The sequence below is a fragment of the Furipterus horrens genome, unplaced genomic scaffold, assembly GCF_987537825.1.
Source record: "Furipterus horrens unplaced genomic scaffold, mFurHor1.1.pri manual_scaffold_3, whole genome shotgun sequence".
NCBI classification, from domain to species: Eukaryota; Metazoa; Chordata; class Mammalia; order Chiroptera; family Furipteridae; genus Furipterus; species Furipterus horrens.
The window spans coordinates 63,747,915-63,811,059 of NW_028327173.1; the positions used below are offsets into that span (position 1 = coordinate 63,747,915).

Genomic DNA, 63,145 nt, shown 5'->3' on the forward strand with positions numbered 1-63,145 from the left:
TGCCCCTATCAAGCTTTTGCTTTCACAATTCTTGCATCAATAAACCCAGGCTTATAACTTTATCTCCATTCAACAATATGTTCCGTTTATCCTGTTCAAAGCTTGCTTACATCCATTATCTCCCTAGACATTAAATCAACCTTGTGAACTCTCCAGCTCTAAAACTGGGCTGCTTGAGTCTGAGTCCCAGCTCTAGTGGTTATTATTGTGTGACCTTGGATAAGTTACTTAACCCCTTTGTACTCTCAATTCTATTATCCCTGTATTACAGATATGGATTCTGGGGCTTGGGGCAGCTTAACTAACAACTTGTCTAAATCAATTAAACTAAAGCAATTTAGTGTTAGAGCTGGGACCTTCTGTGATGGAGCCTTCAACTCCCCCAGGAAGATACTGATTCTTTTTCATTAGCACCAGCATTGTGTGAGTTCAAGGAATGTTGCTTTACATGGTGTTGTTTGAAAATAGAAGTCACATTTCTCATTAAGTAGGTCAAACGTTTTTTTCCCCTGCCATTTAATTCTATTCAGTAAGTATTATTTAGAAGGCTGGCAGCATAAAGGGAAAGTGGGAGACGGCTTTGGGGTCACAAGCTTTGGATTTGAAGCCAGGCTCTGCCACCTACTCTATGCTCAGTTTTTTCTTCGGTAGATGGAATCTTGATACCTATACTGAAAGTTTGTTGGGACGGGCAAGTGTGTAGTAGGCACTCAACCACATATAGCTTTTAAAATATATACATCTTTGAGTGCTTGCTGCGCTCCAGGAACCTTGACTTGCTGTGCACATAAAATACAGAGTCACAGGAAATTTAGTCTTGGTATTGGGGCAACTCTCCAGGAATCTGTGATGGTTCTACATATATAGCGAAAAATATGAAACTGGTCATATATGTTGCAATTATATTTTCCCAGTGCAGTTTAAAATTTTTGTTTGCATTCTTAATTCTCCAAACTTTTTCATTTTATGTAGTAAACCTGATTTTTCTTTGACAGTTTATTTGTAGCTTTAAACTCAGAAACCCCTTCTCTACTTCTTGGATCAGATCAATATTCATCTACATATATGTTTATCTAGTTCTTTTATAGGCTTAGTTGTTTCACATTAAATTTTTTAATCCATCTGGAATTTATTTGGCTACATGCTTGAAAGGAATAAATAGCTATCTTTTTAAGACACATTTCTGATGATACCGGTTGATGATACTAGTCCATTTGGCTCGCATCATTTCTGTCTCAGTAACTTAGCCTCTGAACCAGCTGCTGTGAACAGAAATGGCCCTTTTTAAAAAGGCCAGTGGGGAAGAAATAGATATCTGTGGGTTTTATATTATTTAGTTGCTTCATTTTAATAAATGTCAATTCTTTTGTCTCAACCATATAAATGTGGAAATTTTGACAGAATATTTCGTATAAGGGCTGAAGGTCAGGGCCTCCCTAAGCCTAGAGAAAAGTGTGAGAGAGGTGAAGTCTTGTTGTCACCCTATTAGTCACAGCCACGCCCACACCCAACCCTCCCTCATCTGCCTTGTGCTCATCTTTTCCAGACGGGCTATGGAGCCTTTTTTGCAAGGGAGACAAAAGTCTAGTAGAAGAATCCTCATTGACCCATGTACCTCTTCCTCAGCCCATAAATGTGGCTCCTAAAAGCTGTCCCAGGAGCTTGCCCTTCTCCAGAAAAGATAAGGGGAGCAGTCTGTCTGCAGGCTAGCCTGGCTGGAACCTCACATGCGTTTTCCTCAGAGCTGGACACTGGGAGATGGCAGATCAGAAATAAAGCGGGGCTGCCTCATTGTCCAGAAGTGATTGTGGACCTCATAGTTTTCCCATAGAGTGTCTTGCTGGTTGACCAGAGTCACAGCACTGGTGTGAATCAATCACCCTAAGGCCATGAGGTGGCCCTCTGAGTGCACTGAGAGGGTGACCCCCAGCGGCCTGGGCCAGGCTGCCCACTGCACTCCTCAGGGTGCAGATGGGTTCCCTGCTCCAGGGTCAACCTGCAGAGCTTCAAGTGTTCTCTCTCCCCACCAACCCACCAACCCCTAGCCTGGCTCCCCTGCCCTCCTGCTTTGAGAGGTGAGGAAACCCCTGAGGAGATCTACCACCAGTCGCCCCCACTCCGGCACCCTCACAGGGTCCCCACAGTAAGGAAGTGTTTAGAGTTCATCGCCTCTGATCCTCACAGGTGAGCTCCGAGGAGGCAGGTAGAGCTTGAAAGTAGGCATCACTGGGTTGGTCTTGGCACAAGGCGCTGACCTTCCCTGCGGGGCTCTGCAACTAAATAGGCAGATCAGCTCAGATGCACTCAGGCACTTGCACTAATCCATGTTTTTCTTTTTTTTTATTTGTGAGGCAGGGGCCCTGCCGCCCTCTCTGTCCTGACCCCCATCTTGGTCTGCCCTGGCAGGAACATTCCTCTAACATAACTACATTCACCACCACCCTCCGTAGCAAGGCCAGGGGGGTGGGCACAACACAATCCTTTCTCAGAGTCCCTCAATCAGTTAACCTCCCTGTGCCCTAACCCTGAACCTCGCCACACACACCCACACACTGCCCCAGGCTTAGGGAGACAGAGACACAGCACCTCTGTGCACTTGCTTGTAACACTGTCCTTTCCTAGGGGTGCCACGCTCAGCTCTGAACCTTTGTGATCACATGCCCATGGGGAGGGAGCAGGGAGGCTGGAATCCGCAGGACGTAACAGTCCAGTCTGTGAGCTTCAAACTGCACATGTCAGGCTGGCTTTGTTAGCAGTGACACCCACAGGTCTCGCCTCCTTTATAGACACAAACTGCAGCTGGCCAAGATCAGAGTACTTCCGAATATGTGTAGGGTAGATGGGGAGGGATGATGCAGAAACAGAATGCTTCTTTTAACTATGTTGACTGGACAACTACTTATGTCATAGAAATAACTTTTAATCCATTCATTCTAATAAATATAATTCTCAATGATAAAAGTGATGAAGGAGACCCTCCCCTCTAAATGTGTAGCCCAAATGCATTAACTCCCAAGAGAATGACTGGGTATTTAGCAGAGAAGTCTTTCAATAAAGAAAAAATATATATGTGCAGATAGATAAAGCACATACATAAGATCTGGTATATTCCTTAGAGAAAGTTTTCAGGCAAGTTTTTAATTGTTTGTTGTTGTGTTTAATTACAGAATTATAATATCACTTTTTTTTTTTTTTAACCAGGGTGATTACAGAAGCTTTGTAACTGATGCCCCTGCTTGTCTCATTCCACCCCATCCATCCTTCACCGTTCTGCCTTTTCTGGTCCTGTAGCTCCCAGTTCTAAATCCCTCCCACAATATTCACAGCCTCACAGCCTTCCCTTGTCACTTCTCTAGTTTTCTGTCATTTTCCCAAATTATCATAACCTACATTCTAACCACCCCAAAGCATAGTATTCCTAACTGACTGGGTTCTCTCTCAGATGTCAGGCCTTTATCCCAGTATTCCCTTTATCCAGAAAGCCCTTACCTCCACTGGCCCATACCTTGGCCATCTGGTCAAATACAATATAGTATTCAAGTCGTGCTTCTAGCATTGCCTAGTCCTCTTCGAGATGCCTTAATTTATACTTCAGGCAGGCAAGAACTATTTAATTTTCTCCTCAAAGCAACCAAAAGCTAAGAACCAACTCACTGTCCTGTTACCATGGATAGCACATGCAAGACAGCATAAACCCATGGTATTAAGATTGAAAGGCACTATTAACTCCCTCTCCTTCTGTAGACCTAGCATGGCAGACTCACAAGTGAGGATGTAAATTTACTTTGTCAGAGCAAACATTCCTCTTGGGGGACATCCATTCAACCTCAAGGAGAGAGTAATGACCACAGACCACAGGCAGCAGGGGATGAGTAATTTACTGCTGCTAGGCAATTAGTGTTGCTAGAAAAAAAAATTGCTTTCATTTAAAAATCTCTTTAAACCATATGTATCATGGCTCATGGGATAATTTATGTATCATTAGAAACTAGGAAACATACATCACACTAATAAATTGTCTCTCCCACTCACCACAGTCAATAGGTCCCAGGGGTCTTTAAAAAGTCAGAGTTTTGCTGCCTTTGTTATGTGAGGTGGTGAGCAAATGTTTGTATGTTAACTCATTTAGCTTCTCATTCATCCCCTGGTTCTCTGGCACAGACAGATGGCAAGAGAAACATTTGCCATGGTTTTTACCCACTGGTGTGCAGGAGCATTTGCTGTAAATGAGCCCATGGTAGAACAATCATGAACCGTATTGCTTTTTCCCCAACAACTTGAGTGTCTGAGATTTGAAATCTTCCCAGTGTTAATAGGTTATTACCTCCAATATGCAATGTGTTTAACAATTCTACATGCTCCCATTCAAAGGCAGACCTTTCATGTTATAAGCAAAAGGCTGCAGAGAGCTTGGAGAGAGTGCTGGAATATTCAATGTGTGGAGCAGGTCCCAAAGGACTTTGCCATGCAAGGTTGGAGGCCACGTGACAACTGGGCAAACATGCTTGAGTTTAGGAGATGACCCACCCCTTACTGATTCTCCATCAAGGAGAAAAGAGTAAATGAAAAGCCAGAAAATGAGGCTCTTCTCCATGGGGGGGTGGGGCACTGGGGAAAGGGGAGCAGCCCAGCATCCAGCCTGCCTCTGTGTACAACATGGAAACAATATTGACCAATGTCTCCAATTTGTGATATAAGAAGAAGTTCCACAGCCAGGTATTTGTGAGGACAGAGACTGAGAAAAATGCTGTACCCAACTGTCAGTTCCAAAACAATTTCTACTCAGGTTCACACTTTCCTTTTATGACATTGAAATTGGTTTAAAGAAAAGGTACAATGCTGGTTTTGTAGCCTTTCCCTAAAAGGCCATGCTTTAATTACTGAGTTCATTGTTGAGTTATACAGTCTCGTCATCAGAATTTGCCACATAAATTGAGGGATGCCTTGTTCAAAAACTATAAAAAATTGCAAAACTGTGATAGCAGAGCATTAAACAAAGTACTGGTCCTTTGGAAATGCACAGGTCACGGAACCACAAAGTTGGCCCTACGTATGATCAAGACTGAGAGCCCAGAATACGTCAAGTGGGGGAAAAGGGAAAGCAAAGGCATTCAGTACTTCCTCCCATGTGTCAAACCACCACTCTCCTACTCCCGTGCCTACAGTTCACTGTCCTCCCTACAGTGCCTAGAATCTGAATGCTGGGCTTGGATTTTCATGTGTGAGGTCCTCAGTCACCTGTCACACAAAACTGCTTCATGCATTTTTTACAAGTAGTGAAAAATTCTAGATGTTTGGTGGAGAAAGACTCCGTGTCATTGGCATACTGTGGTTGAGATGCTCAAATTTCAAGTCAGGAGTAGCAAAGTAAAATTTGCTCAAGTGATATGAAAATAAAGGTGAAACCAATTAGCAGTCAAATGGGGTCCAACCTTCCAGTTTTACTGGAGTACGTGGTGACCACAAGTGAATCACTCAGATACCTGGCATCATATCTTGAAACATCATAGCTCTTTGCACAGACAGGAGCAATCTGTGGCCAAGACCATAGTAGCAGTTCATTGAACACAGTTCCCCAGTGACTGTAGGGTCCCCTGCATTTCAATGACAGTGCTGGGCTACTTTTACAAGGAGGTCCTCAAACACTAAAGGGTGACTGGCTATTTGCTCCTAGATCAAAAGACTGGGCTGCTGAGCTTTTCCTAAACCCAAAATTCTGGGGCTCGGCTCCCCTGGTCAGGCACTCCTACTGTTGTTGTGATACCGGCTCTCAGTAGGGCTGGGGAAGGACTGGAATCTCACGAAGAGCTTCTCCTGAACACCCTTCCTCACCCTGTTTCATTGGCTACCTCACATTTGGTTAAGGCAGTGGGCTTTCAGTAGAGAATGGAGTCTCATCCAGGGTGAAGGACTGGGGTTTTGACAGCTCATGCACCCTGGCGCCCTTAACCTTCTTTCCCATCAGGACTGACAGCTTTGCCCTACAGCAGGCCACTGTGGCTGTTCCTGTCCATGCCTCTACCCCGTAGCTATGAGCGAGCTCTGACAGCTGAGTTGATTATTGTCTCCAGGACTGCATCAGATGTCAGACATTTGCACACAGAAAAGTCCTAACTGGAACAAAGTCCACCAAGGTGTGTGAGAAACTCATTACAGAATAAAGATCTCCCCGGCTGGTCCAGGTGAATAGATCTGGGCATTTGTAGAGTTTGTGAGAAAAGCTTTTTGAAGATCCAGTGTGCATTGAGCATTTATGACTTATGGCCTGTACCACACATTTTATGTTTTGACATTTAATCCTCACAGTCCCTATTTTACAGACGAGGAAGTTGAGGCCCAGTACAGCCCATGCAGGGAGACACAGAGAGCAGAAGGAAGACAGGAGCCTGGGCAGATGGGTTGCAGACTAAACATCTTCATGTCTTCACTACCCTCTGGTCCAGTGGAACCTGCCTACTAACACAGCAGAAAATCAAAATGAAAGAACGGCTCAGGTTTCAATTCAATGCCAGGCTTTGCCTGAGTTATCCGACCTAAACGCCAGTCCCACAGGTCTAGCATCACTACTTCCAAGCAGAAAGTAACTTGCCCAGGACCACAGAGCTGAAGGGTGAGCTGGCTTCCTAAGTCTGTCTAGATGGCTTCCACACTCCAAGTCAACGAGCTTAAGGGTGTTGCAGCTGGCTTTCAGGGGGTCACTGCCAATCAGGAAGGTCCATTCTACAAGAGCTGCAGATCCCAAAATGAAATCAGTAGGTGGAAGGAACACGTCTCCTAACTTTCACAGGGAACTCTCCAAGTAGAGGCCCTAGAGTAGGAGAGAAAATGGTTTGTCCCAGATGTGTCTATTGGCAGAGTTATGAGAACAACATTGTTCAATGAAATCTGAACAGATAATACCGTTGGTAAAGCGACAATTGTTTAAAATTATTAAAGAGAAAAGAATGTTTTCACAGATACAAGGTAACCTTGAGAAAAGATTTTCCTTCTGAAAGTGTTCTGTCCAGCTGGAGGGAAACGAAATAAAAAGAAATATGAAAGCCAGTAAAAGAAAAACATGAGCAAGGAAGACCATCATTAATCTCTTCCTCAAATGGTTGTCGCAGCTGCAGATGTCGCCAAAGGCTTTTAACAGCAACTCTATTCAGAGACAGCTTAAGGATCGGGGGTATACGCGAAGTAAGCGATCCAACTGCATACCTGATTCTGGAGTCAGCCACTGACCACAGCAACACCAGTTAAATGGTCATTAGTTTAAAAGCAAAAAATTACTTGGTGTTTTTTGTAAGAAAAGAAATTAATTAAAATTGTAATTTAGGCAAAGTATTTCGTGTGTCCACATGAGTCACTCACTTTTATAAACTTTAATGGTATTACCGGGATGAGTTTCCTGGCCTAGCCTTGGTGCAGGGACATGAAGGAAGTGAGGGACGAGGAGGGAAAAAGGGGCATAAGACGGAAAAGCTGGCAGGGGTGAGGCAGGGAGGGGCAGGGGAAGAGAGAGAGAGCCCTGGGATGATGGTCCTGCTTAACTCCAATTCTATTCTTCACCAATAAGTCTAAAATAGTTGACCCCTGAGACAGCTTAAGTATGAAATAAACCTATGCATGAAGTGATCTTAATCTCTGAAGTCATTAATATAAATACTTATTGATTAACTTTTATTTACTAGTCCCCTTATCTCCTTTGCTGCTTTTAAGAAAGTGGGAAATCCCTTTTGGAAACCAGAGAGTTAACAGAAATGTGACATTCATTTTTCAGTAGGTAGATGTTAAGAGAGTCTACATTTAAAATAAAATACTAGTAATTCCATATCTTATGATGAAAATAAATTTATTTGGGTAAAAAATAACCATCTGTCCTTGCTTGACAAGGGTAAATCCCCACCATGGTGGAGTCTGTTTGTTAAAATGAGCCAGCACTGCTAGTTCACGTCCACGTGTGGTGTGTGTGCAATCAGCAATTAGCACAAGTGACAAGGTGTTTTCTATTCATCTCACCGACTATGCCAATGGTTGCTTCATCTCCTACCGAAGAAAACCCCAGGAAAATAGGCCAAGAAATGTCCACTGCGTAGGCCTTTCTGTTGATTTAATATCATCTTTAAATGACCTAATTGTTTTCCAGCTTGAGTCTCTAATTTGGTATTGCAACCAAGTTCACCTCTGTGCAGACCATGAATTAACAAATGTCTTCTAAGCCAAGAATCATTTTTAAGAAAAACCTCTATTTGAGGATAAACATACACCTTAAAATACATGGTTTTAAACACCATTCTTTTGCACATTCTGAAATATGATTTTTTTGCATTCCAAGACTGGCATGTCATAAATTAAAAGAACGCCATTATCACTGATCTATTGCATTAATGCCCAGTCACTGACATGGTCTATGCTTCATCATCCAAGTACATAAAAAGGGACTTTGGCACTTCAGTTGTGGTCAGCCAGCTGACAGTCCTCATTCCCACTCCACACAAAAGATCAGTATTTTTGGACATGCCAGTCCAAGCCAGGTGGGGTCCCTCTGCATTGTCACTGGGCAAGGAGGCCTGAAGCTTGATTATCTTTGGCAGAAGAATTTCAGTCAGTAAGTATCAAGTGGTCATCACTTCCTTTCCTGCAACAAAAAAGAGGAAGAAGAAAAAGAAAAGAGCAATGACTCAAAAATCTTTGAGAAGGAATGAATACTCAACATTCTAGGCATACATAGGTTATCAACATGCTAAGTTGAAACATTCAAAAGAAAAAATTAAGAAAGGCATTTTGCATTATTTTTGGTTTGAGTAGAAGCTTTTGGCAACTTGAGGAGCTGCCCGCCTCTCGGGGGCTTTCCTCCTCCCTTCTTCCACAAAGCCTTCTTAACGCCTGGAACAGCAGACTGCCCTCCGTCACTGCAGGACAGAGGGGGAAAGATGAACTCTGCACCTGTTCAGTCAAGCACATCTTTCCAAAGAACTGCGTTACAGGAGAGTGAAAGAGGTGCCAGAGGTCATCTGTTCACCCTCATGACATTGAGGAGCCGAGAGGTTTGGGGGAGGTGGTGGGGTACATTCAGTAACTGGCAGGGTCCAAAACAAAATCCTAGGTGTTCTCATGATCAGGCTACAGGCTCTGTCAACAATTTGAAGGAGAAGCGTCTGGGATGGTTGCTGGCCTGCTCGGTGAGAGCACCCGGCCAGGATGGTTGTCCTTAATTTTTGATGGCATCAAAGCATCGTGTGTTCTGAAGGCCAGTACAACCCATTTCCTTCCTCTTGCCCTGTGATCTTCATTTACTCTCTGCAGGGTCCATCAAACCCCCTAGATCTAGGCTTTGATCAGATTGGATTATTCAGCTAAAACCATTCTCATTGATCTCACCAACAACCACCTTTGGTAACAGCCACTTCTGCTTTTATTTTTGATATCCTCTTTTTTCAAAACTTCCCACATCCCCATTTTTTCAGTTGATTTCCTTTGATGGGCTCTCCTGTTCCACTTAATTCTTTTATTAAAGATGGGCCTGACCATCCTCTGACACCAGGCAGCTTCTCAATAATCTGCAGCACATCTTAGGGCCAACGGTCTGCTGATAGTCTCCCACCACTTGGACCCACCTGTATCAATTAATCTTCAAGTCCACCCTTGCATTTTTTACTTATTCCATGTGCATGCACTAGAAAACATGTAACAACATCCTGGGGCTTGTTATGATGCAAACCAAGGACTCAAAATCAAACATCAAAAACCTATCAGTTACTTTCCAGAATTCACACCTACATTCTAAGATAATTTTTTTTGTTCTTTACAGTTAACTACATATTAGAAAAGCAATTCAGAGACTTTCCTTATACAAGGTGCCTCTTAATAAGCAGCTGCCTATTAAAAAAAAGTATTTCCCTTTATCCTAGTTTCCATGGTAACAATTTAATGCTCTGAGAGGATAAAATGTGATTTTAAAAACTTAACTCTTCTCAGAAGACCTCATTTCATATTTACCAGACATTCTTTGGAAATGTTTCAGTCATATCATTTCAAATCCCAAGATGCGGTATGAATTGATTAGCAGGAAATACACCCTGTGGTTTTAAGCTGCAATTATGTTCCCCCATCTTCCTTCAGAAATTTGGTTTAGAGAATCTTTCTCAAAAAATATAGGGGATACTTTGAGTTAACAACCTGCTACCCTCACTAGAGATGAAAACAAACATGGGCCTAATTAAAAACACTAGCCTTGCCGTGGCTGATGCAGTTCAGTTGGCTGGAGTGTTGCCCATGGACCAAAAGGTCAAGGGTTTGATTCCTAGTCAGGGCACACACTCAGGCTGCAGGTTTGAGCCCTGGTTGGGGCGCATAAAGAAGGCAACTGATCAATGTTTCTCTCTGTCTCCCTTTCTGTCTCTGTCTGTCTGTGTCTCTCTCTCTTGCCCTTCCTCTCTCTCTGAAGCAATAAAAAACAATGTCCTTGGGTGAGGATAAAAAAATATATACTATCCCCATTTGACCCCCCTTCTAGTCCCCAAACCATCATTGGAGGCTTTGCCATTGAGTCTAGACCAGCAATTTTCAACCAGTGTGCCACAGGAATTTTTAAAACATGCAATACCTGACTAGTCAGGGGCACTGACCTATTTCCCCTTAGACTGTCAAATAAAAATATGACAATAGCCAACACAGCAATAGCCATCAGGTGTGAATGAATTAAAATTATATGTATTTTTTTTGTCAGATGGGCAAAATATATGAAATATTTATGGTGTACTGCAGAATTTTAGTAATGGGTTTATGTGTGCCATGAAATGAAACACATTGAAAATCACTGGTCTAGACCATTTTCTTAAGTGTCCTAATGAACAGTGAGCAGTTGGTGAATGAAGATCTACTGATGTGTGTTTCAAACCCAGGACTGCACAGCCTCCTCCCAGGCAGGTCCCCTGCTCTAGTCAAGGAGAGTCATCCGTATCACATACTCTGAAAAGGGAAAATGTCGTTGAAATCCTGAGAGCTCCACCTCTAAAATTAAGACCTCTGATCTCTTACTTTGGTCACTTATAATAAGAGTCACCCTCTTGACTTGAAGGACATAATTCATGCCTTCTCATAAGAGTCTCCTAATATCCCCATGAGAGTCCAACCATGTCATGTAGCTTTCCACCCCGTTCCATAAGAATTCTTTTCTAAAGCCTATTTCAGTGGGAGGAAAGCTGAATTCTTTCCCACAATCAGCTGATTTCTGAGTGCAGTGTTCACCTGGCGAGCCCTTTGTTAAGGGTGCAGAGCACCTCATCTCAGGAGCGTGGAGACCTGACTAAACACAATACTGACCTCCTCACACAGCAGATGTGGCACAGGAAGGCTGAGGACTCCTTCGGACACTCCTCCTGGCTACTACATTCCTTCAGGAATGCCTGAAGATCTGTCACAGGAAACCCATTCTGTTGGTATTTCTTTAAAAAATACACATTATTGTTACCTCATTTATAAAGCATGAGAAATTGCTCCCTTTGTCAACAAACCAAACCCACCTTTGCTAAAATGAAACTCTCCCACATTACTAGCTCAGTTCCAAGAAGTGATATTAACAATGGTGAATCAATCTGTCAGTTCCCGAAGGCCAAGCCAGAGCCACCATGGAACAGAAAACAATCCAAAGGAAAACACCAGAAAGAAAGCCAGGGTGAGACAGGGGAAGAGTGTGTTAGTAAGCAAATAAAGGAAATAATCAAAAGTTTAAAGTTTTCATGTTATATAAGACCAGATAAGACCGCCCCTCCCCCTCACCATCAATGCAGAATCTGCCTGAGAAGTAAGTAACCTCTATTTCCTCTACTTTTAAGGAAGACGATCACTTAGTGGGGCAGAAGGCAGTAGGTTCTTTCAAGTAGACACAAAGACACTGAAACCTCCACCCTCATGCTATGTGAGGTCATCCACCACATAACCAAGGCTTGGCCCATTCACAGGGACAGTGTCACATCAAAGACAGGGACCCACGGGGTGGAAGTGAGCATCAATTCTCTCTATACGCCCGGCCCAGCTATTCAAGCCAACCACCCATTCCCACGGGAAAACAAATCTTCCTATGCACACACAAATAAGTATGCTCAGGGGTACTTCCAACAAATTAGCTTCTTCTGAGTTAGTCTGAGAAGGTTCGAAAAGAGGACCCAGGGCACTGACATAGCACCTGGCTGTTCCGACTCTGGTCCTGAAACGGGATTTTCAGAGCACGACCATCCGCTGCAGAGGGGTCAATGCCAGAAGCAGCAGAACTTCCTTCAAGCTACAATTCAGTTCAACAGACCCAGACAGAGAGGATACAGAGCCCCATCAGGCAGCTTAGGAAGCTAGAACGCTAACAGCCACAAAAGCCTTAGCTTTCATAATTTAAAGGAAACGTGTGCCACACAAATGGTTGTATCATCCAGTGCACAGGTGTTCCAACAGCTGAACAGGTGTCAGGGAGATGGTCACCCCTTATCACTGCAAGTTGCCACTCAGAGCCTAAGTCCCAGGACAGGCAGGCACACCTGTCAGAGCCGGGACCAATAGCCCCGCTGTTTGATTTCAGATTCAGCCCACATTACCCACCGCCTCTCTCTTTCCCACCATACCGCCAAGCCAGTCCTACCTGATCTGGGTGACAGGCACAAGGTCCTAAATGCATATTAAAAATCAACCTTCAACCTCCAACAAGTTTCTTTTCTAGACAACCTCAAAGTTTAAGTAAAATGTAGTATTTTAAGTAAAAAAATAAAAGTGTAGTTTTTTTCCCCTCATGTTCCAATCCATACAAAATTTACAGTTTTCTTGGCAGGAAATCATCATAATTACTTACCTTAATGGTGTCATAAGAATCTGTAATAAGTGCGATGAAAAGGCTGAGAATCATATATATAAAAAGACTGATGAAGGAATATAAATACAGGCGACTGAACAGCCACACCAAGATGCTCTTCTGCTGGATTTGAGCAAAGGTTGCAAACATGTCGTCGCCGTTGACCAGAGAAAACAGACACTCAGACACCGTATTCAGAGCTACAAACTGAAAGGGGGAAACCACAGTTAGTTTTAGAGATCCAACACTCACAAACGCAGAGAGGTATCTAGTTAGCTTGTTGTGTGGCAGCTGTTATTGTCATCATCATCGTGAGTAACATTCACTTTAAGACAGCGAGAACACCACTGGCAGGAAAACTTGATTCAGAAGTCCCGCGCACACTCCCAATCTCGACGTTCCCCTCAGTTCATTCCTGTGCACTTTTTATATTTCTGTAGTCATGTCACCTAACAATTTTGGATGTTGATTTTTTTCTACTTAACATCTCATTCACACTTAGCACTTGCTATAAAACAGACCATTCCTTAGAAGAGTCGAGTTTAACTATTTCCCTGTCACTGGACATCCTAATACTGTTTGTTATTGTAAAGAACAATGTAATGAACATTTCTAAGCATAACATTTTTTTCCTGTTTTCGGGTCTAAGTAATTAACATTTTTAAGGCTACAATCTGCCAAAGTGCTTCCTGAAAGGACTGTAGCAACTGTATTCTACAACCAGCAAAGATGGGCTCTAGAAAATTTTGCTAAATGAATGGTTTCACTGTAGCCTTACCAGCCAGGGTTCCGGGTCATTTTAGCACAATAAAAACCAAAGATTGTCAGAGATGGGAAAGTGAAGGATGAATGAACATGCCCAGTGCCTTCCTGGGGCTCCCATACTAACAGTGGACAGGCCACAATCAAGGTATATTACAGTGCCCTGGGGGAGAGCAGGGGTGAACTGCATTAGAAAGGTGACCCTCAGAACTAGGGCCTGAAGGCTGAGTTCACCAGTGAGAGGAGAAAGGGAAAGGTTTGCTCAGTCAATATGGGGGAAATCTGGTGCTGAGCCCAAGAAGTGCCTGGAAAGGCCTGGTTGTGCCACACTGCAAAGGCCTCGTTTGGTGAGTTTTTTTGTTTGTGTGTCTGTTTGTTTGTTTTCTCCCCGGCACCTCTCCCTCGCTCTTGGCTTGGGCTGCACTGAAAGTCTTGCATTGCTTCCAACACATCTGAGGTTTTTCCTGCCTCAGGGCCTTTGCACAAGCTGTTCCCCCAGCCTGAGGATGCTTTTCCTTACTCTCTCCATGTGGCAGTTGATTCCTCGCCCCCCACCCCCGGGTCTCTGCTCACTTTCCCTTAGCTCAGCCAGGCTCCCCACTCTTCAGTTTGCAACTGCACATAATTGGCACATGTGGTCACTAGGTCTTTTACATACTTGAAACTTCTACAGGCCAGAACTGAAAACCAGTAGAAAATTTCAACCAGAGGAGTGATCTGATGTGTCGCTAAAGGGTAACAGGGCATGTGGAAGATCTCCTAGGACGGGAAAAGCCAAGGGCAGAGTGGTGGCAGGGAGGAGTGCAGGAGCTCAGGATTGCAAGGAGTCCAGGTGAGACTGGAAAAGGAGGAAACTGAGGAGGAAGTAAGTCTGGGAGGGGACAAGGGGAAAGGCCTATGAATGGGCTCAATTTTAGACAAGGCAGGCTTGATGGGCCAGGCAGAAGTGTTGATGTGCATAGTTGGGGGCGTACACCTGGAGTTCCGAGTGGGGCTGAGGCCGGTGTGGAATGCCGCTGGACTCTGCAGCCAGCATCCTGGCTTAAGTGGCTGATAAGCTCCTGCCACATCAACTAAAAGCAAATAGCAGGTGCTTAATAAACTAACATCTCTAGGGCCAGAGGGTTAGCATTAGACAAGAGCTTCTAAGGAACAATAATGACCTAATAGGCAAAAAGGTAAAATGGTTTTCAGGAGCACAGAAGGAACAAGTGACTGTAGAGTTTTAAAACAAAGTCTGGCCTTAGTTGGTGGAGGCTGTATGTCCATTAAGTCGGTGTGGCTTCGGGGACAGCCGAGTCTCTGGTGAATGGGACAATGCTACTTGGAACTTGTGCATCACAGGCAACAAATATAACCTCCCGGCACCCTAACCCGGTACGGGACTTTCCTTCCAACCTCCCCTATTCCTGTCAGTGATTTCAGTCTCTTACCACAGAAACATTTACTCCAAAACAAGCAGGATTTCAAACTATGTGTTGAATGGATCAATCTCCCCCTCTCTTCAGTCTTCTAAAGTCTGCTGCTCCTACGTTTCTCTGATCCAGTCTTTCTACTCTGCCCTCATGTCAACACTTACATTGGGATTATTACAGAAACCTCCAAGGAAGTCTTCTTCACACCAACCTCTTTACCCTCCAGTCCAAGCTGCAGTCAAATGTACACTTCACAGAATACAACCTTCCGGTCATTTCTCTTGCATAGGAATATACAAAGCCTGGATGCAAATGAAAAATTAGGACCAGGAAGGCTGGGGTAAGGCCCTCCTTTGTGCGAGTGGCCTCTTCCCACCTCCTCATGGTCAATATTACCCTGTGCTTTTCTCCTCCCACAACACCAGACCCCCTGCTCATCTTTTCTTCACAGGATTTATTCTCTTCATCTGACAGCTTCTTCTCCTGTGTCCAGCAGGAGCCAGCGTTAAAGGGCTATTTCAAAGTCTACCTCAGGACTGGTGGCCTTGGCAGCTCTAGTTCCTTCCCTGTACCAGTAAGAACCAAATGTAAACTACTGGTTGGTCTTCTAACCGAGTTTGAACCCACTTCTCCAAACCCCAACTGCATGGCAAACACTATGTCCGACCCTCCCTTCTCCATGACAGGATGTGCAGGCTAACGTCTGTAACCAGGGCAGCGGACACAAATTTAACCCAAACAGGGACCACGCCCAGGCCTCTGCTGCATCAGCAACAGTTCTGAAGCCGCTCTCCATAGAGACTGGGAGCGAACATCCAGTTGAGCAAATCACAACGATATGCAAATTATTTAACAGTAAGACAGGAAGTTCTCAGAATAAATATTTTCCATCTCCACCACTAGCCTTCAGATAACAAAGTTAAAGCTGGTTTCTATGGACATCAATGACAACTGTAACAGCACCATTCATACTTTCTCTTTGTCATAGTTTCTTTCGGAATCTGGCCAATTCCTTCCTTTCATTTCAAGTACCCCTAACGGTCTATGCTTCAGGTTCCAGAACTGCAAATAGCTAGTTGGTCGGGACATATCAAATTCATTCCTTCATGTCCAGTGCAGTGACTTAGTGTCAGATTAGACTCAATACCTGTCTCAACACTAATGTTATTGACAACCATTATACCTCCCTCTCCTCTATGCAGGTGAGATTTATTTTAACCCACCAAAAAGTTTGAAAACAGAGACTCAGTAAGGTACATGACTGGTATACACCCTGTCATTTTGTACCACAAGTGCCTATGAACCGGTCAGTTTCAGTGGCCAGAATCCACAGCAGAAGTGAACATTAGAAATACCCAAGGGAAGGAGAAATAAGGTCCTAATGTGCTTCCAGTCCAGCAGAACTGCACTTACAGGGAGTTGCTTTGGTTCTTAAGAACCTGTAAGCTTCTTGGAAGCAGAGAATGCTGTCTCTCTATTTCTTGTTCATGCAACCAAACTGTTGAATCCCTACCATGGTCTGCGCACCATGCTAGACACAGGGTCATAGTCACCACCCTTCAAGAACTCAGCCTAGGAGAACCTGACAATGCTTGGTGCACAGATGACGTTTAATGAATAGCAAATGGGTATTGCCATCAAGAGTCCCCATAGGTTCTATGGGGACCACACTGAGAACCCAAGCATTTGTTGTACAAACAGTATTTTGAAATCAAGCCAGAAAGAATTTGTATTTGAATGAAAACATAATGTGCAGGGACTTCTGGCCAAGATGCATGTGCAGACAGATACTCTGTGTCTCCCTCCACAACTAAGAAGAAACACAACTACTTCAAAACTAGAGACAACCAGAAGTTCCAGAAAATCAAGCTGTATGGAAGTCCAACAAAGAAAGATATAAAGAAGAAATACTCATCCAGAAAGGTAGAAGGAGTGGAGCCGGGGCAGAGAGGACGCAGTGTGGTGATGGCAGCAGCGGTGGCAGCGGCAAGTCGGTGGGAAGTGCAGTCAAACATTTTAAAAAGTCGAGAGGGACACCTGGGGAGCATTCCCAGCACCAGACCAGACTGCGCAGCTCCTGGTCCCAGCACCAGGGAAAATCAAGCCTCATTGCTTCTGACTGTACAAAGCAGTGGGGGTTGGGGTGGAAGAAGAAACTGCCGGTCTCTCAACAGAGTCCGCTTGATTGAAGGGCCCCCACAGTCCTAGAACATCCGCAGACCCACCCACTCTGGGAACAATGGCCAAGGCAGCAGCTAGAGAGGCGCCAGTCCTATACGGAAGTGGGAGAAGTGCCTGGAAAAGAGGCAAGTGCTGAACAAGTGGCATTGTTCCCTCTCAGACCCCCCCCCCCAGTGCCACAGTGTAGTAAAACAGGTCGCCCTGTACTGACGAATACCTAAGGATCCACCCCTTAAATGTAACAGGAGTGACAGCTTAGCAAACGAACACAGGAGCCTGTCAAGATGAGGAGACAGAGAAGTAAGACCCAAAACAGGGAAAAGATCAAGGTTCCAGTGGGAGAACTAAGTGATGAGGACATAGCCAACCTAACAGATGCAAAGTTCAAAACACTGGTGATAAAGATGGCCACAGGCTTGACAGATATGCTTGAGTACAGCAAATGCATAAGGGAAGAAGTGAAGGCTATGGTAAGTGAAACAAAGGAAAAGCCACACAAAACCAATGGTGAAGGGAAGGAAACTGGGGTTCAAATCAATGATTTGGAACATAAGAAAGAAAAAAAGTCAACCAGTACAGAATGAGAAGAAAGAATTGAAAAAAATGAGGAGAGACTTAGGAACCTCTGCGGCTTTAAATGTGCCAACATCTGAATCATAGTGGTGCCAGAAGGAAAAGAGGAAGAGCAAGAAATTGAAACTTTATGTGAAAAAAATAATAAAGTAAAACTTCCCAAATTTGGTGAAGGAAATAGACATACAAGTCCAGGAAGCAAAGAGAGTCCCAAACAAGCTAGACCCAAAGAGGACCACACCAAGACACATCATCATTAAAATGCCAAAGATTAAAGATAAAGAAAACCTTAAAAACAGCAGGAGAAAATCAGAGAGTTACTTACAAAGTGGTACCTATAAGACTGTCAGCTGATTTCTCAAAAGAAACTTTACAGGCAAGAAGGGACTGGCAAGAAGTATTCGAAGTGATAAAAAGCAAGGACCTACAACCAAGACTACTCTATCCATCAAAGCTATCATTTAGAATGGAAGGGCAGGTAAAGTACTTCCCAGACAAGGTAAAGCTAAAGGAGCTCATCATCACCAAGCTATTATTATATGAAATGTCAAAGGGACTTATTTAAGAGAAAGAAGATCAAAACCATGAACATTAAAATGACAACAAACTCACAACTATCAACAAAAGAATCTAAAAAATAAAAACAAAATCCAACTAAGCAAACCAGAATAGGAACAGAATCATAGGTATGGGGATCATTTGCAGGGTTATCAGCTGGGAGGGGGGAGGGGGAGAAATGGGGATATGATGCAGGGACTAAGAAGCATAACTGGTTGGTACAAAAAAGACAGAAGAAAGTTAAGAATAATATAGGAAGGGGTGAAGCCAAAGAACTTATATGAACAACCCATGGACATGAACTAAGAGGGGTGGGATCGCTGGAGGGAAGTGGGGTGCTGGGCGAAGAGGAGCAAAGGGGAAAAAAATTTGGTACTACTGTAACAACATGATCAATAAAATATACTTAAAAAAAAACATAAGGCGCAATGGCTTATGTCAGAGAAGGACATAAAAACTGGCTTCAAGAGCAACATGTAGGTTAAATGTTCTCACTGGCTGACAGTTCTGAATAAGACGGGTGCTTGGCTAAAACCAGAGGCCCTGAGAGCCAGAAGATGCACTGTGGGTTCTGCCGGAACTTTACCCAATGTCCAGCAAGTTTTCAATGCTTTTATCTTCTCACTTGTAAAACAGGGATGAGGCAAGACTATGATTTATTCCTCACAGCAAAAAAGTTCTCTGGAAACGTAAAAGCTGCATTAGAGTAATGGTCTTCCAAACCTCATCTTGAATAATTAAACAGCAACAGCTTGTAGCCCTCTGGGTCCAGGCCTTTTGCAAGGGCTCTGTGCCAACGTCCATTAGTGCCGATCGACATCAGCGGGACAGTTCTTGTATGTTTCCCAGACATTGAAATCCAATGTCTACCAGGAAAACAGGAGGCTAAAATGTGGGTCCTGCCCCCGCTCGCATAGCAGTATAAAACTAGTTTTCCTGAAACGTCCCCTTTAGAATGATTTGTTTGTTTAAAAATAGAGTTTTCTTCTATACCTGAGGTGACTATGATTCTAGATCCTAGAAAACACTTGCTGTGGTGCCCAGCTTTTGAAGACTTCAGGTACTACTAAAGGTCTTCTGATCCAACAGATAGTGACTGGCAGAACCTGAACGTTTTGACAGTTTGAATTCGCATCTGTGGGAGTTGGTGGGGGATGGGGAGGGGAGGGGGGCGGCCGGAAACATTTTTAACTTCAGACCAAAGACGCAGCAATTCAGAGAAGGGAAGCACGCTGAGTCAGATGGAAGATTTTCTCCTTCCACTGACTAGTGCGTTCACTAAATTAACCATGCGTCTCCCCAGTGTCTCAGCCTGGGTAGAGATGGGACACAGAGGCAATAAACAGACCTGCCAGCAGCCCAGAGACAGCCCTTATCCCCCACTCCTCCAAGGAGAGACAGAGAGCTGACGTTAAGTGAGAGACACGAGGCAAGAGGTGCACCATGTGACGTGGGAGCCACCAGCCACACGTGACAGTGGAGCACCTGACTGCTGTCAGGATAAAATGCATACCAGGTTTTAAAGACTTAGTACCAAAAATAACAAAAGGTGTAAAATATCTCAATGCTTTGTATTAAGTAGATGCTGAAATAATATTTTGGATATACTGGGTTAAGTAAAATACATAATTAAAATCAATTTTATCAGCTTATTTAAAGAAAAAAATTTTTTTATGCAACTACTAGAAAATTTGAAAGTACACACGTGGCTCTCATTTGCAGCTCTCGTTGTATTTTAGACAATGCTGGTCCAGAGCATCCCAATCTCACCTGAATCCTTTGAAAGGACAGAATTAAACATGGAAATGCAGTCAGATTCACAAAGCAAATAACATCATTTTCCACAAGGTAACCCTGACGGGCTGAGGAAAATCCTCTCATAGTTGATCTATTCTTCGGTCAAACTAAATGCTCTTTTGTAATGGTCTTTTAGATAACACCAAGAAAAGCCCCACAGGTATTGGTCAAACCATGTGTACTGGGGTCAGGGGACCTGGATGTGAATCCTGTCTCTGCCATTTACTAGCTGTGGAGCCTCAGGACAATTATCTAACATGTTAAGATCTCTATTTTCTGTAAAAAGATAGTATTTCCCCACAGGGTCACTGGAGGGTTAACATAGCACATAGCATTTAGGAATGGTAGCTGTATTTGTAAAATTCAAGCAACATTATCTGAGCAGCTTCCTGAATAATGATGGGGTAGGGGAGATGAAGGGCAAAGGAGATAGGACCGCTTGCTTGTCCTGAGGCCTTGGAGCCAGGTAATTAAAGCCAAAATCTGTGAGCTTGGTACATATTTATTTCACACAGTGCAACACTGCCCTCTAGTGACAAAGAGTTGGAGAAGCATTCAGAGAACGAGGCAAATAGAGAAAAATGTAAATTTTCCTGGGCACTAAAACAGTAAGTTCTCTAGATCAGAGAGATCTTATCAAAGAACAATTTCTACTCATAAGTCAACTCTAAAGCAGTGGCATGAAATTGGAAGAGCAATATTATTCAGATTTACTATTAACTCAGAGATTGTCACTTTGTTAATTATACAGTTTCTCAAACAGGAAAACAATAATTCTCTTTGGATATACTAAATTCAACCCTGAAAGAGGAGAAAGTCTAGGTGTGTACCAAATTACAAGGATATATTTAAGCAGGACAACACAGAAAGCTTGAACTCTGTGGATTGTTCACTTTTTGTAAACAGTTTATAAACCAGATTGGACCACATATTTTGTTTAATGCAACAATCAAGGTCAAAATTTACAGTGGGGCTGTTATACCAGCTTGAGTGCAACCCTCCGCATTTTACCTCTTATTTTCTTGCAGAGCACCTAAGCCAAGGTAACAGAACCATGGGCTGTTGTGGAGAGTAAAGGAACAAGACGACGCACGTGATAACCACAATGCCTAACACGCAAGCACACGGTGTTGGCTGCTGTATTTTTGTCGTTCTTCCTGTTGTTCCAACTTCCAAAGGCCCATGAAAGAAAAATTACAAAGTGTAATAACTCCTTTTACTTTTTTAGTCTGAAAACAGGGCCTGCTTAATTTCATTTCCTGATGCTTCTACCAATCAAAGTTGTTATTTCAGAACAAGAAAATCTGAGTGTCACTTTGATGTCCCTGAGATTGCGATGCTGACTAAAGCCAAGCAGCAATTTAAAATTCAGATACTGATCTTTTAATAAGGCACAGAGGCAGTGTTATCATCAAAACCACGGCCAAGACAAGACATGTTATCATTTTAATCATAAACCTAATATGGTCCATTCTGGGTACTCTTTGTCCACCTCCATTCTCCTCAGTTAATTTGGAGGAAAATCCTAATACTTTAAGTTAGAAAGATTTTGTAATAATTTGCCCCATTCTATTTTCATTTTTATTACAGTGATACCATGTCCAAACATCTCTTATCTGATGGTCGGCTGGGTTGATATGTGACCCATTAGCCAGCCCCAGACAAGTCTGAAATGTGCTCTCTGGTCTCCCGCAGTAGTTTCAATACCCTGGAAAGGACAAGGGAAAAAAAAACCACTGCACCGATCTGGGCTTACTGACCTCGAGGGTATGTGCTGGAGGAAAGTGGGAAGGGAGAAGGTTAAGCGCTAGGAGCCCACTTTGGGGGGTCTCAAGTGCCTAACTTGCAAAAGGAAGAACCAGTGCTATCCACCTTGTTGTGATACGGGCCCAGGACGATCCACCCGCAGAAGGTGTAGCCCAGGTAGATCATCCCGGCGCAGGCGCAGAAGCGAAGCACTTTTGGCAGCGAGGCTTGCATTGTTAAAATGAGCACCTGAAAAACACAGCGACAGGATGGGGGAAATTAAAAAAGGCGCTGACTAGAACCCAAAGAAGAAGGAATCTCAATCCCAGCAGCACCACCCAATGCCACAGCCTTACATTATATTTTTGGAAGTAACCCAGGTATCTGATGACTCCGACCCAGACAAGAAGCGTGGAGGTTCCAAGCAAAATGCTGCACAGATCGTAACTCGTGAGATTCTAAGGAACGGAAAACGGAGATATGAGTAAAATATTCTACTCTACTCAGTTTATTCACCTCACTTTAAGTTGACTGGAAAAGAACCAACAGCCTGCCTCTCTGCAGGTGATACGAAGGCTTTTTTTTTTTTTTTTTTTTTTTTACTTAAGAAGAGAATAATAGCGCAGTTCCAAATGTGGTTCTGATTTTCATTTAGTATTTCAATTGGTCACTTGGCATACGTTAATGCATTTTCTACTTATAAAGAATATAAACTAATGGTGTTTGTTAAATATGAAACAATACCAGGCAGCAACTTAATAAAAATTTTTAAAATCCTCACCTGAGAGAGAGAGAGATCGATCGATCGATCCTTTGCCTCCTGTACACACCTGACTGGGGATTGAACCCACAACCTACTGGTGTACAGGACAACGCTCCAACCAACTGAACCACCCAGCTAGGGCCAATTAGCTACTTTTGAAAGAAAGCTCAAACAGTTCCTGCTCTCAAGGATTTCTATATCTAATTGAGAAGCCAAGCACACAAGCACAATTTTAATATAAAATGCTCAGTGTGATAAGAGATACAATACCCGGCTTGTCACAGACCACTTCCCATGGGCATGACCACAGAGCAGAGCTGGGCCTGGAGGACAGGCGAGGGGAGAGCAATGCAGGTAAACGGACAAAAGGCTGAGAGCCAGAAAGATGTGCTAGAGGGACAGGATCGTAGGATCAGTGAGAGCTAGGGCAGGAGAGGGAGGCAGAGCTAACTGCCGAGGACCCTGGAGGCCCTTCACCCCCAGGGCTCCTGTGAGAAAGGGTTATGACAGCAGCAGACACTTCAGAAACATTCCTCTGACAGCTGTGTGGGTGGCTCTGACAAATGCCAGGCAGAGGGCGGACAAGCGATGAGGAAGTGGCTGTAACGATCCAGACCAGAGAGAAAGTCGGCCTGAGGAAGCCAGTGGTGGTCAGAATGGACAAGAGGGAGGTACGTTAGAGTCAGGCGGTGACGTCGGTATGATTTCCCGACTGACAGCAGAGCATGGAGGGGAGAACAGTTGGGTGAACAAGTCAAGACTTTGTCATAAGATGAAATCAACGAAGTTATGCATAGTGTCAGGCACCTAGCAGACACTCTAATATTCCTGCCCTCGCCCCCATCCGTCAGAGCACCCACTGGTCAGGGGTGGTCACCACTGGCTCTTGACATGGCTGGTTCATGGGCCAGCTGTTCCTTCTGTGACTTAAAACAATAAATGACACCTGCGCAAACGACCAATCTTCTCAAACTTCAGTTCCTATTCTCAAGATGCTGCCAAGCTTTCTGGGAATATTGACAGGAAAATCCTCTTCCATAGAACACCAGCTCCCTTATTTTTCCTTTCAATAGGAGTCAGGTCAGGCTTCAAGTGTAAGGCAGTGGGAAAAGAGAAAGCATGAGAATCAAACTAGTCTCCACAGGGCATTTATATCTTAAAAGGACATGAAGTCATCCAGGAAGATAGAAACAACAGATTTAAAAAGCATTGCCCCTCACCTTGACTTGAATTTCCATTTTTAGTATGGATCCAATTATTGTCATTAGGTCACTGATAATCACCAGGATGTACCATCCATTGATGAACTCCCACTGGTCAGCGTTACACACACGTCGCTTGTACTTCTCCAGGAAGAAATTTAGAAATCTCTGCAGCAAACATTTTAAGAAAGCATTTCTTATAAACCACTCTGGAAGGAGAAGACAAGCACAGCACAGTGCTCTCACCTATAAAATGATACAGCATCACCTTTTCCTGTTCGATAGATCCACTTTGAGGCTGGGGATTAAGGCCCACACTCTTCCCCCTGGTCCACCCAGTCAGACTTGAGCATTCAAGTGCCTACCAACTGAGCTCAAACATTATATGCTATGCGCTGGCTCCAACGGACTCTTCTAAGAGCTAACACATAGTACATCCCAAATGTTGTCCATATTATCAATTCATTCAACCAGACAGCACCCTATGAACTTGGCATTATTAGCCCAATCTTGCAGAGGAGAGAGAGAATTGAGGCATGGAGAGGCTGAATCAGGATCGGAGCCCAGGCAGTCCAGCCCCACAGCGTGCGCTCCCAAGGTCCCCAAACCCCAGCCTGCTTCGGCAAAACCAGGACCCTGACCTGGGATCAGAGTATCAGGGGACTTGGGAGGAGGGGCAAGAACACAAGTGGATATTTACAAAATAAGTTGACAAAGGTCAAGAATAGGAAAGACAGAATGTAGACTGTTTTCTTGCTCCACAAATGGTATTTTGATGACTTCTTGTACCTGAACCCGGTCTGCATGTCCACACATGCCACACACCAGAGTAAGGTTTGTGAGGAACTGGAATATATGTATATTCACAAGAACCCTCAGAATAAAAAGGTAAAATGAAACTCGGGGGAGAATTTTAAAACTACTTAAAAATAGAATAAAGTATTTTATGCTTTATTATAACCCACTTATCATACATCCCTGTCAAAACAAACTCTGATTTGAAGATAAAAGATGAAACCCACATGTGCTATTATTGTGTTCTTAAGGTTAGGGTCTCATTTATTCTGGAAACATTCAACAGCTTGAGAGTTCACCATTGTTATGAGATCAGTTTTAAGCAGGATAATTATCTGATCCCACCTGACATGGTGGGAGCTTTTACTCACCCTACACACCTCAGGTTGATGAATACCTTTTAGGGGACAATCACACAAAAAAAGACTAATTTAATCAAGGGCCCCAGAAAGGTCAGGATGACCCGACATCAGGATCCACTGTTTGGACAAACAGAGGGCGGAGGCCAAGAGAGGAGGGAAGACCTTTGAACACATACTTACCTTTCGTAAACTTAGAGCAAGGACAATGGATCTCGTGCACAGAATCAGGGAAGCCAAGCAAATCACAATGATGAATGCATCAAACACCAGCACATACTGAGTATTTTTCTGAACTGAGGAACAAAACCAGAATCCAAAAGTTAAATACACCTTACTTGGGAATAATTTCTGAACAAGATGGCAGTCAAAAAAGAAGTTCCAATGATGAATTGTTAAACATCAGAAACAAATCACAATGCATTCACTCAGAAGTCTACAAATAAAGTAAAACATCCCCTGATGTTAAGAATTATACATATAAAGATATAAACTCAATATGTGTACCAAAATGTGTTTGTAAATATTTACTATACAATAGAATTCAAAAGAAGGTGGTCCATTTGAGCTCCATTCAAAAGAGACAAAACTGCTGTCGTACTCTGAATTCTTTCACATAAAAGCATGAACATCAAGTTCTCCATTAATGAGGGAACAAACAATTGAAAATACCACCAACTCAGACTCCCCACCTCAGCTTCTCAACCTTACTGTGCACTTTCCCAGCAAAGGGTGCCATTCAATAAGCTCTTTCTGCACATGGAGAAAATAACCTCTTGGAATGGTAGTAAGAAGGAGAGCAGTAATCAGATTTATGTGTGGAGCATGGGGAACATACGAGAGGAAGATGAAATTGTAACGTTAGCTTCTCTCAGACTTCGTGGCCCCAAACCCCAGCCACGGCTCTCCCCTGCCTGGCCCCCTGCACCCTGCCTGCAGTTTCATCACCTGACAATCGCTTCTCTCTCCCCAGCTCCTCTACCCTGAGGCCACATTGGTCTTCCTCCTTCCCTGCTCCCACCAGGTTCTCTCTCTTGCCTCAAGACTTTGCACATGCTGATCCCTCTGTCTGGAACAGCACCCTCTCCATAACACATGCCTAGGTTATTCTTTTTCAGTCTTAGGTTTCAGATTATCTTCCTCTCAAAATGAAAGTCCCCAAGTTCCCATCTTTATTAGCCTTTCCCCTACTCTTTCATAGCATTCACCATAAGTGCACGTGTTCCTACAGCTCCCTTTAACTCTCCTTTGCCTGATGACCATTGAACTGTAATTACATCTTCAAAACAGCACAGCAAGGAACAGAGACAGCATAGGATGGGAAAGAACTTGGCCTCTGAGGCCTGAAAAACTGGGTCTGAATCTCAGCTTTGCATTCAGAGCTGAGTAGCCCTGGCAAAGGTGCCTCAGTTCCCTCATCCAAAAAAAATTGGGTAGAATAAAAAAGTACCTAAATCACAGGGCTGTTGTGAGGGTTAAATAAGTTCATACGTGAAAGCACAAGAAGTAGCCCCGGCTAAATAACAACAACAAGCACTTTTAGTGGTTCCTGTGGAATCATTCAGTGCCCTTCTTCTCCACCAAACGACTGGCTCTGGGAGGCAGGCACCGCATGGATTGTGTCCACACTACAGTGCCTTTATTTAGCATAATGCTTCAGTATGCTCACAAATAAATGCAGAGGCTCCAGCAGAACACAGAAGAGCACTGAATAATCTAAGTCAGCACTTGTGAAGGTCTGAGCTAAGTCAGAGGCAGAGAAGACACAGGAAAGTGGCAAGAGGTGAAGCAGAGAGTGGCAACGTGGTCTCCAACGGGACCTGGGGATACGGAAGAAGGACCAAGCCGGCACCACTCCTGGTGTTCTGTCTTCAGTGAACTGAGCTCTGTGTGGATGTTCGTGACAAGAGAGGAGGGTTCGGTGGCAGCATGGGTGTGGGCACTGCCACTCAGAGACCACAGAAGCACGTGGACTGTGGAGATGGGCAGGAATGCCTGAGAATTAGAAGAGGAAATGAGCTGAGGAACGAGATGGAGAAAGGCCAGAGAAGGAAACAGGACTGGGGACAGGCAGCCTTCCACAGAGTCTAACGTCCGACTGCTCCTGAGCAACATCTCCGCAGAGAAGGCATTTAAGAGAAAGATCAGTGTCCACAGACGTACTCATAACAAGGGCGTGAGCAATGAAGGCAGGAGGGTGTGAGGGTAAAGCCACTGGCCCAGTGGGTTACAGCCACAGCCAGGTAGTAAATGAAATTCACTGAGCAAATTATGTCGCCTCGCTGAGCCTCAGATACCGCAGCTACAAAATGGGGGAGCAACTGTGCCCGCCTCACGGCTGTCAGGAAGCCACGTCAAACAAGCCATAGCTAGGCCTGTTAGAACTATGCCTTGCACTTACCACTGCCGTTTACCCTTAGCCATTTTATATGTCAGAAGTTTATACGAGTTACCTCGAGACGGCCTCTAGGGTAGGTAAGGAAGCAACTTAACTTGATCACAACCCAAAAACATGTTCTTTTTTTTGGACTCATGGAATGAGGCGGAGGTAATAGAGGCAGTTCTTGGGAACATGGGACTGACAATCTTGTAAAACCAAAGGACAGCATCCAATACCTTCCTTTGCAACATAACTAGAACAAATCTCTAAGATTGTTTGCTGTGGGAAAACTGAGGCCCAGAATGAGAAAGACAGACCATCCCTCCTAACAGAGAAACCAGTATAGTATTGTTTTAAATTTATCTATGGAGAAAACCAATTTGGTGTGTTACAAAAAGTACTCACTTATCGTGGGTATTACATTCTAGGTACCCCCCACCACCACCCCGCGAAGTAGGAACCTTACATTTATTCTACACTCTTAAACCTACGTAACTTTAACAACATACATATACAGTACTGCAAAATCCCACGATACAGCGAAAAATCCGCCATAAATAAATATAATATTTTTTAAAATCCCGCGATACATTGGGGCTGCGGTAAGTGAACCACGATATAGAGAGGGACTACTGTACTTTAGAACATGGTAATTGCTTTCTTACTCTATTGAAACTCTGTTACCCCTGTGGGAATATCTCCCATACCTGGGTTGGTAAAACACTAACCCAGAGAGATGCCCCAGCCAACCAGGTTGGTGAATCCTTCACACCACCCAGCCCTTCCCGAGGCCCCAAGAAGCCCCACGCACACCGGCCCCTGCCTGCCTGCATGGCTCTAACCCAGGGCTGCCCACATTTACCACACACCTTTCCGCTGGGACACCCATTACACCGTCCATCAATGGAGAGACCTCTCCACGAATACCGCCTCCAGCCCCTCACGCCCAAATTACTACATTCATAAAATCAAGTTAAAGTGAAGATTAGTGGCACCCTCTAGGATGGATATTAGAAGTCAAAGGAAACCTTTGGTTTGTATGTGAAAACAGACACTCCCTCATAGTTCGCCTTGAGATGACATAGGTAATGATGAGAGGGAGACAGGAGCATCGGGGGAAGCATGTGACTGTGAATGAACTCAGAGCTTTTTGGAAATAGTGCAAGGTTCCCACCAGATGTTATCTTTGCCTTTGTCCCACTTCCTGTCTCTCTGCTTCCCCAAAGCCAGGGCAATCAATCCACCAGACTGGGGTGCACAGTGGGGGTGGCTCCATTTCCTAAGCTAGTGTCCAAACTTCAGCTTTTTAAGGTTTTCATGTCATCACCTAATTTTATTTTAAATTCGTATTTTCTAGTGACAGAATCTGGTTTCTGTGGGCCCAGCTCTGGACACCTATAAAAATATTAATGTTTCTCCTCAATGGCCACAGGAGGGAGCCAGACCTTCTTTCTTCTCCTTGTTTAAAAAACATTTTTTTAAACCATTTTTTATTTTTTTATTTCAGTTGACATACATATTATATTACTTTCAGGCACACCCGAGTGTTTACACATAGTAGAACTACTAAGTGACCATGCTGCAGAATCTCATACCCATATCATACAACATACATTATTAGAATATTGACTACATTCCCCATACTGTGCTTTTACAACCCCATGACTGCTCTGTAACTACCAAAGTGTATCTCTTAATGTCTTCACCTTGTTCTCCATTCCTCCCATCTGGCAACCATTAAAATGTTTTCTGTATCTATGAGTCTGTTTCTGTTCTGCTTGTTCATTTATTTTGGTTTTTCAATTCAGTTGTTGATAGGTATGTATTTATTGTCATTTTATTGTTCATATGTTTTTATATTAGACACTTTAACATTTCATGTAATACTGGTTTAATGGTGATTTAAAAAATGGGGGCATGGAAACCATAAAAAACGACCAGTCAGAAATGAAGGGTACACTAACTGAAATAAAGAATAATTTATAGGGAATCAACAGTAGAGTAGATGAAGCCAAGAATCAAATCAGCGATTTGGAATATAAGGAAGTAAAAAACACCCAATCAGAACAGCAAAAAGAAAAAAAGAATTTTTTAAAAAATGAGGGTAGTGTAAGGAGCCTTTGGGATAACTTCAGGCGTACCAACGTTCACATCATAGGGGTGCTGGAAGGAGAAGAGAGCAAGAAATTAAAAACCTATTTGAGAAAATAATGACAGAAAAACTTCCCTAACCTGGTGAAGGACATAGGCCTACAAGTCCAGAAGTACAGAGAGTCCCAAATAAAATGAACCCAAAGAAGCCACATCATAATTAAAATGAAAAAGGTTAAAGACAAAGACAGACTCTTTTCTTCTAAATCTTCACCTAAGCATAGTTTTTATTATTGATTTTAGAGAGGGCGGGAGGGAGACAGACAGACAGACAGACAGACGTCAGTGTGAGAAAGAAACAGCCATCAGTTGCCTCCCATAAACACCCTGACTGGGTATTGAACCCGCAGCCTTTTGGTGTTAGGAACAATGCACCAACCAACTGAGCCACCTGGCCAGCCAAGTTAAAGAGAGAATCTTAAAAGCAGTAAGAGAAAAGTAGTTAGTTTCCTACAACGGAGCTCCCCTAAAACTGTCAGCTGATTTCTCAACAGAAACTTCGCAGGCCAGAAGGGATTGGCAAGAAATATTCAAAGTGATGAAAAGCACGGACCTACAACAAAGATCATTCTACCAGTAAAGCTATTGTTTAGAACTGAAGGACAAATAAAGAGCTTCCCAGACAAGAAAAAGCTAAAGTTCAGACCTCCTTTCTTCTGAGTACAGAAATTCTGTAGTGAGGAAGGACACCATGTTCTGCCAATATATTTGACTGACTAACTCATTTGATCATAATGATTATTCTAAACCATATTTTATATATGACAAAGGTGAGCTTTTTCAATTCAAAATAGCTGCAACCTGTATATGAACTTGGAAAATATGCATCTGATCTGTGCATTTTTGTGGAAGAGAGTGTGTCTGCTGAGGAATAGTAACCACTTTTTAACAGAAACTAAAACCATATATACTAAGCAGAGGCTTAAGTCAGTTAATGAAACTTTGAAACCGAAACTTCAAAATCATTAGGGCATATAACTGAAGCAGCAGGCTACAAATTGAATCTAGTTTTAAACTAATCTAATATAGTTAGGAACCATGGGTATTTTACATTTAATTTTGTTCTGATAATCTGGTCAAAAGCAAATTCAGTTCAACAAAACTTACAAATTAAAAAATGCTGACCATCCGTCATAACATCACCCAAGCCTTCAGGGGGAACAGGCTCTGCGTAGCCCAATTTAAACTATGAATCAAGAGGTGTTTTCTGAGTCATGACTGAGTAAGTGACCTGGTGTTTGTACAGGCTGTTCTCTGGGCTCTGAAGACCTTGATCTCTCTCCATTGTCAAAGGCTCATATCAAAGCACACCTTCTCCAAGAACCATTGCTAGATTTTATTTTCTCACTCTGAATTATTTCTCAGTCTGAATTAACCTTTGCTTTCTTTACCCTCATGCCTTTTGTATCCACCACTTATTGCTATCCATACATATTAGAGATTTTATAAGCATGTTTGCTGCCCTCAGGAAGGTGTTTTCTTTCTTTTCCAGAGTGCCAGCAATTACTAAGTGCCAATTTTACTGTTTTTATTGATTTTAGACAGAGGAAGGTGTGGGGGAGAGATATGAAAGAAAAACATTGATCGGTTGCTGCCAGTATGCGCTCTGAGCGGGAGTCAAACCCACAACCCTTTGGTGTACAAAACAACGCTCCAACCAACTGCACCACCTTGCCAGGGCTATGTGTCTTGTTCGCACTGCTTTGCTTTACATTCTAACTCCTTTGATATTCAACACACTGGAAGGTAGTAGGTACTACTATTGCCTTCATTTTGAAGGAAAAGATATTGAGACATAGAGAGGTTAAATAATGTGTCCAAGTTCACAGGCTGAGTAAACAGAACCAAGACCCAAACCCAGGCAGTCTGATGCCAAGGCTGTACACCCAACCACTGGGTATGCTACCCTTCCTAAGAGGTGTATAATCAGTATTTGCTGAACTGAACAAAAATGAAAAACATTTAATGCTCAAGCTGTGGTTTTTGAGAGCCCTTTCTATCACCATGCAGATCAACAATTTAAACACCTGGATCCTAAAATAAAATGCTAAAAATCAATCATCTATAATCCGCAATGGGCAAGCATATAAGATACTCACCCGATCCAGATATGTTTAAGTCTTTACATTCTTCAATGTTAGCATCACTGTCAAAATAGATTTTGATTTTGCCGCTGTGAGCTTTGTTGTCGAAGGTAATCTGGGGACACAAATGCACAGAGCAGAAGGTATGACTTGCTAGATCGACTCTGCTTAAAACTTAATGGCATCCAAACAGCATGCTGACCCAAACACTGTACTGATGAAAACGTCCTCATCACATGAATCCTTCACAAATTTTATTGATAATAAAATGTGGTCCAAAGGCTGAATGTCTGAAGTTCTACTAAATCCACCTGCAGATTCAGAGAAATCCCAAAGCAAAACAGTCAACTAGCCCCAGGAACAAACAGGAGATTCACCAATCTTTGACAAAAGAACACAGTGGCCTCGTTGATTACACTGAATGGAAATTAAAAGCATTTGCTTCAATTTAGTCCTTTGGGTATGAAATTCTATGTTTTTCCTAGGTTGGGGATTATTTTTCTGTTTGCCTCAAGTGCTACATATAATGCTTTCAGAAATGGCCAAGATTGCTCCAAGGTTGCAAATTTAAGATTTCCAAATGCCCCCAATCTTCTGTATTACACTTTCATCAATAAAAATTTGTGAGTGAAACATGCTGGGTATTTTAGACCTTGAGAGAAGTATTTTAGGGGTTTCCCTGGGGGGAAATGTGACCTCAAGTGCCAGGGTTAGTGGAGGTTTAGTCATAGCTTATAGGTATAGAAAGGAGGCCTGTAAATCGAATTCTTGAACCCCTGGTTCGGTAATAGTGATATTCTTGGGTTACACAGAGTGTGGCTTGTGTTCAGATATGCCCCAATGTTTGTGGATTTAATCATGGATCAGCCACACTTTCAGCTCTCAAGGTCTTTGCCTGTGAACTTTTTTAAATTTTGCAATGCATTTTGTAATATGTAGGTCACTCCAGGGCAGTGTATCATGACAGAGACATTCTTCCTTACCACAAGTCACAATTAATAATTACTTTTATTTCTTTGTTTACTTGATTCTCTGCCTATCTCTCCCACTAAGCTGTAAGCTCCCACTGTACCTCCAGAGCATGGAAATGTCTGGTGTGTAGCAGGGATTCATTAGGATTTACTGACTGTTGGATAAAGCGCTCTTCTCAGTTGCTAAAAGACAATTACATACAACTTTCAGGTCAGCAACCAGTTTTGCTCTTCCATAAACATGAAGGAGAGAAGGGAAAAAAGAAGGGAGGGAGGAAGGAAGAAAAGAAGAGAGGGAGGGAGAGGGGGATGAAGGGCATGAAATTTCATGGAAGTGATTAGGACAGGTTACTTTCCCCACAAAAGTAAACAATCTCTTCTACTCAACACGTCTCCTCCCAAAATAAAAAAAGGCAAAAACCAGCCGTTTACAGAATGGCCTTCAGCCTTCAGATCAAGGGGGCAGTTTCTGCCTGGAGGTTTGAAAGCATTTGCTATGTTGGAAAAGACCTTCCTTTGAAAGTGGAACAAAACATTACAGACACTTAAAACACTCATCATAAACTTTTTAAAAAATGAATTAAAAGAGTAAAAGGTCAAAGCAATTTTGAAAACTTATCTTTTCAACTTAGAAACTTAGTTTTCAAAACTTGGATGGCTTAGTGGATTGAGTGTTGGCCTGCGAACCAACTGTTGTTGGTTCGATTCCCAGTCAGGGCACATGACTAGGTTGCATGTCAGGTCCCCAGTTGGGGGCACAAGTGAGAGGCAACCACACAGTGAGGTTTCTCTCCCTCTCTTTCTCCTTTTCCCTCTCTCTAAAAACAAATAAACAAACAAACAAATAAATAAAAAAAAAATTTTTTTAAACTTGGAAAGAGCTTGCTTCATTTTCAGAAGTAATCGTCTCTGGATCAACAATGCTCTAGTGTCATGAAATGGTTTTAAAACACAGCTGCACCTAATGCACCCATAGGCTAGTGTGTTTTCCACTCTACATCTACAGAAGAAAGAGAGAAAAGTGATAAAAAGTGGCTTAGTAAAATAGACACTTGCCGTATTCTGAAAGACGTAACAATCTGGTAACTCCCGGGAAAGGATCGTCTGTAGGTCAATGCCTTTGAGGTGAAAGGAGATTTCAACTTGTAAGAGCCTGAATTAAAAATAATACAAGGTATAAATTGTCAGAATTTTACTATCTATTCTACTTTCCTTATCCCTGTCTCCTGGGAAATGAGACTTAAAATCTTACCTATAAAATTCCAGTCTGAAGAATGATGAGTTCTTCCAGTCTGGAGGGCTCTGGGAGAGTGCCTGGAGGTCTAAGTGAAGACAGTCTAGGCCAATGAAGAACAACATTGTTTCAGTCAAGAATCAGATGTGAAAACCAGGACACTTCCAAAGTGTCTCCCTGCAAAATACTTTTGAATTACTACAGGAAGACCGGTCACTTCACAGTGGAGAAGCTGGCAGGCAGCAGCACCCTGCCCAAGCGATCACAGTGAACATCACCAGTCTACATCATATACTGTATTTTTCACTCCATAAGACACACTTTTTTTCCCCCAAATGTGGGGGGAAATGTCTGTGCATCTTATGGAGCAAATATTGCGTCACAGACCATGATGTGTATTACCTGACCTGTCAGCGGTGGGGATGGCTGTTAGAAGAGGAAGCAGTGGGCCCATGCAAAACCCCTGGGGACGCTTAAATGTCCCACTTTACTGATGAATCTCAGGACATCTGGTCAGTATGAAATAGCAAAGAAAGTGATATCAGTGATTGTGAGCAACTAACTGATCTTCATAAATTCTGACACTAGCGATGATGAGTTCTTGGGGTTCCCAGAAAACTAGAAGAGTACTTGAACCTTAAAGTCTCTCCTCATTTGTTAATGCCAGTGATGATGGTTCTTAATACTGCTATTGACTGCTGTTCACTTTACATGGTTGAAATATTATTATTATATTTTATTAAACATTTTAGTACACCATTTGGTTCACATTTTCTTTTTCTGGTTTTCCTCCTCTAAACTTAGGTGCATCTTATGGTCAGGTGCATCTTATAATGCAAAAAATATGGTATCACCTGAAATAATGTACTGCTTGTGTGGTATTCCCACCAAAATGCACAACCCCAATCTAGTCATACAGAAACAGGAAAGCCCAAAGTGAGGGACATTTTACTCTTTAAAAATGTCAAGGTCATAAAAGTAAAAACAAAACAAAAACATAAATAAACAAACAAACAAACAAAAAACAAGGAACTACTATGTGATCCTGGACCACCATGGTTGGTGTGGGAGGGGGCTTTTCTTTTGCTCAGAGAATGTTACGACAATTGATGAAATGTGAATAGGGTTTTTGGATTACAGAACTGTACCAATGTTGACTCGCACTTTTAAGCACTGTGTAGTGGTTATGTGGGAGACCATTCTTGGGAAATGCACACTGGAGTATTTACAGGTAACGCAAAAACACATCAGCCTCTTATTCTCACACATTACAGGAGCAATATTTAAACAAAGAAATAATGATAAAGCCAATGTGGTAAAATGTTAGCAGGTGGGAAATCTAGATGAAAGGTATACAAGGAAATCTTTGTGCTATTTTGCAACTTTTCTGTGTTGTCTGAAACTTTTTCAAAATAAAAAATAAAGAGAAAGGAAAGAAACTTAGGCTATGTTCAAATAAAAACAAATTATGACCTCTAAACTATAAAAGAATGATTCCAAGAGCCTCACATAAAAATTCGTCTCATTATTTGCAGCCCAACACCTTGGCAGGAACCCGAGGAGGTCTAGAGCTGGTGAACGCCTTTCAAGGTCACGGACAGGACTGCTGTGAAGTCAGCCCACCTGCCTCTTACTCTGGCTGTGGCTGCCTTTATCCTCATGGGAATGCCAGGGCCTGGTTCTCAGTAGGTGCTCCAGAATCTTGCTAAATTCAATAGCTAATTCTTTAAGCATCTTCTCCCACAATTGCAATTCTTTATTTTCTTATCCCCTCAACTGAGGATAAGATCTTTGCAAGAAAGAGCAGCCTGTGTTGGGTGGTTAGTTAACTCATTGTCTAGCATGTGGCTGACACCCAAAATATGTCCCAATATATAGGACACTCACATTTTGTGAAAAAATAGTTTTCCTGGGCCAAAAACAAGGGCATGAGCTGAATGGACAACTCAACAGGTACAATGTTTAAGAAAAGCAGGTGTCAGGGTTGAGGGTGCTTCCCTGTGTTTAGCAAATACAATATTAATGTCAAGAAACAATGTAACACTGATTTTCTTGACTGGATCTTGATTGATATGGTGAGGGCAGTTAATCAAAAGAAACTTGGGTCTCTACAGGAAAAGACTGATTATAAAAACAGCAAAAATATACCAGGCACTGTTGTAGGGGCTTTATATGTTCTCTCATTTCATGCATCATCCTGTTTAATCTCGAAAGCAACCTTGTCAGATAGGTATTATTGCTGCAATTTTACAGATGGACAAACCAAAAATCAGAGAGGCCAAGAGACTTGCTCAAAGGCACACAGCTAGCTGGAGGCAAACCAGAATTTAAATCCACATGTGTTCAGTTCCTGAGCCTGAGCTCTTCACCAGTAGACTGATGAGGCTGACCTGTGAGTATCTATTTCAAAAGAGCATCAAAAGACCCAGGTTCCCTACCCAAATCAATCATTTACGCAATAAATATTTGCTGAAAGCCTTCATGGGTCAGCCATTGTGCTAGGCACTGAAAGTAAACCAATGAATAAGACAGACAGTTTCTGTGTGGAACTCACATTCTGGTGGAGAAGATAAACCAAGAGTGAAAAATATACACAGGGCGATTTCCCAATGTAAGAAGAACTGCAACGGAGAATAACTGGGTGGAGAGGCCTACCTTGGGAGAAGTGGCTGGCGAAGGACTCTGGGGTGCTGGGGACGTTTAAATGGACAACTGTGGGAGGAAAGAGAAATAGCCGTGTATAGACCTAGGGGGAGCGCTCTGGGTAGAACGACAGCAAGCACTGAGTTTCCCAGGCAGTAAAGAGGTTGGCTTGTTCAACAAAACAAGGATGTTATGACAGGGAAGTGGGGACAGGTATGAGGGGCTTTGGAGAGGCAGGCGGGTGGCAGGTTCCTGTAGGGACTTGTGAGTTTTATTCCAAATGAAATGGGAAGCCACCCATGTTCTTTAAACCAGGGAGTGATCTGACCCGATTTACACAGTATCTTTCTGATTGCGGTGGGTGAGGGCAGGGCATAGAAGAGGCAAGATTCGAAACAGGGAGAATAGTCTAAACAAGAGATGAAGCTGGTTTGGACTATAGCAATGACAATGGAAATGAAGATCAAGTTTGGGGCTTAAGCAACTGTGACAGTATAGCATGATATGAAAATATTGGTATCGGTTTCTGAAATGGGGAAAACTAAGACATGTTGGGCCAGGTGCAGGAAATGGGGGAGGTTTGAAATGTGTTTTGTACAAAACATGTTTGAAGTCCCTGTCGGAGCCACAGTGGGGCTGTCACGTATGCAATCGAACACAAGAATTCAGAGCTCAGGGGGAATTTGGCTCAGAAATGTAAATCTGGGTGAGTGGAAAGGGGCAGCATGACTTCTCAAAACCTGTGTGGCCACACCTCTGTTATTTGTTTGTTTGTTTGTTTGTTTTGTAACACTGGGGAAGCTGTGCCAGGAGCTTCGAAGATGAGCAAGACAAGCATGTTCTGCTCTGGCAAGTGCTCAATACTATCCTCGGTCTTTTTCTCCTGTATTTTATTAATTACGAGATGCTTATTGTTTTACTTTTAAATATTTCTGAAACAGATTCCACTTTTAAAGCATAAATCGCATCCGAGATTTAGAGAAATACGACAGCATTTATTATTTGCTTTTACACTATATGTAAAATTTGCCTTAGAAAAGCCTATTTGCTTAGTCAAGTCTTGTAACTGTAATCACAGAGGCACACTCTATCAAATACACGCTCAGAGCTCCGTAAAGCCTGGCTGACCTGATGCTGGAGTCGTCGTTAATGAGGACACCCAGAACCTGGTGGTAGCAAACCCTACGGACTGAGACTTTTTAAAGGGAAGGCAAAAGCCCTAAATAAAACAGCAAACCTCAAACGGGACAAACTGGTATTCGAGTAGCAGACTAATCACTCAAAAGAACTTCATGTACAGAACAGAATACTCCAGTAAATGAAACAGCAACCCTCTTAAGAGACAAATGGAGGGTGGATTTTTTTTTTTTTTTTAAAGCTGGACAAATAATGAAATCGTAATAATTCCTCATGCTAAGAAAGGAGAACATAATAAATTTAAAATCCATGTTACAGAAAAAGAAACACTATATTAAAATAATAGCTATTTAAATGTTTTTTGAAAAATTTTGAACAAATTTATAGCAGTCCCCTAAGTAAGGCTGAACAGTGAAGCCACGGGTCTAGAGACAGGATAGAGAGGCAGGCCCACAGCAGGACTTGAAGGAAACCCTTCACTCAAACTGCACAGTCGCGTGACTAAATACTAACCTGCAGAGAGCGGGCATGCAGGCATTTAGCCCACTGAAGGATGATTCTCTTAATAGGAAAGATAATGCAAATTCATGAACTGGAACAGCTTCTGCTAAGCGACCTATTAAATTGCCAAGACACCTTAAAACCAGATCATAGGAAATATGGTCAGATGAATGGTGTGATGCTCTCATGTGAATAAAACCACTCCACATTTAAGCTGCTACTGGGATCCCTACTCCTAAACTGTTATCTACTTGAGAAGCTGTGAGTGGTTCATCTTCGCAACTCCAGTATAGTCATGCACAGACTGCCACAGGGTTACATTCTGAGAAACGAGTTAGGCAAGTTCATTACCCTGTGACCATCACAGAGTCCACTTACATAAACCCAAATGGCAGAGCCTACCACACGCCTCAGCTATACAGTATGGCTCACTGCTCTATAGCAGAGGAAAATAATTTTCCCTCTACCCTTCCAGGTTCTTGGCTGACACATCCCTGTAATAAGAGACAGATTAACAAGAGAAAAACAAACAAAAGTTTAATAACATGTATACCTGCTGTATACAGAGACTCAGGAAAACAGAAGCTACCACCTTCAATGCCATCTTCAGCTGAAGACAAAAGATGTTGGGGGTCGGGGGAGTCAGTTATGGGAGGTTACCAGGAAAAGCAGAGTAAACAAAGGTAAGGTTGTCGAGCAGATTTAAATCTGTGTCCCTGCATTAATAGGAGTCTCTAGAGGTATGATCATCCCCCTCTTGCTGACACAGCTAGGGAGACACCCTTACAAATGGAGGTGTCCCTTACAAATGGAAATGTCTTTTCAAAGGGTAACTTGTACTTGGTTTTCAGAGCTTCTTCCATGTTTGCTGTTTCTTAAATTAACCAGCCTAAAAATAATCTTTATGCCAAATAGACATATTTTAGGGCGACAATTTGTCACCCCACTTCCTAGATTACAAACCTGTGTGACGTTACTCTACTGAATATTGTAGGCAATTGTAACATAATGGTATTTGTGTAATGCATTGCACTATGATGTCACTAGGCAATAGGAATTTTTCAGCTCCATTATAGTCTCATGAGACCACTGTGGTACATGCAGTCTGCCACTGACTGACAGTCATGTAGCTCATGACTACATAACCAGTGAGTGCCTCGGGCATGGGGGGTATACACCTGGGTTTGCTGGATGAATGACAAAACTCCCAGAGCCTTAACTCAAACACTTGGCATTTATATAAGGCCTTCTTTTAAATTCTTAACAGAATGGCACAAAACAATTCTGCTTGTTTAGATGTTAACTTTTTGCCCAGCAATATCCTAAAAGAAGAAATGAGCTACTAATCACAATCTGCCTTTGAAGAGCATTCATATATTTTGCAACTAATAAAAATAGGAGTACAAAGCATTTTAACACACATTATTTCATTTAATAAATACAGATTCATTTTTTTTTTCTTCAAAAAGCCTAATTGTCCTCTCATGGAGGAGGTGAGACAGGATAGCGAGAAGCAAGGAAAATTCCTTGGCGAGTGGAATAGGGAAACTGAGAGATGGCTGAATACAATGGCGGAGCAATTTGCAGCTAGGTGCAGGATGGTTGGGGGGGGGCCATCCCCCATGCTTGACAGGGGGTGAAACTGGAAAAACAAGGACCTCACCCCCAGGGTAACCTCCCCCCACCTGGAACTTTCCGCCCTAGAGATAACATCTAGGTGCCAGAACCAACTGCAATGACTAAACCCAGTGCCCTCTCACTGACAGTCCCTGGAGACCATGACCCTGAGTGGCACACCTAGAAAACTGATGACTATTCTACCGAAAGCCTCTCCTGAAACCTCCCCTAAGCTTCCAAGCACCTGCAAGAGGCAGAGAAAAGCCTCAAGACAAAGGATCTAGGGCATGTGTGCTCTCCCTCTGGGGAGCGGTCCTGCATTTCCTTTCCTGTCTTCTCACCCACACTTCTTTCTTCACAGGTACCCGGCTCCTAAACTCTAAGGCAACAGGCATCAGGCAGCTTGTCTCAGGCTGATGCCCTGAGCCTGTCTCCAAAGTCCCCTTCTCTCTGGCTTCCCAGTGAGGTAAGGCAGCCCAGCCTAGGCTCTCCTGTTACTTCTCCTGTGCTAAGCCCTTCCTTGTTTCACTGTCCCCAGCTTTAACAAACATATCCTCACAGTCACCTGGACTCGTGTTGTGAAATCTTTCCTACATGAAGTCAAGAACCCACACACACCAGCTGGCACTGGGCAGACCTGCTCAGGGTCGTGCCCCTGTCCCGTAACAGAGGGATGAACCAAAGCAAACAGGAAACACCTGGGCATCTACCTCAAAACCAACCTTGAGTTGCACCTAAGACCCACAGATTTCCAGGCCCTATTACCATAGACCTGAAGTTTCCTGAGCCAAGTTCCTTCATAGGCAAATGTTAAAGTGACAGTGTCAAATAGGTTAGCAGTCACAAAAGCAAAGCTAAAGTTGTTCCATTTGCCAGCACATGAGGGCATTTTTGCTCCTACCACAGAATATGATAAAGGCATATAATAAAAAGATCCATTACCTGTTTCGATGTTGCTGTCAATATTCAGTGTCTCATTAGATAGAAACATGGTCCCTTTCTTGTAATGCTGCTTACAGACTTTTAAGCCAATTCTATTTTCTTCATTTTCTCCATAACCTAGAGTCCCCAGGGATATGTTCTTTAGATGATGGTACTGTTAAAAATAGTTAAATAGAAACACTTATGAGCTTCCAAGAGTTTCACCACAAGTTACAGCACAGGAAATACATTTTAGCTTTTTATTATTTATATCATATCCCATCACTCCCCAATGTAAAATACCAGAAGGTAGTTTTCTCAGGTTGGGCAGAAACACACTGCCTCACAGAATTCAAAACTGAAGTGAACACACCAAGAGATCTTCCACCTCACTCAGAGCCAAAGCGCAAGTCCTGCCTACCTCTCTCACCTAATAGCAGACCACTGACCCTTGGTTCTACCTCTGCCTCCTGAAGCCACAGGGGCCTCTGGGAAGTCCCCAGAGCTGCCCAAGCACACTCCTGTCTGTGGCCTTGGCTGCTCCCGCTGCCTAGAACCCCAGGTTTTCTATCTGGAAGGGTCCCTGCTTCAGGTCTGTGACGCCTTCCCCTTACTGTGCAATGAAAATTGCAACTATCCATCACCAGCACTCAGGCACCACCAGGCACCACAATCTCCTCCCTGCTTTACCCGTAGCAGCTGTCACTTTCTGACACACCACTGACAACCCAGACCTTCCGCACCTCACAGGTCACATGAACACTTACATTAGCATGACTTCACCATTTGCCTATCTGCACTAACAGGGTTTTACTGGCCCCATCTTCATTCATATGACTTCATTATTCCAGGAAACATTTGCCCAGAAACATGAAAGTTGCAAAGTATGTCAAGTTGCAAATAGCCAGATTGTTTATTTCAGGAACATCCGAAAAATCATTTAAACAGTCAATTTGAAGATTTAGTCTAATAGCCCTAAACCACCCCCCAACCCTCACTTGGCCATGTTCACCAACCTTAAGCTATTATATCATCATCTTTACCCACTTCTAATCAAGCTCCCACACATTGAAAAGAACCCCCTGCTCCTTAAATCAGACTTCAGAATCTCTGTATGGACTTTGCCCCTTTCACCCAAGGCACTACTGAGAATGACCAAGACAGCACCTCCCTTACTGCCATAAGCAATAGGCTCAGTTCTTAGTATCAATGATTTTGTGTTTTTGTTTTTGTTTTTTTTTTTGTGTGTGTGTGTGTGTGTGTGGTGTTTTCGGGAAGCTAGCACTTAGTACTGCACATTTCACATCTTTTCAATTGTCTGGCTTTCCCCTCTAGAATTAACTTCTACAAGAACAGCATTTTATCTTTTACACGTGCTATATTCCCAATATCTAGAAAAGTACCTGGCACATACTAAATACCCAAATATTTATTGAATGAATGAATGAATGAAAAATACAGAAATAATAAGAATAACAATTTCTCTCCCTCAAATGCTTTCTTCAGGCCTACCAATCTGGTTTCTCAATACCTGCCTAGACAGCTATATAGCGTATCCTACTCAATATCCTTAAGATTCAGCTAGGCTTATTTATGCTGAGATATCAAAATTGAGACCCTAGGATCTCAGATTTGGTATCTCATCCATCAGACCTGATATTATAAATCTGCTCTTGGCCATTTGATCTGGGGTAATCTCCCAAAAGTAGTGGGTGTAAAGGGATAAATAAAAAATGTAAATCTTAATGAAAAAAATGTAAATATGCAAACTCTATTGTGTGGGAATAAAGCTACAGAAATAGCAATAAACATTTTTTGGCAGACTATGCAAGTTTTAACCAGAATATTTTAATATATGCATAATTTTATTTTTGGCTAAGGAAACAAGATCAAGTATCAATATATTCTTCAAATATAGGTCATTCACAACAAAAACTTGCCTGATTAATAGCATAAAATATGCTCTCATAGGCATCCTCTTGAGTATATATACTGCAACTGTAGTTATCTTCATCTACACCAGAATATCCTTTCAAAAACAAGTACTTAAAAGCAACAGTGTTTTCTTCCTTGAAAGCAACCACGAGCTGGTTACTTAAACCAAAACGAACAAGCTAGAAAAGAAAATCAAATAGACATACATGAATTTTATCATTTAAATGCCTTCTTCTTGCCCTGGCTAATGTGGCTTAGTAGATGGGCATCATCCCACAAACTGAAAGGTCACGGGTTCAATTCCTGGTCAGGGCACATGCCTAGGTTGCAGGTTTGGTCCCAATCAGGGTGCATATGAAAGGCTACCAATAGATGTTTCTCTCTTACATAGATGTTTCTCTCTCAGAGACGTTTCTCTCCCTCTCTTTCTCCCTCCCTTCCCTCCTCTAAAATACATAAGCATGTTGGGTGAGAATTTTTTAAATTAACTAATTAATTAATTAAATGCCTTCTCATCATCAGCTCTCACCTATAAACATCAGTGAGAAAAATCTCACTGCTTTGGTTTTTACTAATCACATCAATGTTGAAATACAATTCCCAACGAAAAATAAACTAATTAAGCTAAATGAGTGTTTCTACATAGCATAAAATTAGAAGAAATTATCAGTCTGAATGACTAACGGCCCTGCTGGCCGTTAATGAAGGAGAAGGAAAAAAAAAGAAATCCAAATCAGTTAAGTCTGAATCTATTTTTTTATACTTGGATTCGAAATTGTTTAAAAAATTTGTGTAATTAGTAAAGCAGTAATTCATGTTTTATCAATTTAACATTTAGAAACTATAACTTTTAAAAAAATACTTTGCTGTTTTATTTTATTTTATTTTATTTTACTTTATTTTTAAGAGTGGGAGAGAAACGATGTGTGGTTGCCTCTCTTATGTCCCCAACCAGGGGCCTGGCCTGCAACCCAGGCACATGCCCCAATCGGGAATCAAACCAGTGACCCCTTGGTTCACAGGCCGGCACTCAATCCACTGAGCCACACCAGCCAGGGCTAGAAACTATAACTATTTTTTAAAATCACAACTATGCTTTGCATGTGACTTTTAAGAATGTTTTTGAAAAGTGGCCTATATAAACTTACTCCAACTAAAAGCAGAGAGTTGTCAAAGGAATTCAGTTACTCCAGTTCTGCATGAACTCTTCCATAAGATTTATACCTAAAAGTTCCCCCTCCGAGATCTGTAGCATTGAAGCACCAGAAAGAATAGCAGGGTTCGCTTCATCTCTGTGATGTTAACATCATTCATGGTCATCAAAACCTACCCACTGGTGATGAAACGCCTACCTAGTCTCCCTTCCCCTGCATCCTAGCACAAGGTTAGGCACCTACGGCTCTCTTCATCCGGAGTGCAGTAGTCCACCTGCCCCCAATTTTTGTTTCTTGGAATCCAATAAGTGGGGGAAATTAGCAAGCACTAAAGGTTTAACAAAAAAACCCAGGAATTACAGGCAGCTACACACACAAACCTCTCTTCCTCAGTCACTCAAACACTCTCTCACATGCCCACTCACACCCTATCACACACACATTCTCATGTACACACACTTACACGCACTGTCACACACCTTCTCACGTATCTGCACAAACACCGAGCCCCTCCCTCTCCCTCTTTCACTCTCTCTCTCTCACACACACTCAGTGATGGAAGAGAAGTCAAACCCCTAACAAGCACAGTGCCATGTACCTTTCACCATCTCCCCACTTGATTTTCTCATCTGTTTTATAAGGCAAGGAGAGTTTAGAAAATGTGCTGCAAATTCTCTCTCTGCTAAGTCATCAAAACAATATGGGACTCTGTTTCATCATGTGTGAAATTAACATGTTCAAACTAGATAACCTTGACATTTTTCTTATTTGCTGTCATTCTATGGTTCAATATGATACACTGCATGGCACTAAACAAGGCTTCAACCACTGAACCTTTCATATGAAAAAATGTTAATATGCTTACATACTTACAAAAATAATTTTTAGGCTTTAAGTTTTGTCTGACTTTTTAAAAAGGCTAAATAATTAATAATAATAGCTACCATTCTACTGCAGGTGCTGCACTAACTGCTTCACATGCACTCCCTCATTTACTGACAGAATAACCCTATGAAAATGTTACAACTGTTTAACCCCATTTTATCAATGTAGAAACTGAGATTTAGCCTCATTAAAGGGCCTAACTCTCCAAACTATTGTAGATGAAAGCCAAACCTAACTCCAAAGTAATTTTTATTATGCTTCATTATTTCTTTCTGCTGAAAATTTTGTCTTAGGGGCTCTTCTTCTTGCAGAAAAGAATTAGGTGCTAGCTTTCCAGAATTGCAGCTATTGTTTGAGGATGTATATGGATGACACTCAATAGCATCCGAGACTCACCAGGTCACATTCCTCAAATGCCAAGTCAAAGCATTGGGCGATTGCTAACACCTAGCTATTTTAAGGAAAATATCAGATAAGAAGTCCCACATCATCCAACCCATGCTGAAAATCAAGCAACAGAAGTCTTTGCAAGTATGTGATATCTGTCAACACTGCCTGTAGAGGGTAGCAGGAAAGTCCTGTTGCTTTTTGAAGACTATAAAAGGAAACCAGGGAACCAACATGCAATTATTTCCAAGTTTTGTTTAAATTACTGACACGCGAATGAAAAAAACTGGTACACACACAGAAATGAAGTTTGCTGAGTGCCTACTCTATGCCAGGCTGGGGTACAATGGGGGCAAGATCAACCCTGCATGGTGTTGAATAACAATTCTTATCTACTGAGTGCCAGGCACTGAGCCTAAAATTTGCATTTTTTGTTTTTCATTTAATTCCCCTGCACTCTGTGAGGAAGATATTGTTACAGAGCAGGTCCCCAAAATTCCCCAGAGCCTGCAGCTGGGGATGGGGGAAGGGAACAGCTTTCAAGATGCCTTTGCATATCTATGGCTGGTAGCTAGTGTCTTAGTTATGCAAATAGTTTTTGTTCTTCCAAGGCTCCAAGGAGATGGGAGTGGTTTTGACCATAGAATGGTGAGGAAAGGGCTTAGGGGACCTGCACAAGGTTCTGTGAAAGGTCAGAACTAGTTACCCTGCCCACAGTGTCACAGGCCACAGTCAAGGATTTAAAAATAAGGCAGCAGGCATTTTTGGCAGAGAGAACTTCACACAGTTTGCAAGGAGGTTGAGGAAGAGCACCATGTGGTTTTAGAAGAGATCCATGCGACTTTGAAAGGGAAGAGAGAACCATGCGTGATCCAGTGCAACATGGCACATGTTTTGCTGGACTGTTATACAGAGGCTGATGGCATCATACTGCAGATCCTGAAGGAGAGAGCTGACAGATAAGGAATGGGGAACTTCTGGTCATATTTTTGGTTTATAGCCTTTTGGGGAGCAAGAGAAGTGCTGGGTCCCACAGGCGAACAGGGCTCTGAGCTGAAGTGCTCACTGCCCTCCCCAGGTTGGAATATTGTAAAGACAGACCTGTTTTCCTCAACATTAATTGTTGGGTTTTACACCAAGACGCCATGTGAAAGAACCCCCTTTTGCTCAGTAACAATATGACACTGGGACACACAAGGGCAGGATTTTTTCTTTTCTCCCAACTATCATAATATGTACTCAGGAACTGGAACAGTGCCCATTACAATGTCAGAGTCAAGTACTGAGTTCATTGATGAATATAATTTCATTGTATACATATGCAGTCACAGAGCGTATACAGGTTGAAACAGCTAGAAAGTGTCAGAATGAAGATCCAAACAAGTCGATTTGACTCATTGTTCATTCTCTTGGCCACTTGGTTACACTACCTCTCAAAGTGAAACACTGCCAACAAACCTGTAGAAGCAATGATAGGAGACAGTTCCTCCCATGCTCAAGTGGAGCTAAACAAACACACACACAAAATCTGAAGGGGGATGGATAACTTGACCAGGAATGTGGCACACAATTTGCTGATATTTTAAGCCACCATCTTATTGAAACTCAATGCTCATCAACTCCACATTGGCAATAACAAAACTGGAGGTGTGATCCTGCTTGGAACCATGCCCATCTGGCATCAGACACAAGACATTTCCTCCATTTTACTGTTCACAGACCAAGCCAAGATCCACATGTATAGGCTACCATCAGGTAAGGGTAGCTATTTTCAAAGCATCTCTCAGTAGAGGAGAAAAACTCTGAAGAGGACACTGGGAGATACCCTTCCTGCTATGGCAGAACCAAATACTCTCTACAGAGCAAGAGTAAGGAGATGATAGGATTGGCCAAAGAAGTTTATTTTTAAAAAGGAGTTTATAGAAAAATGCATTTTAGCTCCACTAACTAAATCTTAAGGTTTGCTGAGAATATGATATAAGATGGAAAAAATAATTACACAATTAAGCGTAGCCTGACAAAGATAATGAGTTTAAGACCTGAGAATGAAATCAATCAGTGTAGAAGAAAATATTCTGTACCAGATAAAAACAAGATACCATTTTACTGATGTACAAAGAATATGGGAGGGAAAGAGTAGAACCAGCAAAAGAATGTAGACACCTCTCTCAAGATTATAAATTACTGCAGAATGAAAAGTAGAAATGACTAAGAAAAGTTTCCTTCTTATCAACCCTGATAAAATGCCATCCGTCCCATTAGAATTGAGGATGGAGTGCTAAAAGAGACTGAAAAAGAGGAGGGACAAATGGGATTTAAAGGAAGAAAATGTACTCAAGAAATCTTCTCCAATTAGATACCACCCAATTAGCAAACCTTATTAGAATGATCCTACAAGTGAACAAAAGTTTAATCAACCTCCTCAAGTTTGTTAGGGGAAGTAGGGTACACCTGCACAAAAAGTTAATTATCAATTCCAAGAAATATTTTTTTCACTATTAAAAGTGAAATCAGCGAGGTGGACACAGGGGTACTAGTGTACTAAGGAAAACCAGGTGCTGAGTGGTCAGGCAAGGTTGGTAGGGAAGATGGACTTCTAATAGTACCTGCATGGTGAGCCCTGGCTGGTGTGGCTCAGTTGGTTAGAGCATCATCTTGTACACCAAAACGCTGAGGGTTCAATTCCTGGTCAGGGCACATACCTCGGCTGCGGGTTCGATCCCTATTGCAGCATGTATGGGAGACTACCAATTGATGTTTCTCTCTCACATCACTGTTTCTCTCTATCTCTCTCTCTCTCTCTCTCTCTCTCTCTCTCTCTCTCTCTCTCTCTCAATTCAATAAACATATACATTTTAAATAGTATCTGCAAGATGAGGGAGAAAAAAGAATCCCTCTGCACTTGGAGGAACAAACAGAGCAGGAATTACTGGGTGGGGCTATCTGGCTGGGATTTAGGGATGAAATAATAGATGAAAACCTGTTGTGAAGGCAAGTTGAAGGAGACTGTGGAAATCTGTGAATACCAAGCTATAGAGTCATGAGTTTCTTCTGTGGGAAACAGGGTTCTACAAACATTTCTGAACAGGAGAGTGACACAGTGAAGGCATTCTAAGAAGAATCAACCTGATATTAACATTGACTAGAGTGGTATGCATGTGGATACGGAAGATAGGCATAAGATGAAGACTAGAAGTAGCCTAGTTAACTTGTCTTCCTAGACTGCAAACTCCGAGGACCAATATTTAGACTAGAAACCATATGAGAATAAAAGTGTGGACGGGTGGGGCTCAAATTGCAGCTCTGCCACTTACTAACTGAATGGTCATAAGAAAATTACTTAACTCTCATTGGCCCAGTTTCTTTATCCATGAAAGGGGGTAATAGCTGAACCTACCCCACTGGTTTGCAGGAAGGATGAAACTGAGTTAACATACACAAAGCACTTACTGAGCCTGGCACCTGGCAAACACTATGCTCTGTGTTCGGTTAGCTGTCCACGGCAGTAATGTATCCACAACTGGACAAACAAAAGAATGCAAAGCATGCAAGGTGCTTCAAACATACTTTTAATTAATTAATGAGATAAAAGTCTGTGCAAGAAAGAAGATAGTGAGTAGGGCAAAACGTAAGTAGATGCAGTTTTGAAGGAAGGATTTATGGGATTGGATAGATATCAGGCCAAAGAAGACAAACCAAGGATGGAGATAATGTTTTATGCCTTGATAAGCTAGAATTTTAGTAACATTAGATCAAAAAATTAAAAGGAAAGCTAGTTTAGCAAGAGAAGAAATTGGGAAACAATTAAAATTAACCAAATGACAAAAGGGGATATTATTATTTCTCCTCTTTTCAAGTAATACTAACAATGTGCCTACTTTATGGGTTGCTAAAATTAAAACTTCAAAACTAAGAATTAACATGAAAAAATAAATAATAAAAAAGCTAAGCATATACATTTAACCATAGCCCTGCATGTCAACCTGGTTGTTATCTTCGAAGTAACTTGGTTACTGTAAACCTTGCTAGGGTGGGACAGCATGTCACATAATGAAAAGACCTCTTTATGAATGTACAATAAAGATGCAACTTCAGAAATCTCCTCTTATTCCTAAAACTATATGGACACATTTTTAGAAAGGTATTTATTTTTGTGTTCCAGAAATAACATCTTTACAGACACGTTCACATTGATAACAGAATGATTATTTGCCGATGGAGCCAAAAACCTCAAATCAGTCTTGTTTTTAAAAGAGCATGTGCTTCAAATGTAATCACCTAGAGATATATCTCCCTGAAAATGGTTCCATACCACAGGCCCCCAAACTAGATGGAAGCGCTGATGGCTTTTGGGATGCTAGTGAGAAAGGGTTCAACAATATAGACTTCAACAAAAGGTCTCAATGTAGCCCCTCTATGCTCTTTACAGTGCTAGAAGGTTAACATTTACTCAGAGCACCCAGCCACTGATAAAAGGAAACTAAGCGTTCCCTTGACTCTTGAAAGTCAAAACAGTCAAGAATGCAAATTTCAAATGTATATTTAAGTAACATGTATTTGCATTAAAGATGAGAGATTTCAGGAACAGAAATCACTTTGGATCAAGCAGCCTTCACCAGCCTATGTTCCTCATTCAGGTATAGAAATCCACACCCTGAGACAGAGATCTACTATTATTTACCTAGATTTAAGAACCTGTGGAAGCAGGGTGCCATCATCCCTTACTAAAAAACAAGGTCATCATCTAAAATGAACTTCTACCATCTACCCTCCAGAGTCAACATAATTTTACACTTTTATGAACTTGAGTGTGGACTTCTCAGAACAAAAGTCAAGTGGAAGAATATGTAAAAACATTTCATCTTGGGGTAAGGGATAAAAAGACAAAAGGACAAACTCATAATATAAATTACCTGTGTGGTGACCATGACAATCTTCAAAATCTGCAGACCCAGTTTCCATGGAATCTGGTGTCTAGCTCGGTATTTTTCGCAAGGGTTCATGAAATAGAACTTCAGGTCTTCCCTCAGACATTCTTCTTTCACATCAGAATCCAAATGAGCCATTGCCTTGCTGCCACAGAAGATCAGTTTTTAAATATGCAGACAGCCTGTTCCTCAGGAAGCTCCTAAATGATACTTTGGGTTCACATGCTTTACCCATTCTCACAAGCAAAACCCTCTACAACCAGTAAACTTATCTTTAGGAATCTGAAAATTATTCAGGACCCTCTATTATTTTCCTTTCCACATGGCTACTCACCTTGTTCAAAATGGCCATTTCCAAAAGTTATAAAAATAAAATTTTATTTGCAAAATATATCCATTCTTACATTTTAACATACAGCACTCAACTGTCACTAGAATACTAGAATACTAACAAAAGCTAGATGGAATACTTTCATGGAGTCCAAGAGTGAAATCACAGAAATTTAGTATAGACTAATGAAATTAAATTCTTACAGAAATAGAGATTCCTTGTTCTATAATTTTGTACTGAAGGAAGGATTATGTCCCCCTTTACTGATAGCATAGCAGTGATTATAAGATCCTAAAATAGAAATATCTTTAAAAAGTTAAAATAGCATCTCTGTATTTACACCTAGTCAGATCTGTGTGTCACCTTACATTAGTAAAATTTGCTTTTACTATTTCAAGGGCTCTGGACTCAGGAGTCGACTCCAGCTAGGCCAAAAAGAACCAGTGAGATGAGGTCCCAGGGCTATGATTATAACTGATGGGGGAGATGTGGTCCTTCTACCAAGTAGCCCTGCACGTGTTGTAATTAGTTACCTCTTGATTCAATCTCACAACTTACTAAACATTTACTGTGCTGGGCAGCAGTGCTGGGTGCTCGGGACACAAAGCTGAACGGGTTCCCTGAACTTCCGATGCTCAGTGTCTAGTAGAAGGCACAGACTTGTGAGTGCATCCTCACAAATTAGCAAGTAGCTTCGTGAAAGCTGTATCGTAAGTTTTAAAGTATTGTGGAAGCAGAGTCCTCACCCTGGGGAGAAGGGTTCAGAGAGCCAAGGGGAAATCCCGTAACCATGTCATATTACATGGAGTGGTAAGTGCTATGGGGACCCCTGATGAGGAGTGTTGAAAGAGGATTTCCAAAAAGAAGGTGGCACCTCAACTGTGTCTGAGAGTAACATCCTCCAGCACAAACCTTCAGAGTGCTGAGAACATGGATCACTGATAGTGTTAAATTATTTACACTACTGTACCCTTCTGGACATTTTCCATAGAGCAGTTGCAATACTTCCAGCACTGTGATGAGAATTTAAAAAAAAAAAAAAAAAACACTGAAAAAGCTAGCATGGAAAAGTTTCCACTTTGGCATACAGGATCCACTAGGAGAAATATAGGATAGTGCTAGGCAAGTGTGATCAACTAACAACAGATATACAGAAAAAATTAGTTTATCTGAATAATAAAGTTACATGATGAGACTGCCATTTTGTAGTAAGTCTAACTTAGCTTAGGTTTAGAAATAACACCTAAAGTTTGGAAAAAAAGGTAATGGTGTTTTGGTTCAAGGAAACTGTAAATGTATGAGTTTCTAATCTTTCCTTTCTGAAGGTTCTTTCTTGCTCCTCCTCCCCAATTTGTAGATTTGCTCTAGCTCCCAGGTAGGAAGGGTATTAAACACACACACACACACACACACACACACACACACACACACACAACCAGACATCTTATTCCTGTAACAAAAATAAAATGGTAAAAAAAATAGTGCAAGATGAAAAGAAGGAAGTTTGTTTTGTTTTGTTTTGTTTTGGAAAAGAAGGAAGTTTACTAAACAAACAAACAAACAAAAAACAGAGAGAGAGAGGATAATATGATAGAACAAAAACAATCCTGCATTTGACCCAGACTTATCCAACACCCTCCAGTGCTGAGCCCCAGGCCAGGCTGGGTGCTTGGTACTGGAGCCTTGAGCTGCAATCACAGCTTCATATGCAAGAATTAAGTCAGGAGGATTAATGCTGCAACTTTCATCACACATCATGAAAATCAGCAACAGGTTTAGAAAAGGAAGAGATATGCTAACTCGCAACACAACTCGGGGGTGGGGGTGTGAGAAAGTGACTACACCAAAAAACCATTCAAGGACTAGCAATTAAAGAAGATCTAAATTACAGTGACCCATCGATTGCTGGGCAGTCATGCAACTGAAATTGCATGGAATAAATAAAAGCAATCATGACTCTTATGAACTATTTGTTTCACTAAACGATAGAAAATGAATGACCTGGATCTGTATAAGTTAATACAAATATCAAAGGAAGAAAGCATATTTGTAAGCATAAAAACAAGATCTGGAATAAAAAGAAAAGCCACCCACATAGTGGGTTACATAAAAGCTAGAGATGCTGGAATGGAAAAGTAAATAGGACTTAGCAAAGAAGTCGGAGATGGTAGTGTGGTGAGAAGTCAGGGGGAAAGCACATTAAAGCTACCATTGGTCATTAAGAAAACCTAGTCTTCCCCGGCTGGTGTGGCTCAGCAGATTGAGCGCCGGCCTGTGAACCAACGGGTTGCCGGTCCGATTCCCAGTCAGGGCACATGCCTGGGTTGCCGGCCGGGTCCCCAGTTGGGGGCACATGTGAGGCAACCACACATTGATGTTTCTCTCCCTTCCTTTCTCCCTCCCTTCCTCTTTCTCTAAAAATTACTAAATTAAAAATATATCTATTTGGGACTACTTCTCTAGTGTTTCAGAACTCCCACTATACCTTACATGTGGCTGTCCTTTTGTTATCCCAGCTGATACAAATTCTTGAGTTTGAGAGAAACTGGTGTTTGTTCCCCTGGCTCCAGAAAGTAAACAGAAAATAACCTTGACAGGAATTCCTTTCCCTATCAGACCTGTTTAGATATTATGTTTGGATGTAGTGGCACTAGAATAGGATGCTCTTTCTAATTCACAACTAGCTCTTCCTAGTCACAGAGGATGGAGCAGGGGAGGCAGAATGAACCACTCTCACAAATCTATCCTTCTTTCTGTATCCTCATCACAGTGATGGTTCCATCAGCTTCCAGGCCACCAAACCAGGAACTGACATCTGCTAGATCTGCACCATCTGGTCCCACCTGCCTTCCCACTGTCATTCTCCACCATCCCCACCCCCAAATATAATTGTGTAATTAAATTTTAAATTTATTTTTAGAGAGAGTGGAAGGGAGGAAGAAAGAGAGGGAGAGAAACATCAATGTGCGAGAGATACATCAATCAGTTGCCCCTCACACACCCCCAACTGGGGACCTGACCCACAACCCAGGCGTGTGCCCTGACTGGGAATCAAACCAGTGACCTTTCGAACTGCAGGCCAGCACTCAATCCAATGAGCCATCATTTAAATGTGTACATAATTTAAAGTAAACCATAATAAACTCTACCCCTGATTTCTTCCCCTTAGATCCAACCACTTTTTCCGGTTTGTCTCAGTTATTCACTTTAATATTTCTACGTAATATTATTCCACTATTTTTTCTCTTTTGGATATTACATCCTCCTATGAAAAATATGAATTCAGCTTTTGTATCTGCCCCCCACCAGCAGATACACCCCTTCCACCTCCCCTCTCATCTTCCCAATAAAGTTTTAATAAAGATTCTGGATAAATTAACTATAATTTATGAAAAAAATATGCAAATACTCTTCACAGTTGAGCTATTAGTACACCATAGTTTTATATTTTTTCTTGTAAAAACATTTTTTTTGGAGTGAATTGCCTTTTTCCCCATTTGCTTAGTTTTCACATACCACCCAGGACCTTATCACACCAAACTGTGCTGACTCTGCCAGCTCCCTTCAATTCTTCAAACAAGTTGGAGAAATCCTGCCAACTCCTCTCTTCTCCCAGGGACTTTATTCCTGGAACTCTCATCCTCCTGCTTCAACCTACACTGGTTGCTTTCTAATCCCTTTTCAGCGCCATCAGCTTCAGAAGGCCCTTCACCTCCTTCCTAAATCAGGTTCAACGTTTCCTGAATCCCATCCTCACCTTTCCTTGCTCCCTCATTTTTGTGGAGAGTATCCTTCAATCCCTTCCTGGGAAAGAAGCCGGGACAATAAATCTTGAGACCTCCCAGGACAGACCCTGTTAGCTGCCTGCCCAGTCTTCACTCCTCCCCACTTCCTGGTTTTGTTGAGGGCAAGGGATATAGTAATACTGAAGATAGAATAATTTGTTATCAGAACTAGACAAGAACTGGAGTGCTTCAAACTACTGATGCCCAGCACTCAATCGTCCTCAGAGATTCTAGCCTAGTTGTTGTGTATACAACCTGAACATCTGGGTTTTTAAAAGGCACCCCAGGTGATTCTAATATGCACCCAGTTTGAAATCCTCCACCTTGGAGATTTTACCTGCTTTTGTCTCCTCATTTTACAAATGAGGCAACTACCGTACCCTGAGATTGCAACCTGCCCCAACAATGAGAATCTAATTTTACTGATCCCCTTATCCAGTGTTCCTTCTTGATGCCTGGATTAATATTTCTGAAGTAGTAAACAGCCTGTGATATGGTCAGGAATGAAGAAAAATGTTACGTTCAAATAAACTAATATTTCAAACACAATTTTTCTTAAAGTGGATGATCATTTGACAGACAACGGCATCCTAGCCCATAAATTCAGGAGACTTCTAAATGGTCATGTTATTGAAATGGAAAGGAAAACATCAGGAGAGTTGTGTGATGAATGGAACTCAACATTTACCTTCCTCAAGTTAGCTTTGTGCCTCAGATTTTCCAGAGCAAACACCAGGTTTCCACTCATCCTTCTCCACTGAAACTGCTGCAGGTTCCAATGGCTACTTCTCAGGCCTGGACCTTGTGGCTCAGCAGCATTGATAGAGCTGACCACTAGGTCCCTGGGACAACCTCGCCTCTCTGCTTCTATAATACCCCACTCCCCTGGTTTTCTTCCTGCCTCACTGGGAATCTGACTCTCAGCTGTAATCCCTCATCCAGACAGTGGTTTTCCACCTTGGTTGCATAGCAGAACCACCTGGGGATTTTCAAAGCTTTCAGTGCCTGGCTGCCTGGCTCTAGACATTGTGATTTAGTTGGTGTCCAGGTATGAGGTGGGCATTGAGATTTTGCTAAGCTTTCCCAATGATTCTAATGTGCAGCAAAGTATAAGATGTTTTGCTTCAGAGTCAGGTGTTGATTTCTCCTTTTCCTCAACCCTCACATCCAGTCAATCAAATCTTCCTTTAAAATACAACATGAAGTGGTCCCCATCTCCCTCTATCCACTGCAGCCTCCCAAGTCTCCACAGAGTAGCCAGAGAGGTCATTTTTAAAGCAGAAGTCAGATATTACTTTACTATTTAAAACCATTTAGCGGTTCCCCTGCCCTCAGACTAAAATCCAACCCTTCTACTGCTGTCTAAAAGTCTCCTGCCCACTTCTTCCTAACCCTCTCTCCCCACTCCTCACTACCCCACCGCCTCCTCCCTGGCCCTGGAACATTCCCTGCTCTGGGCATTTGCATTTACTTCTTCATCTGTCTACTGCTATTCCCCCAGCTCTTAGTATGTCTGGCTTCTCTCATCCTTTACCTCTCTGCTCAAGAGTCACCTCTTTAGAGAGGGCTCATTAACCATCCTTTAAAAGTGACCTTCCCATTGTCTCTCTTATGACTTAATTGCCTTCATAATTGAGGTCACAATCTTTATTGGTCTCCCCTACAACAGAACTTCGTGAAGACTCGTCTTGCTTAACATTATATTCCACAACATACAGCACAGTACCGACACATAATAGGTGACCAATGAGTCTTAGCTGGAAAAAAGAAATGACCCAATGAAGGAGACAATAACGCTGAGTGCATGAACCTTTCCTTGGCCAGTACCATTAAGACCAAATAGTTATAGTAATAATAACAACAAATATAATAAAACAACACAATAATAATAGAAAGTCTAAAATGTTTATATGAAAATAGAATTTAAAATGTGCTAAAATGTTTTGCTTAGCCAAGACACATTAGAAGATCTTAGGTAATTTAGTTGATAAGTTTGCTGATAGAAATCCTACTTCATTTCCAATCATATTCCTAAAGTTCTTCCAAAGAATGAATTAGTCAATGAATTGTTATCATGTACATTTGGAATCCATTGGAGAGAGAGAGTTAGGGTCCTCCCTCAAACCAAATACAAACAAAATATAAAACTTAGACACATTAAAAAATAAAAGAATTATATATAAATTAACATGCATTTCTAAGCATAACAAAATTCAGAAGCCATGAAAATGACTGACAGATCTTAACAAAAAAATTTGACTTCAAAAAATTAAAAGACAAACTTAGGAAAAAAGGTCTGCAACATATTTAAACAGGCAAAACTTTACTATCTATTACTTGTATAGAGCTCCAAATAATTAATAAGAATAAAACAACGCAATATAATAACAGGCAAAAGTTCTGAACAAGTTAGTAAACATTTAATAACAATAATGAAAAAAACTATGGAAGGAAATTAAATGTTTGAAGGACACTTGGGCAGTTTCTAAGAGTTTCTGTGATCTAGAAATCAAACTTCCATGGATTTAAACTACACGTATTAAAATAACCAGTCAAAAAATGATTTTAAAAAATGTTCATTGTAACTTTGTATTGACTTAAAAATATCTGACATATTAAATTTTTTTAAAGTTATAATGTAAATATATTGAGATCCATTTTTCAAAAAATGTTGACAAAAAATACATAACAAGAAAAAATCTTGCTATTATAAGTCATCTTAATTTTCTTCAAGTTTTCCATATGTTCTTGATTTTGGCAACATGTGAGTTATTATGAGTAAAAATAAGCGTTCCAAAAAGAAAGAGTCTAATAACAGGTACCAGGTAACCCAGTATTTCCCTGCCATTAGTGTGTAAGTGGTGGATGGGGAGGTGGAGTAGAGAGAAGAAGCAGAGGCTAAAATTCAGTGTTTCTACAGTGACCATGTTGGCCCCAGGGTGAATGACAGTGCCATCTGGCAGATGGAAGACTAAATTTTGACCAACCTCTAGCAACTCCCATATCAGTTTTTAAAATTTATTCCAAATTCCTACAGTGGATTGTCAGCTCATGATTTGCTAATCTCATGAAAGAGAGAAAGAGAGAGAGAGAGAGGGAGGGAGAGGGAGAGACAGAAAGGTCCAGTTCCCTGACGTTCTGGAGTAGTTGGGCCCCAATTAAAGGAAGTTAAGGGGCGGAAAAGTCAAAGAAAGAAACATTAGTAACCTTTTCACGCAGCTCTCAGAATATAAATAACATGGGTCACTATACTCCTGAGAAGCACCTAGAAGAAAGACTGGAGAGGCTTTTTACTTCCCACTAGAGCCAGGCACGTGCATAAAAGATGAGCATGCTACAATTTCTAGGAATTTCCCTAGAGATAACCATGCTGCTGAGTTCCTATAAAATCATCTCCCATCACCACCTGCCGCCTCAGGCCAGCAAGAAAGCTGAACTAGAGTGGCACATTTTATTTTTTTATCCTCACCCAAGGACATGCTTATTGATTTTTAGAAAGAGGGGAAGGGAGGAAAAGAGAGCTGGAGAGAAACACGGATGGATCAAATGCCTCTTTATATGTGCCCTGACCAGGGATCAAACCTGCAACCTAGCTATGTGCCCTGACCAGGAATTGAACCCTCAACTTTTTGGTGTACGAGATGATGCTCCAACCACCTAAGCCAGGGCAAGAGTTGCACATTTTAAAGTACTTGTTCTGAACAAGCCTCCCCGCCTTTGAAAATATCGTGAAAAATGAGCTCTCTGGGTCAAAGATAAGTAAAGCAAAACTCCAATTTCTCAGCAATACAGGATGTCACACACAGTTAAAGCTGAAGATGATGAGTAAGAATAGGGCATTTCCCTACAGTTTTCTTCCTCTAACATTTTCAGTAAGTTCCCAGTTTAATGAGGTCATACTGATGACTCTTTTGAAGTAAATGTAAAATTAAAAGAAGTTATAAAGTTATAATTAATATGTGTTCCTCAAAAAATTGACTGAGTTTACCTTATTTTTGGACAGGCCCACTTCAGTGTCAGCTGGGAAATACTTAGAGTCACCCTATTTCTAGCAATTCCCTCTAGTTGCTATAGGTGACACAATTTTTTGAAAAGCCCACCATTTAAATTGCAGGTATTTTGGAATTACATACACCAAGGACAATTTCCCAGAATCCTTAGCCTCACTAGTCACCAATTATTGCCTGACAGATGTTTTAGGCTAAAACCACCAGACTTATTCAAGAGGAGATAATAAAATACAAACTTCAGAGAAAAAAGGAAGCAGTCCCTACAGTTAAGAGGAAAGAAATACTAGCAACATGCCCCCAAAGCTGTCTTGTCACACTAGGGAGAAGGATGCAGGAGCCCAAACTCAAAATGGGGTAGAGAAAGCTCAACTGCAGTAGGATGAGGAACGTGGGAATAAAAAAACCCCAGATAACTGCCAGAGCAAACAAACAAGTAAACTAACAAAAATAATAATAAAAGGCTTTAAAACACTGGATGAGGAAAAGGATATTGCAGTTTGATAACAAAAATGAAATATGGAAAAAAAATTACTTTTCTCTATGAAGCCCATAACAGGTAATATGAGAGCTCAGGTGATTTCAGTCTTGAGAACTGACCTTGGATTCCAGGCCTCTGCTAACACTAAGAGTCAGCCTCAGGGGGGGATTCCACCTTTAATCTTCATAGACAAAGGGGTTTTCTTTGACCACTATTTTAACCTTGAAAATTGTAGCCAGAAAAAGCCACTTGTTATTGCACTAAGTTTTAAGAATTGTCTTACTCTGGGTTTCACTTGACTGTTAGACACCTAGCCAGAGATTAGCTTGTAAATAATTCTCATCCTTGACTTTGTTCTGTATTCTCTGGCACTCTGTTCAAAACTTCTCTCCCTATTCTCTCCACTTGCTTCACTGAGATATTTTATATGTATTATTGTGTTAAAAATGACACTTATCATATGCTCCTCCTTGGGAGAAAAGAATGAGGTCTCTTTAAACACTTCGCTGGGATTCATCAGTTTTTAAGTTCAGGAGATTAAATAAAAGTGGCACTATTATGGTGGCCTCTGCATGGGAATGATCAGAGGAAGTGTGGGAAATGTGCCTGGTTTTAAAGGGTCCAGGCCACAGGCCCTGGCTTATGGAAGGTTCTTATGAAAGGAGAAGGGAAGCTTCATGGGTATTGGGAGTCTGAGTCACCCTAAAGTATGAAGAGGAAGAGCTAAAATCTCGAGACTGCTGACTCAATAGGAAGAAGCTACCAGATTCCCCCAAACTTGTGCTGTTTGGTTAGCTGCTAACCGTCAGCACATCACAAAGGTGGCCAGTAGTATCTGAAAGAGTGAAATCCATATTCCACCTCTGGGGAGAAGGAGGTCGTTGGTCCCTTCAACATAGAATGTCAGAGTCTGTGGCCTGACATCCACAGACAGCCTCTGCCCACCTCACTCTTACTGATTTCTTCTTCTGTTCAAAGACACATAATCTTCTGTTTCCCGCTGGCATTGTACAACCAGGCATATGTATAGTTCAAGCCTGGATCCCTTCAAAGGCTATTTATGTGTGCACCCAAGTGTGTGTCCTCCCGTGCTGTAAGAATGGGAATTTCTGAAGATACTCCCTGGATACAATAAAACCCTTTAACTTCTGAAGGAAAAGTGCTAAGAAAAATACTGGGTTTAAGAAAAAAACAGAAAAGTTATACACCACACCCACCATGAGCACAAACCCATTTATCAATGTAAGCAGACAGAAGACAGTAAATAAACCCAAAGCTGATTCGCTCCTTACCTTTTTTAGGACTGGTCCATTTATGGACCCTGAGAACGCCACGCAGGAAAGGCAGGAAAGTCTACTATTTTAAGAAAGTTTAACGACCCACCACTATATTTGTTTTTGCCAGCAGGGAACGGGGAGCCAAGGCCCGTGTACACTCATCACCCCCAGTCTCAGCTGCGCGGCTGGCAGCTTAGACCCTAAGGTGGGGCCCCCTGGCCGCGCCATTTGCCTGAACTGTACGCCTTTTCATGAAGGCAGAGGAACTGAGGTTAACCGCACTCTAACCCTCCCACCTGAGCAAAAGGCCTGTTTGTTCCGGAAGCCAAAGCCCAGCCTTCTTTAACTCACTGCTAGCAGCTAACATTAAGCGTTCTCAAGGCAGCAAGAAAGCTCTAGTCTACAACAGTAAAGCCATTCTCTCTTGACGCTTTCTCCAGAGTCCGGGATCTTGAAAGACGCAGCTCAGGCGCCTCAGCTGAAGCTTAACCTAAAAACACCTGATCCACTCGTAGGCTACCTGGCCTGCGGGAAAGGGCGGCACTGCCAGGTCAGGCCTCGCCTTCCGAACCGTCCACGGCTCTCGGGATTCGGGGCAGGAAAAACTTTCAGGCCAACGCCTGTTGGCCTTGCTGGGATCGCCTTCCTGCACTTGGAACCTCCTAGGCGCGCCCCCTTCTCTTACTCCTTTTCTCTTGCCCTTCCTGCCAGCCGCGGGGCGCACACGGACCCAGGCCGAAGGCAGACGCGGCTGGCGGCCGAGAGCGGGGGCCGCTGCTCAGCGGCGTCGGCGACCGGGCTGCGAGGCTGGTCTGTGCTCGCTGGACGAGCAGCGGCGCGTGGCCGGCCAGGCGTCGGCGCCCCGCCTCCGAGTCCCCACCTCCGCCCCGTCGCTTCCCTCCCGGAGGAGACGTTTTCCTGGGAGACTTTTTCCACGTGTCACGAGCCAGTCTCTCGGGGCCCGCGGAGGCGGGAAGCAGCGAAGCGGATCAAGGCTGGGGCTGCGAGAGATGGAGCGGAGGCGCGGGCGCGAGAAGACCGAAGCAGGAAAGCAGACCGGGGAGGGGGCGGCGGTGGCACCCCCGGCAGGGGCCGTGGAATCGGAGGAGGGCCCTTGGCGCGCCCAGTAGACGGGACTGAGCGCCCCCCGGATACTGACCTACGGCGGGGCTCTTTGGACAGATCTGAGGCTGAATTCCACACTGGCAGGTCCAGCGCCTCCGCTCCGCTAAGCATGGTGCGGCCCCAGAGCCGCAGCAGCACGAGGTCAAGGGTGGGACAGCTGCACCTGCCTGGGCTGCGGGCGCCGGCCCCGGGCTCCCACGCTCGCGACTCGGGGGCCCCGCCGCTCCGCCTCCTGGGTGCCTGCCGGGAGGTAGGGCTGGGGAGCAGCGCCTTCCAAAGGGGTCCGGGTGGCCCTCGCGCCCTCCACACCGCCCCCGGGCGGTGGGGCGGCACACTTCCAGCCCTCTGGGCTTCTGCCTTCCTTCCTCCCTTCCTTCCTAGATTCCTCCATTCCTTCGTTTTCCTCATCCATTCGTGTGTCCATTTCTGTAGCCATTTCTATTTTGCTGCGTTCAGGACACATTCACTGAGTGCCAAGCCGAGGGCTGGATACTGTAGATACACGAGGAAGGAAGGACGTGGTCTTTTCCCTCTAGGATTTCACATTAAACTGACGAAGTTCATTCGATGCCGCGTGGTTTTTCCCCTTCCTGAAGTGCAGGATCACAAAACTCTGTGAAAAGGTTCATGTTTCAGATGTGAAAAGTGTTACTGGCTTACAAGGAAAGAAAAACGGGTCGCTTTTGGCATGCGTTAGGGGAGCTGGAGCGGGCCTCCCGCGCGGGAAGAGAGTGTCCGCGGCGCCCCTGGCTGGCGCAGAGGGATGGCGAGACCCGCACCGCCCGAGCCACAGATTCGGGCAGCCCGCGCTCCCCGCTGCAGCAGCCGCTGCTTTTCCCTCCAGGTGCACAACGTGAACACGTCTCCCGAACACCCAACGTAAATCTGAGAGACGAGGGTCGCGAGCCCAAATACCGTGCTCCGCTGACGGCGATGTTGACCTGGCAGTTTGGACCCGGACAGCAGGCTCTCTCCTAGGGAGTCGGTCTGTTCCTACTCTTCACGTGGTAGCAGCAGAAGCATTGAAAGTCCAGAGCTCCAGGCTGTTTGGATCAGCAGATATTTAAAAGGACAAGTATTTTAATATGGTAGTAGCAGTTGGACAAAATGACATATATAAAAGCATAGATAATTGACCCTCATTTGAAAGCCACTTCCAATAGACTATTAGCCCCACCCCACCCCCAAAAAGCCTTATTTTAGAGCCCCTCTTATCAGAGGTGGCCACTGGGTATAAACAGGCTTGGAAGATTCCTTTGCATAGTCACAGACCCCGAAGACGGGTGCAACAGCGGCGTGGTTAGGTTCGTTTTTAAAACAAACGCAGAGGAACTGTCACAACGCTGTTCTTGCGAGAGTGGGGATTCCCGTGATGGGCGCAGGCTGTGGCTTGACTGGAGAGTGTTGGAGGAAGTAAATTGTAAGGATAAAATATTATACTTATATATTATATACACATACATATTATATATAGTATATATCATTTCTATGCTAACGAGTATTTAAGCCTTTTTAATTCAAAGAAAAGCTACAATGAAGGGACAACCCTATTAATCTCAAAATGCTAGGACTCCTCTAGGGGCAATCATTTCTTTAGAAGAGGATTGTAAACTGGGATAACATTTTTTTTTGCTTTTTGTTTTCGTTTTTGTTTTTTGTTTTGTATCAGCACAATTATTGTGTTTTCTAAAGCCCTGGCAGTTCTACACAGTAACTTCCCAACAAGTAGTTAAAAAGAAAATTAATTGTTAATGTTGCATTTACTAAGAACATTTACCATGTGCAAGGACTCTGCTTCAAAGAGGCCAGAACTACTTACGAGCCTTCTAGGTGGGAAGGAAGGTTGATTTATGTATCTCACCAAATGCTCAGCACTCTGTACTGTCATCTCCCTTTCGTAATGAGGAAATGGATTTGGAGAGGCTGAAGTTACCTCCTGGAAGTCACTCACAGAATATGTAGTGGGTCCAAGATTTCTATTCAGGTGGTTGAGTCTCCAAAACCTTTATTCTTACTACACCACTAGGTTGATAGAGACATGATTAACAGTTGCTGCCCTTAAGGAGCTTTCCTGACCTGGAGAAGTTTCTGTAAACAATTGCACGTCTGTAACAATATATCAACAGTTGCACAAAGTGGAGACAAGATACATGTACATAGATAGCTGGATGCATATATTATCAATAGGTATAAAAGTATTTTTAAAAAAACAATAAGTAAATTCTTGCATAACACTAAAA

At 42.5% G+C, this 63,145-nt stretch overlaps 1 protein-coding gene across 1 annotated transcript; it reads right to left on the reverse strand.

The window, feature by feature from the left end:
* Positions 1–7,815: 7,815 nt before the first annotated feature.
* On the reverse strand, positions 7,816–60,603 carry MCOLN2 (mucolipin TRP cation channel 2). The gene is made up of 14 exons (XM_090269678.1): positions 59,796–60,603; positions 49,885–50,044; positions 42,551–42,724; positions 40,632–40,785; positions 33,810–33,894; positions 33,614–33,710; positions 31,602–31,701; positions 25,155–25,267; positions 23,836–23,985; positions 22,209–22,310; positions 21,979–22,101; positions 12,821–13,027; positions 11,308–11,429; positions 7,816–8,620 (listed from the first exon to the last, which is right to left on the reverse strand). Exons 2-14 carry the CDS (start codon positions 50,035–50,037, stop codon positions 8,584–8,586), a joined length of 1,617 nt encoding a protein of 538 aa, XP_090125804.1. The 5' UTR covers positions 50,038–50,044; positions 59,796–60,603; the 3' UTR covers positions 7,816–8,583.
* Between the last annotated feature and the right edge of the window lie 2,542 nt (positions 60,604–63,145).

Bases quoted from the DNA above. Each gene is read 5' to 3' on its own strand.
- MCOLN2 (XM_090269678.1), bottom strand. From the start codon at position 50,037: ATGGCTCATTTGGATTCTGATGTGAAAGAAGAATGTCTGAGGGAAGAC. The intron at 25,268-31,601 runs GTGAGTATCTTA...TTTGTTCCTCAG, and splicing joins CTTAAACATATCTGGATCGG to TTCAGAAAAATACTCAGTAT. The intron at 23,986-25,154 runs GTAAGTATGTGT...TGTTTGCTGCAG, and splicing joins TTGCTCTAAGTTTACGAAAG to AGATTTCTAAATTTCTTCCT.